General features: G+C 35.6%; 3 protein-coding genes across 3 annotated transcripts; 1 reads left to right on the top strand and 2 right to left on the bottom strand.

Annotated features, from left to right (window-relative positions):
• Positions 1 to 28,428: 28,428 nt before the first annotated feature.
• Positions 28,429 to 37,241, bottom strand: LOC128217034 (fatty acid-binding protein, intestinal-like). The gene is made up of 4 exons (XM_052923849.1): positions 37,141 to 37,241; positions 33,164 to 33,330; positions 32,261 to 32,371; positions 28,429 to 29,009 (listed from the first exon to the last, which is right to left on the bottom strand). The coding sequence occupies exons 1-4, from the start codon at positions 37,223 to 37,225 to the stop codon at positions 28,959 to 28,961; spliced, it is 414 nt and encodes a 137-aa protein (XP_052779809.1). The 5' UTR covers positions 37,226 to 37,241; the 3' UTR covers positions 28,429 to 28,958.
• A 2,799-nt stretch (positions 37,242 to 40,040) lies between these two features.
• Positions 40,041 to 47,067, bottom strand: LOC128218649 (28S ribosomal protein S7, mitochondrial-like). Its single transcript, XM_052926331.1, has 6 exons — positions 46,971 to 47,067; positions 43,800 to 43,961; positions 43,066 to 43,129; positions 42,035 to 42,205; positions 40,919 to 41,056; positions 40,041 to 40,396 (listed from the first exon to the last, which is right to left on the bottom strand). The coding sequence occupies exons 1-6, from the start codon at positions 47,036 to 47,038 to the stop codon at positions 40,319 to 40,321; spliced, it is 681 nt and encodes a 226-aa protein (XP_052782291.1). The 5' UTR covers positions 47,039 to 47,067; the 3' UTR covers positions 40,041 to 40,318.
• Positions 47,068 to 47,163: 96 nt separating this feature from the next.
• LOC128244262 (protein FAM227A-like) lies at positions 47,164 to 71,831 on the top strand. The gene is made up of 16 exons (XM_052962283.1): positions 47,164 to 47,289; positions 53,470 to 53,646; positions 54,369 to 54,422; positions 55,484 to 55,554; positions 56,216 to 56,251; positions 56,713 to 56,826; positions 57,427 to 57,489; positions 57,927 to 58,067; positions 58,685 to 58,811; positions 60,259 to 60,363; positions 61,044 to 61,277; positions 61,781 to 61,980; positions 62,470 to 62,627; positions 64,343 to 64,420; positions 65,814 to 65,961; positions 69,070 to 71,831. Exons 1-16 carry the CDS (start codon positions 47,169 to 47,171, stop codon positions 69,136 to 69,138), a joined length of 1,896 nt encoding a protein of 631 aa, XP_052818243.1. The 5' UTR covers positions 47,164 to 47,168; the 3' UTR covers positions 69,139 to 71,831.
• Positions 71,832 to 72,089: the final 258 nt, after the last annotated feature.

The following is a 72,089-nucleotide window of genomic DNA, read 5'->3' as shown; positions in this document are numbered from 1 at the left end:
GTGAGAACATCTCACGAAAATCTCCGTGCGTGAAAACGCTAATTCCACAACATAATATTCTATCAAGGAAATAGTAAAAACGGCAAATTAGCACCGGGTTACACACACCCCTGCTTTGAGAAAAATGACGTCCCGTCATTCACCTGTACTGATTTACTATACTACACACTACTCAATATCACCAAGCTCAACTTAATTATAACATACTCTACAGAATAGCCTGTACTATACTATATACCTTGGTTAATCACCATACCTCAGACTACCTCCTTATACTATGGAATAATCATGCACTTTTCCAAATGATTTCAAATTTTCCAGCAAATTCAGACAAATACAAATCAGTTATAAATGTCCTTAAACAAAAAAATCATGTTTATACCTTTTCTCCCCCGTTAAACAAAATAAGCGTCCACGCTTTAGTTTGAATCAATATCAATTCTCTTTCAAGTCTCATTAGCAAGTAAATATCAACATGACAATTCAAATGATAAAAAAATAAGTTTTTTTTTTTTTTTTTTTAAATCAGTTACATTACTTATTTAAAAACCGAGTCTACTAGTTTCTGTGCAATCATTGCATCAATGTTCTTCAGTATCCCTGAGTTTACTAGTTCTTCCAAGGCCTGAATTCTAGAATCGGTCGGGCGTGTCACCAAAGAATGCATATGGAAGTCTTCATATCTGGAAGGTGGTTTCCTCTGTCTAGAAGATCTTCTTAATTCTGTGTTCTGGGCATCTTCTTCATACTGTTTCCTCTGCAAGGACGCTTCTCTGCTTGCATCGCTTCTTCTTCTACTAAGACTTCTTGAATCTCTAGCCGTTGATCTACTCTTAGATCTATTAGCTTCCTCAGCTTCTATTTCACGTCTTCTGGCTCTTGATCTACTTCTTGATCGGTCTTGTCTTGTGTGAATTCTGTTGTTTTCTCTATCTGTTATCTGAGCTTCATCCTGGTCTGGTTCTGTACCTGTACAATGATCACCGGGTTCTTCTCCTCTTCTCTTTTCAAAAGTTCCATCTCTTTCTACTACAATTCCTGGTTCTTTTACCACTGTCTCATCACTTCTGTTTCCACTTCCACTGAAGTTATCTTCGCGTATCACTTTACGCACTGTGTCTTCTGGAGACTCAGTTTCGTTAACCGCAGGCCTGATATCTGGTCTCTGTTCTTCTTTACCGTTATCTGCCTTTACTACTTCATCTTCTACAACTGTATCTGTGTTAGCATCTTCTATACTCGCAAGCTGATGGGCGTCCCCATCTCTATATGTAGGAGGTACATAATAGAAGCTTACTTCTTCATCAGAATCTGACTCTTCTTCTGTGACGTCACCTATTTTCTTCTTTTCTTCAACATCTGGGTTCCCTAGTTCTCTTTTCTCTACATCTTCTGCCTGTACACCACCATCATTCAACGTTGATGTATCTCCAGGCTCCTCTGTTGCAAGGTCTATATCTTCATCGTCTTCATAATCTACGAGAACAAGATGGTTCCTATGCAACGTCTTCTCCCTCTTGGTCTTCTCGCTTCTTATCTTGAACACAGGAATGTCTTCTCTTGGTTGGTCAATAACTTCGTATATTTCTTCTTCAAAATTGTCCTGTATCTTATGCTTTCCAACATGTGCTAAGATCTTGACTATGACTCTGTCTCCAACCTTGATCTTCACAGCCTTTGCTTTTCTATCATAGTTCTTCTTCTGCTTGTCCTTAGCCTTATTTGTGTGCTTCTTCACAATATCGCTCGTTTTCTTCATTCTTTCCCTCATATCTTCGAGATACTCTCTGGTAGATGGGGCCTTTGCTCTATTGTCTCTCTCAATATCGAACGCTGCATCTATCGGTAGCTTTGGCTTTCTCCCGAACATCAGTTCAAATGGGGACACTTTGGTGGTCTCGTGTGGAGTGCAGTTATATGCATACACTAATGGTGCAACATACTTCTTCCAATCGGGCTTCTGTGTCGGTTCCAGCGTCCCAAGCATGCCAAGCAACGTCCTATTCATGCGTTCTGTAATCCCGTTCCCCATCGGGTGGTAAGGCGTTGTTCTCGATTTCCTCATGTTTGTTAACTTGCAAAGCTCCTGAATGATTTCTGACTCGAAATTTGGTCCTTGGTCTGAATGTAATATGGTAGGTATTCCGTAATGAGGTAAAAAATGGTTGTAAAGAGCTTCAGCTGTTGTCTTTGCGGTCTGATTTTTTGTGGGGATGGCTTGAGCAAATTTCGTATAATGGTCTGTAATGACAAGGATGTTGGCTATGCCACCTTTCGAAGGTTCCAGTGTCAAGAAGTCCATGCAGACCATCTCTAGCGGGTAGGTTGTGGCAATGTTAACTAGCGGTGCTCGCGTGTTCATTGGAGACTTCCGCCGAAGGCATCGATCGCACCTGCTTACCCACTTGTCAACATCATTAGTCATGTTTGGCCAGTAGTACCTCTCCTTCAGAAGTGAGAGTGTTCTTTCCCGTCCGGGATGTCCAACATCGTTGTGAAGTCCTCTTAATACTTCCCTTCTATACACTTCTGGTAATACCAGCTGCTCTTTGATGTTATCTTCTTCATGTATTTGCTTGTATAAAACTCCCCGTTTCATTTTTAGATTCTTGAAGTGTCTTTTCATAATGGAGTCTTCTTTGCTGTTGGTAAATCTAGGCAAGTTCTGGTCAATCACAGCTATTCGCCACCTTTCTATCATTCTATCTTCCCTCTGTTTCCTTCTAACTTCTCTAAGTTCTTTTTGCGCCATCGTCTGTCCCGGGATCTCTGTTGCATCGATAATGTTTATGCTGTATACAGGTAATGTTTCATAGTATGGTAGTTGTATCACTCCACAAATGGCTTTCACTGTCTTTTCTTCTATCTGTATTTCTTTACCATGTGCGGTCTCTTCTTCTCTATGCGGGTACCTGCTCATCCCATCTGCATCTGCGTTCTTCAGTCCTGCACGGTAAGTAACTTCAAAATCGTATTGGGCAAGATGCTGATGCCCACCGCTGTCCTGTCGCATCCAGTTTCGCCGAGGTAAGTATGTAGGTAAGCGGGTTGTTATCTGTAAGAACTTTAAAATGTTTCATTTTCAGATAGTCGGAAAACTTTTCGGTAATTGACCACTTCAGTGCTAAGTATTCTAGTTTGTGGGCAGGATAGTTTTTCTCAGACTTAGTGAGTGATCGGCTGGCGTATGCTATCACTTTCTTCTTGTTGTCTTGGTCTTGGTATAAAACTGCTCCCAAGCCTTGAAAAGACGCGTCTGTGTGTAATTCAAACGGTAACGTGAAATCAGGGTAGGCGAGTATGGGAGGATTTGTAAGTATTTCCTTCAATTGTTCAAATGTATCCTGTTCGATTTGGGTCCACTGCCACTCCTTGGTCGGCTTCTTGTTCTTGCTAAACTTGCCTTTCTTAGTAGCTGTTCCTGGTAAAAGATCAGACAGGGGTCTTGTGATTCGGCTGAAGTCTTTCACAAACCTTCTGTAATAGCCAGCGAACGCGAGAAAGGATCTAAGCTCATCAGCATTGCGGGGTGTTGGCCAGTCTTTAACCTTCTGAATCTTTGCTGGATTAGTTTCGATACCTTCGCTGCTGACGACATGGCCTAAGAAAGTAACTTTTTGTTGGATGAAATAACATTTTTCTGGAGAGAGTTTCAAATTACATTCATGTAAACGGGTAAGTACTGTGTCAATTCTTTCAAGGTGTTCTTCATAAGTGTTAGAGAAAATGATTAAATCGTCGAGGTAGATGACACATATATTCATGTTGAGGTCTCCCAAGCACTCCTCCATAAGCCTTTGGTAGGTTGCTGGGCTGTTGCTAAGGCCAAATGGCATTTTTATGTATTCCCAAAAGCCTAGTGGTCCAACTGTAAACGCAGTTCTTTGCTTGTGTTCGTCCTCGAGTTCTACTTGGTGGTACCCTGCCTTCATATCAATGGTTGTAAAGTAACGGCTGCCATGTAGAATGTCGAATACTTCTTCAATCCTTGGGAGAGCGTACGCATCTTTTACAGACCGGTTGTTTAATTGGCGGTAGTCAACACACATCCTTAACTTTCCGTTCTTCTTCCTTACAAGTACTACATTTGACGACCATGGCGATCTTGATTTCTTTATGATTCCGGCTGCTAACAGTTGTTCAAGGTGTTGACGTACTTCTGATATCATATTAGGTGGGATTCTTCTATGTCGTTGTTTGAAAGGAGTCTGAAATTCTGGGAGGAGGTCTATTCTGTGTTTAATTAGATCACATTTACCTATGTCGGTATCACTAGTAGAAAAAATGTCTCTATGTCGCTCAAGTAATTCTAAAATCTGCTTCTTCTGTTCCTCTGTTAAGTTCTTGTCTTCATCTATATGTACCTCCTTCAGAACATCCTTCTTTGTTTCTTCTTCAATTGAGGTAAGAACTTCATCGTCGATAACCACTGGTTGGAGTTCACATAAAATCGCTCTAGGTGGAATGGTCACTGTAGTTGTTGTCACATTAGAGAGGTTCACTGTAATAGGGGTCTTGTCCTTGTACTTGTGCTGTATTACTGCTGGTGTAACATCAATGAAGTCAGGTAAGTATGCTTCAGTTGATTCATGTATCAGAGCTGCTGTGGTTCCATATTCAATTTCCCTATCTGTATAACCCTTGATGTCTATACTCTCATTGGGGCGTAGAGTTACTTTTTCTGACATGGCGCTTCTTATAACAGCAATGCGGTTCTTGTTTTTCTTGAGCTCACGTTCTCTTAATGCAATGCAGCGGAAAGACAAATACCAAGGTGAGTATAGGTTTGCACGTTGAAGGTACTGCTCACCGAAGTTGTTCTCACACTCTAATAAAAGTTCTTTCAATATGTTGGTTCCAAGAAGGATAGGTGTCTTGTCTGAAAATGAAGTGTCTTTGGTGATAAGAAATAGACATGGGTGAGTTCCTGATTTCTGTAATCCTTTTTCAACTTCAAGATCGGCTTCGACATAACCAAGGTAAGGTAAGCTGCTTCCATCTGCACACTCTATCTTCAAAATATTCTGGACAGGAAGTAATTCAAGGTTGCTCAGGTAAGTATCATAGTAGGCTTTTGAAATTGCACTAACGCAGCTCCCTGTATCAATCAGAGCTCTCGCTGTGATACCATTTATCTGAACATCAGCCTCGTTTGTATCACCAACCAGCTTCACTTCTTTATTGGGCCTGGTAGTGGTCGTCATTGACTTAATAATTGCATTCGGACAATTCCTGGCAATATGACCCTTCCTATTGCATTGATAGCATGTCGGCTGGAATGATGTAGGTCGATGAGGTATATATCGTGCTCGTTGATGGTAGTTATTCCATGGCTTGAACCTCTTATATTGTCGCCCGATTCTGTATACGTCTCTCTGTTCATAACCTTCAGTTTCTCTTTCAAGTATTTCAATCCTATGATACAACTTCTTTATAATTTCACTCATATTTTCAACCTCCTCATTTCTTTCTTCAGTTGTTCTGTTCTGTGCTACATTACACCTATGCTGATTTAATTCCTCTTCTTCTTTCATGTCTGCCTCTAATTTACGTAACTCCAATCTAAACTTCCCATAATCTTTCTCTGTGTCCAGCTTGTAGTAAGATCTTAATTTCAATGTTTGTCTTAGCCCCTTATGTATAACTTGTCTTAAAACCTCTTCGTCTGTTCTTCTAAGTCCACCTAATCTCACAGCTTTATCAAATAAAATTTCTGCTCTAGTGCAATAACTATTAATGTTCTCTCCATCTTCTTGAGATATTGAATATAATTGTCCAAGTATTTCTTCTTTAGTGTCTAAACTTCCATAATTACAATCTAGTTTTGCTATTATCTCCCTAACAGTAGCTCCTATTCCTGCTCTTCTAATATCATTTAATGCTCTGCCCTTTAGCGACCTTCTAAACCCATGAAGTATCTCCTGTTCCCCAAACATTTCTCCATCCATGAGCATCTCCAGCTCAAACTTGTAGCTATCCCAGCATACTTCATTTTCTTCATCAACACCACAAAACATGGGTAACCTTGGATGGATGAATGTCTCATGTTCCCATTCATAATTGCTGTCACTTTCATCAAATTCAACTTCAGCCATTGTCAATCAATGTTTACTAAATAATGTTCTACACAAAATGTAGTCTAACGATCAATGTTCAATTTCAATAATTGTTCATCACCATGGCGCTATCACATGTCGCGTTACTTAAGTCCATCAAATGTCACTATACTATCACATAAGTGTTCATAGTATTATTTATTACAATAATCCAATGTAAATCATCACACAATTATTCGAGCCTCAACAATTCACAATATTCACTTTCACTTGTAAATTTATGGCAAAAATGTTCCACCATATTTCACGTTACTATAAGTTCTAATTCATCTCAATGCAATGCACTATTTGCTTGTAGCATGGCTTCATAACACTTCCCAATTCACGTATAAAATGTTTAAATGTCTCAACTGTATCACCATACATAAGTGTCAATTAACTTTCAATAAACTCCATATTAGCCTTAAATTCTACTTCCACATAATAATCCATTCAACACTGATATTCCTCAAATAGAATTCACATCACTTCACTTTATGACACAAATAATGCACCATAATTTTTCAAAACCTTCAAATTATACAATTCCCAAATCTACTGTCCAAAGAATTTCACCATTCCTTTATTACACAACTAGTCGTCATCATGACACCAACTGTACACCATAGTTTTGTCGTATACAATGTCTTCACTTATCATGACACTAACAGTACACCATAGATTTAGCGCTAGCTATACACAACGCTTGAATTTCAATTCTCACCTCAAATATCTATCATCACATTCATTTCTATTCATCCTTTTGCTCGTTAGCGTTACGTGTCACTTTTGCTAATCCAGTTTCAATCAACTTCAACGCTGTCAAACACTGTCAATCAATGCACAAATCAATCAAAAAATCATAGCACTGAGCCTTAAAACAATCACAATAGCATAGCTTATTTTCACATCACACACAAAGTGTACATAGGGCAAAGTATTAAGTATAATTAATCCTCAACATGAAATTCAGAAATAAAGAACAGATTTACAATTTTACATCAAAACCTATCAAGACTGCAAGTCTTAAAAGAAGATCAAACTATAAAATTTAAATCTTATAAAAAAATATATTTTTAATCGATGTTATTAATTAAGCGGACTAATTAAAATTTAATAACTAAAATATCTAATGCCAGAAGTACTGAAACTATTTAATTCCTTACGATATTAAATTTATAAACAAAGAAATGCCTTTTAATTCTTAATTAATTAAATTGAAAAATTTAAATAAATAAAAGTGTGAAAAATAACAATCCGCAGCACACTCAATTCTACAAATCTAAGTTTGGATAAATGTAAACACAAATTAAATCAACTGTTCAACAAATGTTCTAAGTATATATATATTTTCTGGAATGTTGTTCGACAAGGAATACAGAAGAAATTCAATGCTTCATTATTCCAATATCATTCACAAAGAATACAGAAGAATGTCAAATAACATTTTCATTATTCTCTGCAACTGTCAATTTTGTTCAAATTCCAATAACTTCAAAGTAGTCAGATTACTAAATAACTACAATAAATGTTTCAAATACAACTAAATAAATCACTTCTAATTAAATTATATTTAACTAGTGAATCTACCTTGTAGTATTCAAACACTAAGTTATCTCACACTCTAAAGTATCATAAACTTCACTAAATTGTGTGCACTACACTGTGTTTGTAATATTCATTACATTCCTATCTAACAGAGTTCCGTCACTGTGTTTGACCTACTTCCAAATATGGTACTACTACTACTATACTGAGCAAGTTGTAACCAGGGGTGTGTATCCGATAGCTTCCTGCAGCATCAATGGCGGACAAATTTATGCAAAACAGCCCGTTTCGAAAAAGTAGTCCTGTCAACATAAAAACTAACTTTTTAGCAAAATGAAATGAGGTATGCAGTTTAATATTACTCGGACAACAAAATGTCAATGAATAGTATTGAATGCAATTCCAATTTGCCAAAGTAAATCCGCTATTAAACAGAACTTCAAGTGAACAAAAAAATGTGGGTCAATGAGCCGATTGAAAACCGGTGTCAACATAAAAATCACCCTCAAGTTGAGAATTTTGTAAACAAACAAGCAGAATACCTGTCAAAATAGCAGCATGTATCAGAAGTGATAAAAGTTAGAACTGGTTAAAAGAAGAGAAAGGGAATAGATATAATTAAATACCTTCACCTGTCTATTATGTCATGCAAGTGAAAAAATGCTCTCAGACTCAATTACAAATGCAAACTTGTCAAAAGTTAATAGGAAATGTCTATATTATATTAAATAATGATTAAAGATGAAATATGCACAAATAAACAAAATCCTTATAGTCACAAATTATTATTTTGTACTCACAAATCTGATGTACTGGATCTTGGCCACTAAACACTAGTTATAAAGTCCTAATTATCACAAATATAAATATCACTGAGTGTAAGTCCTAATCTTCACAATTGATAAGATAAATTGTCCTAATCTTCACTGATGATCTCAATAATGTTCGGCATCCCGAGGTCCTCCTTCCTGAATGTTGCAGTTGCCTTGGCTCCTCTGGTCCTGAAACGACGTCCACGGCGTTCCACTGGTAACCGTAATGCTTCTACGCATTTCCCTCATCCAAATTTGAACATATTGCACCACACATATATGCCTTCATGGCAATATGGAATTCCAGTTCATTGTTGATGCAAAAAAGTTCACTACTAAGATGCTCCACAATGATAGAATATTCCAAAATGTTAATTAAATCCAGTAAATATGACTGTTCACTATGGTATATGATAATATCCACTAAAATTCAAAATAATCCACGCCCCACGTTGGGCGCCATTTGTAACATGCCGACATTTCCGGTAAATAGAAAGTTAGAGTCGACGTGTAGGGTTCGGGTTTAATGTCCAGGTGGATTAAGGTTGAAGTGGATAAATTGACAACTACAATATCTTTTCATCATATGTGTATTCCACGAGTAGCACAACTGTATCGTTCTATAATATAACTGAACATACTGAAAATAGACAATGGAATAACAATTAATACATAGTTATAATTATACATTGCATGTTAATACTTTTACTATTAAACATGTTACTTTATTATAATCTTGTACACAAATAATACTGAAGTTGTAATACGTCTAGTGGCCGTAACAAGGTATAATGGTAAAATAGTATGATATGACCTAACATAAACACAATGAAACTTACAGGTATGTGGAACCAAATGTCCTATAAATATCTCGAAACGTCTCCTATCTCACCCCATAACCGTGTTGTCAGTGTACTGTTAATCTGTAAATCAACATATTATAAACATGTGCAAAATGTGCAACAAAGACAAGAAAGAGACATCACTGCTATCTTGAACTAGTATTTCACAAGAACCACGAAAATACATGAATTGCTCCGAAAATACAAACAAAGCATCCAATACAACTCATTGCACCAAATGCAGAATTAAACAATGAAGGGCCAATACATACCACATATCATAATGCTAAAACTCCTAACTTTAAAAAGTACAATACAAGATGTCTCCCAAAAGTAATGTTTGAAGTGAGAACATCTCACGAAAATCTCCGTGCGTGAAAACGCTAATTCCACAACATAATATTCTATCAAGGAAATAGTAAAAACGGCAAATTAGCACCGGGTTACATGTATACATGCATTTTCTTCTAAAACAATGACATATTAACTGTTTTTATGCACAAATTAACACTTTGAAGCTATTAGCGATTATCAACAGTTTTTTTTTCAAAAGCGTCGATAAAGCAGTTAGCTATTTCAAAGCATTAAACATGCCTGATCTTCTAAAACAATGATATATTTACTGTTTTATGCACAAATTATCATTCTGAAGCGTTTACCATTTTAGGCCGCTAGGCTGCTAGGCCGCCAGGCCGCTAACTTCACGCCGCTAGGCCGCTAGGCCGCTAGGCCGCTGAAGTGCTCGATCGACTTTTTTGAAAAAAAGTTGAAAAACGCTTCAGAGTGATAATTTGTGCATATAGACAGTAAATTTATCATTGATTCAGAAGATCAGGCATGTTTAATGCTTTGAAATAGCTGACTGCTTAATCGACTTTTTGGAAAAAAATATGTTCATTATCGCTAATAGCTTCAAAGTGTTAATTTGTGCATTCAAACAGTTAATATGTCATTGTTTTAGAAGAAAATGCATGTATACATGCTTTGAAATAGGAAACCATTTTAGGCCGCTTGGCTGCTAGGCCGCCAGGCCGCTAACTTCACGCCGCTAGGCCGCTAGGCCGCTGAAGTGCTCGATCGACTTTTTTGAAAAAAAGTTGAAAAACGCTTCAGAGTGATAAATTGTGCATATAAACAGTAAATATATCATTGATTAAGAAAATCAGGCATGTTTTATGCTTTGAAATAGCTGACTGCTCAATCGACTTTTTTGGAAAAAAATATGTTGATTATCGCTAATTGCTTCAAAGTGTTAATTTGTGCATTCAAACAGTTAAAATGTCATTGTTTTAGAAGAAAATGCATGTATACATGCTTTGAAATAGGAAACCATTTTAGGCCGCTAGGCCGCTAGGCCGCTAGGCCGCTAACTTCACGCCGCTAGGCCGCTAGGCCGCTGAAGTGCTCGATCGACTTTTTTTGAAAAAAAGTTGAAAAACGCTTCAGAGTGATAATTTGTGCATAAAACAGTTAATTTAAAATTGTTTTAGAATAAAAGGTAAAGAAAAATATTCTGAATATATAACAATTTAAGGCCGCTATGTAACTATATGAATAAAAAACCTTGATTTATCATTGTTTTAAAAAAAACGCATTAACAATTGCTTGGAAATAGAAAAAATAATTAGGCCGCCAGGCCGCTAGGCCGCTAGGCCGCCAACTTCACGCCGCTAGGCCGCTAGGCCGCCAGGCCGCTAATTTCACGCCGCTAGGCCGCTAGGCCGCCAGGCCGCTAACTTCACGCCGCTAGGCCGCTAACTTCACGCCGCTAGGCCGCTAGGCCGCTAACTTCACGTACATTATTGGTATAGAAGGTCACTTACCCTACTTCTGCCAAATATTTGTTGCAGTATTGGTTTCTTTTCATTCATTACTTCGAGCTTGTATTTGGTGTACAACATTGTGATCTATTTATTTCAAAATCATGTCCAAATATTAGCTTGGCGTTATAAAGTGGGACACTTGATTCCAGTATCATATTTTTTAACCTAATGGAGTTAATAACTAGCATTAATTTGTCTAAATTATGATGTGTATAAATGCCGAGTCAGAATTATAAACCTATGGTGTTTAAGGTTAGGGTTAGGTTGATTTCATGAATGAAATGCACATAATATTATGAATGTAGTTGTGTGACCCAATTATTAATCTATGGGCGTGTATTTATTCATTTGGCAGATAACGCCAATGCTTTTTTATACATCATCAGTGTATTTCATATGAAAATAGAAAGAATAGCTGTCGGGACTAAGCCTCGGCCTCGTCCGATCGCCAGTTCTCGGACGACCACCTGTTCGAACAATTGCAGTTTTACTCTATTCGGATTTAAACCGAAAGGCATTAAGAGGCAAGTTAGATGATTTGGAACAAGCTTTATTCGAACCCAATATAAATTCATGTAACACTGTCTAGAGTTGTTATCATTAAAAAAAAACCATTCAGGTTAAAACATGGAACAATATGATAGGTAACAAAGTAGAACGCACTTAGAGGCTGTACTAATATTAATCTCAAGGTTTCAACATAAAAAAGAACACTCTCAAATCTCAATGTACACAAATAAAGTCCCTTGAACAGGTATCACCGATTGTTTAACATTAACGAATGTTTGAGCGGTTTACCCCTAATCCAATAAAGACACAACTGTTTTTGTTGGTTTATTGTACAATATATGTGTTTTATAAACCATTAACACACGTTTTAAAACGAAATGAAAATATGGGTGTTTGTTAATCGACTTAAAGATATAACAGCTTGATCATAGTCGTAAGCTTTTATATTGACAAAATCTTGAATACATTTTTTTATTAAAGAGTTGTATGTTCAATATTCCTAGATCGTGCTTCAAAGCTACATATCTGATAGCAACTTTCATACATAGAAGAAGACAAATAAGCCATCACAATTAATATAAAGCTTGTTTTGCCTTACGCGACCGACTCGTACGAATACCCAAGACACAAAAGTTTGGTTAGCCTCATCGGTGGTCGAAATTGGTTTTCGTATTTTTTATGGAATTAAGAGGTTAGAATTACAAAAAAACTCATATTATCAAACATGTTGGTCGGTTAAGGCCAAATCGTATTTTTAATTCTGGCCTGAGATTCAAAGAATACTTTTCCAAAGCAATACATAAAGATTAAATTATTGATTGATTGATTTAATATTACCCAGCCTAAATCCAATAGTTTTTGTAATTTAGGAACTGATTGCTATTTTGAACAACACAGGACATTAATCATTGCACGCATATAAGTATAGACACTAACAAGATAATCAGGAAATCAGTCCTAGCACTTCTTGAATATTCTTTTGCCATGTACGCCGTCGCAAACCATTGTCTGAAAAAGAATGCATATAAATATGAGTTAGATGTAGAATATGATATCAAACAACATGGAAAAAGTCATCTACAAAGACACTGTTTTGTATTACACTCTACTTGCTCCAGAAGAGTCTTAGACTTCTGCTTCTGATACCTTGAAACTTAACACATTTGTGTTCGGGTTTGGGACACACTGTTCGTGTTTTGGTAGCCATTTTGACTGTCCCATGATTGACTGCGTCATTACTATAAATAGCGACCAATCAGAACATTAAAGATGTTACTGTCGTATAATCACGGACTAAAATCCAACTTACTCACACACAGATTCGTTTTGAGAATTGCTCGAGTTGCTTCTTAAACTCACTTATTTGATAAACAAATGGCCTGAGCAAAGATCGTTGAGTAAAAATATAGTTGTGTGAAGACATAACTTTAAAATAATGGCGCCGACCGATGTGCACTTTCCTCGGGTTAAAACATGTGTATAACCCGGCATGCAGAGCAAAATATGAATCACTGGAAAATCAAACAAGGGTTGAAGCAAAGCTCAAGGTTTAACGCATTCGCCATATGGTCATACATAATATTAATCTTAATAAAACGTTCAAAACATACTTGGAGTTCCAAGGGAAATATTGACAGGTTTAATGTTAAGTTCAGCTTCAATAAATCTAGCCTTTGATAGACAGCAGACCGATTTACCTGAGAGATTTATCTTTGTTGATTACATTTAAAATCAACATATTTATTTAATGCATATTGTGCATTTTTTGTGTTGTGTTATGTTTTACAGATAAGGTCGATCTTTGGGAAACAGTTTTGAACATGGTACACGACATGTAAGCATAAACTATATCTCAGGTCTTCATACTTATAGCTCATATCTTCATACTTATGTCTCAGACTTCCATACTGATTCCATCTCTGGCTTTGATATGTCAGATTACCATGCGTATAACTCTGGCTTTCATGTCTCAGACGTCCATGCTTATATCTCTGGCTTTCATATCTCAGACTTCCATGCTTATATCTCTGGCTTTCATATCTCAGACGTCCATACTTATATCTCTGGCTTTCATTCTTATATATCTGGCTTTCATATCTCAGACGTCCATGCTTATATCTCTGGCTTTCATATCTCAGACGTCCATACTTATATCTCTGATTTCCATGCTTATATATCTGGCTTTCATATCTCAGACGTCCATGCTTATATCTCTGGCTTTCATATCTCAGACTTCCATACTTATATCTCTGGCTTTCATGTCTCAGACGTCCATACTTATTTCTCTGGCTTTCATATCTCAGACTTCCATGCTTATTTCTCTGGCTTTCATATCTCAGACTTCCATACTTATATCTTATTGACTAGCAATTCTAAGTAATACCCAAATGCTGTTGCATCGGGTCATTTTTATCAATCTCACTGACATTGTCTTTCTGTGTGACTATCTCTGTTCTGGAAAATTACACATAATTGAGTGTTGCTACATTTTTGATAAGCATTCATGCTTGGAACAAAATGAATGGAATCAGATCACTACATGTGTATTTGATATTTCGATTTAGGTATAATAAATGGTAAACAACGTTTAATTCTATCTGCCAGATATATTTTTCATACCAACATTGTTCGAGCATAGAGCCAGCCCCCTCCCCCCTGTCCCCCTGTATAGTCTCAAATGCGTATTTTACGAGCATGACGTACCCATAAACTTTCTCCGAGAAAGTCAATATTTCTAGTATGACTGCGACAGACCAACATTAACAGTATTAAAACATGAGATACTGAACACAGGTTGTTAAAAAATGTTGTGGCCACAAGCTTCGGACGGCCAACGAAAATTAATTTTTGAGGGGTTTGACTTTGTCAGCACACATTTGTCAATAGTTGCAAATTAATCAAAGTACTGTCAGTACTGCGTGGAAGTGTTGGCAAGATTTATACACAACATGAATTATTTATAAATTCATATACCAATGGCGTCCATGTTATTTTAAAAGCATTAATCAACATTCAGAACAATATTAGAATTGCCCCATGATATGAATAAAATACTTGCGAAAGCGAAAGTCAAAATGTTATATTATTGAGACAAATCGCCTTCCAGCAGTACTTGAAGTACTTTGATTATGCCAGATATCTTACTTATTACAAAAATTGACTCATAAATGCACAAATACTCAACCTCAAAATTTGTTAATGGTTCTTTTTTTTAAAATAATATATTGTTGCCGACATTTGACTGTATAAATCGATTTAATATTATATTAAACAATATCGTAGTGTTATACTTTGTATTTAATTATGTAAAGTATGTAAAACGATGTTCCATGGACAAGTCGAAGATTAGCCTTTCTATTTAATATATAATTTTTAAAGACAACCATTTTGACCAACTTTCATGAACATTGGGTGCTGAAATGTTAACAATTTCTTACAAAGTATGACAGATGAAGCATGATGGACGACTGACAAGCATGTGATCAGACTAGCTCTGCAAGGGCAATACATGTTTTGAAAACAACATATAAAAGGTATTCACAATGGTTGATCCCTAGTATAATATTTGGGCAGTCGCAGCAGCCGGCAAAACAATTCTGTCAGGCTGTCAGCGAGGAGATACTAATAATAGAGTTACGGGACGTTTTCCTGACATATGGGTTTGGTTGGAAAAGTGGAAACACTCACATGTTGTAAATGTAGCACTTGACTTTTGAGGTCTTTGTAAATATGTTCTTGATTTAACAAGTATATGATAAAAAATCGAAGTCTATCATAGGCCTTTTAACCACAAGAAACCACAAGAAAAACTTTACCATATTCTCAAACATCTTAATTAATCTTTATAACAAATAAAAACCCTTAGTGCAGACAATTGCAAATGTAAATGTGCACCCCCCGGAATTTGTTTTAGCAAGAAGCGAATTCCTGCATTCAGGGGTATCTTTTTAGAGCTATAGAAATTTATATAAGCCCCAAAAAACACAGAGGCAGCTGCATTGGTGTGCCTCAGTGTAGCTACGGCACTGATAATTCTATCACTCTCACGAACATTTGCAACGAACATACATAATGTGTTTAAGTCTCTTGAGCAAGATATATCGTATGTTTAAAATTAACGAATGTTCCACTAAACCTAATAAAAAACACAACTCTGTTGTTTAATTCATTAATAAAACATAATTTACAAAAACCATTATCAAACGTTTGAACTGCAAATAAAAAGAATGATTATTTGTTAAACGACTTAAGCTAGATCAGAGCCGTAAGCTTTTATATGGATCAATGGGCAAGTGTATACACTATTGGTATATGTACGTGAAGTTAGCGGCCTAGCGGCCTAGCGGCGTGAAGTTAGCGGCCTAGCGGCCTAGCGGCGTGAAGTTAGCGGCCTAGCGGCCTAGCGGCGTGAAGTTAGCGGCCTAGCGGCCTAGCGGCGTGAAGTTAACGCTAGCGGCGTGAAGTTAGCGGCCTAGCGGCCTAGCGGCGTGAAGTTAGCGGCCTAGCGGCCTAGCGGCGTGAAGTTAGCGGCCTAGCGGCCTAGCGGCGTGAAGTTAGCGGCCTAGCGGCGTGAAGTTAGCGGCCTAGCGGCCTAGCGGCGTGAAGTTAGCGGCCTAGAGGCCTAGCGGCGTGAAGTTAGCGGCCTAGCGGCGTGAAGTTAGCGGCCTGGCGGCCTAGCGGCCTAGCGGCCTAGCGGCGTGAAGTTGGCGGCCTAGCGGCCTAGCGGCCTAGCGGCCTGGCGGCCTTATTATTTTTTCTATTTCCAAGCAATTGTTAATGCGTTTTTTTTTAAACAATGATAAATCGAAGTTTTTTATTCAAATAGTTACATAGCGGCCTTAAATTGTTATATATTCAGAATATTTTTCTTTACCTTTTCTTCTAAAACAATTTTAAATTAACTGTTTTATGCACAAATTATCACTCTGAAGCGTTTTTCAACTTTTTTTCAAAAAAGTCGATCGAGCACTTCAGTGACCTAGTGGCCTAGCGGCGTGAAGTTAGCGGCCTAGCGGCCTAGCGGCCTAAAATGGTTTCCTATTTCAAAGCATGTATACATGCATTTTCTTCTAAAACAATGACATTTTAACTGTTTGAATGCACAAATTAACACTTTGAAGCAATTAGCGATAATCAACATATTTTTTTCCAAAAAAGTCGATTGAGCAGTCAGCTATTTCAAAGCATAAAACATGCCTGATTTTCTTAATCAATGATATATTTACTGTTTATATGCACAATTTATCACTCTGAAGCGTTTTTCAACTTTTTTTCAAAAAAGTCGATCGAGCACTTCAGCGGCCTAGCGGCCTAGCGGCGTGAAGTTAGCGGCCTGGCGGCATAGCAGCCTAGCGGCCTAAAATGGTTTCCTATTTCAAAGCATGTATACATGCATTTTCTTCTAAAACAATGACATATTAACTGTTTGAATGCACAAATTAACACTTTGAAGCTATTAGCGATAATGAACATATTTTTTTCCAAAAAAGTCGATTAAGCAGTCAGCTATTTCAAAGCATTAAACATGCCTGATCTTCTGAATCAATGATAAATTTACTGTCTATATGCACAAATTATCACTCTGAAGCGTTTTTCAACTTTTTTTCAAAAAAGTCGATCGAGCACTTCAGCGGCCTAGCGGCGTGAAGTTAGCGGCCTGGCGGCCTAGCAGCCTAGCGGCCTAAAATGGTAAACGCTTCAGAATGATAATTTGTGCATAAAACAGTAAATATATCATTGTTTTAGAAGATCAGGCATGTTTAATGCTTTGAAATAGCTAACTGCTTTAACGACGCTTTTGAAAAAAAAACTGTTGATAATCGCTAATAGCTTCAAAGTGTTAATTTGTGCATAAAAACAGTTAATATGTCATTGTTTTAGAAGAAAATGCATGTATACATGCTTTGAAATAGGAAACCATTTTAGGCCGCTAGGCCGCCAGGCCGCTAACTTCACGCCGCTAGGCCGCTGAAGTGCTCGATCGACTTTTTTGGAAAAGAATTGAAAAACGCTTCAGAGTGATAATTTGTGCATAAAAACAGTAAATACATCATTGTTTTAGAAGAACATGCATGTTTAATGCTTTGAAATAGCTGACTGCTTTATCGACGTTTTTGGAAAAAAAACCTGTTGATAATCGCTTCAATGTGTTAATTTGTGCATAAAAACAGTTAAAATGTCATTGTTTTAGAAGAAAATGCATATATACATGCTTTGAAATAGGATTCAATTTAGGCCGCTAGGGCGCTAGGCCGCTAATTTCACGCCGCTATGCCGCTAGGTCACTGAAGTGCTCGATCGACTTTTTTGAAAAAAAGTTGAAAAACGCTTCAGAGTGATAATTTGTGCATAAAACAGTTAATTTAAAATTGTTTTAGAAGAAAAGGTAAAGAAAAATATTCTGAATATATAACAATTTAAGGCCGCTATGTAACTATATGAATAAAAAACCTTGATTTATCATTGTTTTAAAAAAAACGCATTAACAATTGCTTGGAAATAGAAAAAATAATTAGGCCGCCAGGCCGCTAGGCCGCTAGGCCGCCAACTTCACGCCGCTAGGCCGCTAGGCCGCCAGGCCGCTAACTTCACGCCGCTAGGCCGCCAGGCCGCTAACTTCACGCCGCTAGGCCGCTAACTTCACGCCGCTAGGCCGCTAGGCCGCTAACTTCACGTACATTATTGGTATAGAAGGTCACTTACCCTACTTCTGCCAAATATTTGTTGCAGTATTGGTTTCTTTTCATTCATTACTTCGAGCTTGTATTTGGTGTACAACATTGTGATCTATTTATTTCAAAATCATGTCCAAATATTAGCTTGGCGTTATAAAGTGGGACACTTGATTCCAGTATCATATTTTTTAACCTAATGGAGTTAATAACTAGCATTAATTTGTCTAAATTATGATGTGTATAAATGCCGAGTCAGAATTATAAACCTATAGTGTTTAAGGTTAGGGTTAGGTTGATTTCATGAATGAAATGCACATAATATTATGAATGTAGTTGTGTGACCCAATTATTAATCTATGGGCGTGTATTTATTCATTTGGCAGATAACGCCAATGCTTTTTTATACATCATCAGTGTATTTCATATGAAAATAGAAAGAATAGCTGTCGGGACTAAGCCTCGGCCTCGTCCGATCGCCAGTTCTCGGACGACCACCTGTTCGAACAATTGCAGTTTTACTCTATTCGGAATTAAACCGAAAGGCATTAAGAGGCAAGTTAGATGATTTGGAACAAGCTTTATTCGAACCCAATATAAATTCATGTAACACTGTCTAGAGTTGTTATCATTAAAAAAAACCATTCAGGTTAAAACATGAAACAATATGATAGGTAACAAAGTAGAACGCACTTAGAGGCTGTACTAATATTAATCTCAAGGTTTCAACATAAAAAAGAACACTCTCAAATCTCAATGTACACAAATAAAGTCCCTTGAACAGGTATCACCGATTGTTTAACATTAACGAATGTTTGAGCGGTTTACCCCTAATCCAATAAAGACACAACTGTTTTTGTTGGTTTATTGTACAATATATGTGTTTTATAAACCATTAACACACGTTTTAAAACGAAATGAAAATATGGGTGTTTGTTAATCGACTTAAAGATATAACAGCTTGATCATAGTCGTAAGCTTTTATATTGACAAAATCTTGAATACATTTTTTTATTAAAGAGTTGTATGTTCAATATTCCTAGATCGTGCTTCAAAGCTACATATCTGATAGCAACTTTCATACATAGAAGAAGACAAATAAGCCATCACAATTAATATAAAGCTTGTTTTGCCTTACGCGACCGACTCGTACGAATACCCAAGACACAAAAGTTTGGTTAGCCTCATCGGTGGTCGAAATTGGTTTTCGTATTTTTTATGGAATTAAGAGGTTAGAATTACAAAAAAACTCATATTATCAAACATGTTGGTCGGTTAAGGCCAAGTCGTATTTTTAATTCTGGCCTGAGATTCAAAGAATACTTTTCCAAAGCAATACATAAAGATTAAATTATTGATTGATTGATTTAATATTACCCAGCCTAAATCCAATAGTTTTTGTAATTTAGGAACTGATTGCTATTTTGAACAACACAGGACATTAATCATTGCACGCATATAAGTATAGACACTAACAAGATAATCAGGAAATCAGTCCTAGCACTTCTTGAATATTCTTTTGCCATGTACGCCGTCGCAAACCATTGTCTGAAAAAGAATGCATATAAATATGTGTTAGATGTAGAATATGATATCAAACAACATGGAAAAAGTCATCTACAAAGACACTGTTTTGTATTACACTCTACTTGCTCCAGAAGAGTCTTAGACTTCTGCTTCTGATACCTTGAAACTTAACACATTTGTGTTCGGGTTTGGGACACACTGTTCGTGTTTTGGTAGCCATTTTGACTGTCCCATGATTGACTGCGTCATTACTATAAATAGCGACCAATCAGAACATTAAAGATGTTACTGTCGTATAATCACGGACTAAAATCCAACTTACTCACACACAGATTCGTTTTGAGAATTGCTCGAGTTGCTTCTTAAACTCACTTATTTGATAAACAAATGGCCTGAGCAAAGATCGTTGAGTAAAAATATAGTTGTGTGAAGACATAACTTTAAAATAATGGCGCCGACCGATGTGCACTTTCCTCGGGTTAAAACATGTGTATAACCCGGCATGCAGAGCAAAATATGAATCACTGGAAAATCAAACAAGGGTTAAAGCAAAGCTCAAGGTTTAACGCATTCGCCATATGGTCATACATAATATTAATCTTAATAAAACGTTCAAAACATACTTGGAGTTCCAAGGGAAATATTGACAGGTTTAATGTTAAGTTCAGCATCAATAAATCTAGCCTTTGATAGACAGCAGACCGATTTACCTGAGAGATTTATCTTTGTTGATTACATTTAAAATCAACATATTTATTTAATGCATATTGTGCACTTTTTGTGTTGTGTTATGTTTTACAGATAATGTCGATCTTTGGGAAACAGTTTTGAACATGGTACACGACATGTAAGCATAAACTATATCTCAGGTCTTCATACTTATAGCTCATATCTTCATACTTATGTCTCAGACTTCCATACTGATTCCATCTCTGGCTTTGATATGTCAGATTACCATGCGTATAACTCTGGCTTTCATGTCTCAGACGTCCATGCTTATATCTCTGGCTTTCATATCTCAGACTTCCATGCTTATATCTCTGGCTTTCATATCTCAGACGTCCATACTTATATCTCTGGCTTTCATGCTTATATATCTGGCTTTCATATCTCAGACGTCCATGCTTATATCTCTGGCTTTCATATCTCAGACGTCCATACTTATATCTCTGATTTCCATGCTTATATATCTGGCTTTCATATCTCAGACGTCCATGCTAATATCTCTGGCTTTCATATCTCAGACTTCCATACTTATATCTCTGGCTTTCATGTCTCAGACGTCCATACTTATATATCTGGCTTTCATGTCTCAGACATCCATACGTATATCTCTGGCTTTCATATCTCAGACTTCAATACTTATATCTCTGGCTTTCATGTCTCAGACTTCCATGGTCATATCTCTGGCTTTCATACCTCAGACTTCCATACTTATTTCTCTGGCTTTCATATCTCAGACTTCCATGCTTATTTCTCTGGCTTTCATATCTCAGACTTCCATACTTATATCTCTGGCCTTCATATCTCAGACTTCCATGCTTATATCTCTGGCTTTCATACCTCAGACTTCCATACTTATTTCTCTGGCTTTCATGTCTCAGACTTCCATCCTTATATCTCTGGCTTTCATGTCTCAGACTTCCATGCTTATATCTCTGGCTTTCATGTCTCAGACTTCCATACTTATATCTCTGGCTTTCATATCTCAGACTTCCATGCTTATATCTCTGGCTTTCATATCTCAGACTTCCATGCTTATATCATAGGCTTTCACATCTCTGGCTTCATGCATATATCTTAGGCTTTGATACTTATATTTAAGGTTTTCCTATCTCTGGTTTTCATATCACAGGCTTACATACTTGTATATCAGGCGTTTATATCTCAAACCGCCATACTTATATCTCAGGCTTATATACTTATACGTTTTCGTATCTCAGGCGTTCATGCTTATATCTTAGGCTTTCATATCACAGGCATTCATGCTAGTATCACTGGCTTTCATATGTCAGACTTCCATGCTTTTTATCTCAGGCATTCATATCTTACACTTTCAAGCCTTTATCTTAGGCTTTCATGCTTATATCACAGGCTTTCAAACTTATATCTCAAGTTTTTTATACTTATATCGCAGGCTTATATCTTAGGCTTTTTAACTTTTATCTCAAGATTTTTATACTTATATCGCAGTCTTCGTACTTATATCTCAGGCTTTCATGCTTATATCTCAAGTTTTCATATCTTTTATACTTAAACATCGTTCTTTCATGCTTATACTTCCGGTATTCATGCTTATATCCAAGGCGTTAATACTTATATATCAGGCGATCATACTTAAATACCCTGGCTTTCAGACTTATATCTCAGGCTTTCCTACCCATATCACAAGTTTTCATGCTAGCACATCCAGCGTTTATACTCATATCTAAGGTGTTAGTAAAGTAGTTATACAAATGTTGCTTAAATTTCAAAATACCGACGTCATTTTATCGAACTTACACACTTTCTTAAGAAAAAGAATACTTTGTTTTCTCTCTCTCTGAGAATAAAATACAAAGGAACATTCCCTTAAAATATTATATCAAACATCTTTTGCTGCAATGTCTTCATAAATTCCAAGTTAAATCAGAAATCGGACACGTTTGATATATATACTGCTTATTTAAATAGGAGTTCTGACATTTTCATGTCACATCTAACACAACGTTTTTATCAAAAAGGCTGGGACATTTTTCGATTGTATTTAAATATTGGTCCATATTCAAAACATGATTTACCAGGGTAAATAATTATTAGTATATTTGATGTACATGAACAAGGTATTATAAATGCGGTAGGAGTATTTCTACACCGCCACAACATCCGCGATATCGTAGGTGACGCACGGTTTCCGTGTTCTCGTAGGTGAATCACGTCTTTCGCGTCATCGTTGGTGAATTAGAGTTTCGCATTATCGTAGTTGAGGCACGGCTTCCGCGTTATCGTATGTGAGGCACGGCTTCCCCGTTATCGTAGTTGAGACACGGCTTCCCCGTTATCGTAGGTGAGGCATGGCTTCCCCGTTATCGTAGTTGAGGCACGGCTTCCGCGTTATCGTAGATGAGACACGGCTTCCCCGTTATCGTAGGTGAAACACGGCTTCCCCGTTATCGTAGGTGAGGCACGGCTTCCCCGTTATCGTAGGTGAGACACGGCTTCCCCGTTATCGTAGGTGAGACACGGCTTCCCCGTTATCGTAGGTGAGACACGGCTTCCCTGTTATCGTAGTTGAGGCACGGCTTCCCCGTTATCGTAGTTGAGACACGGCTTCCCCGTTATCGTAGGTGAGACACGGCTTCCCTGTTATCGTAGGTGAGGCACGGCTTCCCCGTTAGCGTAGTTGAAACACGGCTTCCGCGTTATCGTAGGTGAGGCACGGCTTCCGCGTTATCGTAGTTGAAACACGGCTTCCGCGTTATCGTAGGTGAGGCACGGCTTCCGCGTTATCGTAGGTGAGGTACGGCTTCCCCGTTATCGTTGGTGAATCACTAAGGTAGAGGGGGCTATGCGCTCCGGTTTATGATGTCACATTGCAAAATGAGACACTTAATGTACAGAAGCACAGGGTTAGTTCACAGTGTGTTATTTAAAATATATCTGTGCTACGAGTGTGCAAGCCTGTTTAAATGACATTATAATTATATTTATTTTATTTCTTATGTCGTTTCGTTCGAGAAATAATGTATTGTTGTGTCAGACCTATTATGGCCGGTAATTACGCCCTGTTTAAGCATTATCAGTAGCATGTTGTATGTACGGTCCTCCCCGATCATCTTATTTGACGCCGTCCCGAAAAACGCCGACAATTCTTGGATACGGCATCAGCTTTGTTCGTGGGATGATTTCACACAAAAATTTACTCGGAAAAAAGTCCTTCGACATAGTATATTTTCAAATCCGACTTGCTTGCATATTAAATCATACTAAAGGATATTCTATGGCAATTGCTCTTCTACCAAATACGACATTATTTATTGTTAATAACGTATTTTATTCCGCTTAAACACCTCGGGGTAAAACATGAAGTCATGAAGAACTCATTTCTTTGTTATTTTTAATGACACGTTTGTCGAACTAATGACGAGAATAAGGTTTACCTGAATGAAAAAAAATAATATAAAAACAGTAAACAATTTTAAAAATATTTAAAATGACGGAGTATCATGCTTTGCATTCATGACGTCGACGAACCACGTCAACGTCTGGCAATGTTGGTATTTTGTTCGATGAGACACGTGGTGTAACATAATAGAAGATAATGTAAGATCGTTATATATTTCAACGAGTGAGCACCAGTAGCTATATTTCACGAGTGTAATATTCACTTTGCGAGTCAAAAAATAATATGAAATGACATTTCAGAAATTGTATCCAAGCCAGTGAAAATATCAAAAATTTATTACACTTTATGAAACATGAAATATCATCTTTAATTCACTGATAAATCTCTATAAATCACCGGGACGCATATAATTAAAACTGTTGTGAACAAAAACTATGATTTAAAAAGCTATGTTTGTTAGTAAATAGTCATTTTAATACAATATGAGTTTGTGTACCAGCTTATAATGGTTGATCATTTGGATTGTGGTAAGTATCAATGAATAACAGAAAGATGTCTTTCTCAATTTCTTGGATCGATCTTGAACCATACATTATTAATTAACCCATTTTAGCACAGCTGTCGCTTTATTTTACTTTTTCCAACGCATTGCCACTCATTCTAAATATTGCATAAATTGCATAAGTTATGCGTAAAAGACTGACGACGTATTTGGATTTGACGTTTCCGTTTTAGTATTTAGACAATCAAATATATGTCTCAAATAACCTCACAACAATGGTAAAATCTTCGGCGTTTGTGTTTTTATATGGAAATACCTTTGACGCCAGAGCCTAATCGATACTAAGTTTGTTTTTGACGCTATAAATTGTTAATGATATTTGAATATTTTACTAACATCGCAAAGGAAATACTTTTCCAACATGTAGAAGAACTGCTTGGAATGAATACGTTATTTGCTATTTTGTATACATTGTTACTTAAGGTGGAACTCGACTATGAGCGAATTTTCGAGTTAATGTCTAAAGATTCGTATACGAATAGAGAGCATATGCCCAGTAAGGGACTGTTCTTACTTTTTCAATATTCGGAACAGTTTTAAAACCACGAGTCTTCAAAATATACCACTGACATCAATTTTGAGACGTCTGTCATAGTTTTGCGTTCCAGCTACAATAACCGATATTTTCATCAATTTTTCCTTTACCTCTATGAAATTTCAACCTCAAGTACGTCTTGTGAAAACGTTCACGCACATATATTTTTCTTTCTCTTTTTTTACGTTTTTTATTTTAAATTCGTCTATAACGTCATTTTTCGCGGGAAAAACGGCGTCGTGTTTCGCTGAAAAAAGTGCGCCTTTCTTTAATTTTTGAAAAAACTGCTCGTTTAATTTTTGATATTTTTAAATACATGTACTCAATGTTTTATAACAGATCGACTGATATCAAGAAAACTGTACCTTAGCGACTTCTTTTTTGCGCAGTATCAAATAATCTAACCCCTAGACCTGTTTCTTTACGTATTGTATTAAAAGAGTGTCTGATCAGTTTTATGTTAGGGATATTTGTTATTGTTGTTGTACAAAATATTTAATTCCACACAAGACGGGTGCTGAATTACCAGCTTTATAAATCAACGGATGACTTAAATCTGGCGGCTATTTTAATGAGAGGCTTTCTAATTTATTAAGCAATTTTATTTGCCGAATTATAATATTTTGATAATACATACAATAATCGTTCAAGTCATGGGTCAATGCTAATTAGTGCTTTGTTTTTTATATATTCATCTGCATTAATAACACAACAACAAACAGTTCTACTACTTATTTAAACAGTACGAAATGTCGCTAATTTGGTATACTTTGACGCGTTGTAAAACAATGACCAAGTATCATCTCGGACACCCCGACACGTGCATATTGTAGGGTAGAGCATCCCCTAAATGGCAAAATTGGTCCCGGAATCGTACAGTGCAGGGATGCTGAGGTATGTTCGTCCCCGCCCATCCAAGTGTTAGGCATTTTACGCTGCATTTTACAGTGCAAAATAGCCTTGTAGGCGAACGGAAACGGTGACGCAATGACGTCAGAAATGCGCCGATGATGGCGTAACGTAGGTAATGGAGAGTGCTAAATTTTAAGGCCAGAACCAACCTCCTGTGATTTGTGGTTCCGGAGAAACAGTCGAGATTGCATTTCCGTACCGGGTACGTTTTGGGTACGTTGAACAGTACGAAATGTCGCTAATTTGGTAATACTTTGACGCGTTGTAAAACAACGACCAAGTATCATCACGGACACCCCGACATGTGCATATTGTAGGGTAGAGCGTCCCCTAAATGGCAAAATTGGTCCCGGCATCGTACAGTGCAGGGATGCTGAGGTATGTTCGTCCCCGCCCATCCAAGTGTTAGGCATTTTACGCTGCATTTTACAGTGCAAAATAGCCTTGTAGGCAAACGAAAACGGTGACGCAATGACGTCAGAAATACGCCGACGATGGCGTAACGTAGGCAATGGAGAGTGCTAAATTTTAAGGCCAGAACCAACCTCCTGTTATTTGTGGTTCCGGAGAAACAGTCGAGATTGCATTCCCGTACCGGGTACGTTTGGGGTACGTTGAACAGTACGAAATGTCGATAATTTGGTAATACTTTGACGCGTTGGAAAACAATGACCAAGTATCATCCTGGACACCCCGACACGTGCATATTGTAGGGTTGAGTGTTCCCTAAATGGCAAAATTGGTCACAGCATCGTACAGTGCAGGGATGCTGAGGTATGTTCGTCCCCGCCCATCCCAGTGTTAGGCATTTTACGCTGCATTTTACAGTGCAAAATAGCCTTGTAGGCGAATGGAAACGGTGGCGCAATGACGTCAGAAATGCGCCGACGGTGGCCTAACGTAGGCAATGGAGAGTGCTAAATTTTAAGGCCAGAACCAACCTCCTGTGATTTGTGGTTCCGGAGAAATGACTAAATATCATCCCGCACAACCCGACAGGTGCATATTGTAGGGTAGAGCTTCCCCTTAATGGCTATATGGGAACGCGTTTTGTTTACGAAATGTGGCGAATTTGCGTATACTTTGACGCGCTTGAAACCAGTTACCAAATATCATCCCGCACACCCCGAAGGGTGCATCTTGAAGGGTTTAGCGTCCCCTAAATGGAAAAATTGGTCCCAGCTTGATTCTGTGTAAAACTAGTGAGATATCTTCGAGATTGCCAACCCCATTTCAGGGCATTTTATACTGCACTTTAGCATATAAAATAGCCTTATAGGCGAATGGAAACGGTGACATAATAAAGTCAGAAATGCGCTGACGTGGGCGTCACGTAGGGTATGGAGAGACGTAAATTTCAATACCAGAACCAACCTCCTATCATTATTGGTTCCGAATAGGGCATTGTATGCTGCATTTAAGCGTATAAAATAGCGTTATAGGCGAATGGAAACAGTGACGTAATGACGTCAGCGATGCACCGACGTTGGCGTCACGTAGGGTATGGAGAGACATAAATTTCAATACCAGAACCTCCTACCATTTGTGGTTCCGGAGAAATAGTCAATATTACATTCCCGTACCGGGTACGTTGAAAAGTACGAAATGTCGCGAATTTGGTCATACTTTGACGCGTTGGAAGCCGGTGACCAAATATCATCCCGATCACCTCGACAGGTGCAACCTAAATGGTAAAGCCTCCCTCAAATGGCAAAATTGGTCCCAGCCGCGGCAAGTGCAGGGATGCTGAGATATCTTCGTCACCGCCCACCCCGGTTTTTGGCATTTTTCGCTGCATTTTAGAGTGCAAAATAGCCTTGTAGGCGAATGGAAACGGTGACGGCGGCGTAACGTAGGAAATCGAGAGTGCTAAATTTCAAGACCAGAACAAACCTCCTATCATTTGTGGTTCCGGAGAAATAGTCGAGATTTGCATCCCCGTACCGGGTACGTTTGGGGTACGTTAAAAAGTACGAAATATCGCTAATTTGGTCATACTTTGACGCGTTGGAAACCGGTGACCAAATATCATCCCGATCTCCCCGACAGGTGCATCTTGAAGGGTAGAGCGTTCCCTAAATGGCAAAATTGGTCCCAGCCGCGGCAAATTCAGGGATGCTTAGATATCTTCTTCACCGCCTACCCCAGTTTTAGGCATTTTTCGCTGCATTTTAGAGTATAAAACAGCCTTTGTGGTTAAGGTTAGGGTTAGAACATGGATGTAATAGGTAACAAATTAGAATGCACTTAGAGGCTGTCATTATATTAATCTCGAGTTCTCTATACAGAAAGAACACTCTCAATGTACATAAATAAAGTCTCTTGAACAGATATCCCCGTGTTTAACATTTACATATATTTGAGCAGTTTGCCCATAATGCAATACAGACTGTTTTTGTTGGTTTATTGTTTTATAAGCCATTAAGAATCGTTTTAAAATGAAATATGATTGTTTATTTAACGACTTAAAAATATTACAACAGCATTATCATAGTCATAAGCTCTTATATTGACAAACTCTTGAATGCAATTTTCATAAAAGAGATGTATGTTCAATATTCGTACTTCAAAACTACATATCTGATATCAACTTCCACACATGGAAGAAGTCAAATAAGTCATCGAAAGTAATGTAAAGTTTGTTTGGCCTTACGCGACCGACTAATAAAAAAATGCGACTCAAACGTTTGGTATGCTTCATCGGTGGTCGAATAAGTTTTCGTTTTTTTATGGAATTAGAATAACAAAATAATACCCACTCATACCAAAATTGTTTGTCGGTTAAGGCCAAATTTTATTTTTAATTTCAATAGTTTTCCAAATACGTTTCCAAGGCAATACATAAAGATTTAATGATTAATTGATAGAATGATTGATTGATTAATGTTATATAACCCAGCCTAAGTCCAATAGATTTTGTTATTTAAGAAATGATTGCTATTTTGAACAACACAGGGCATGAATCATTGCACGCATATTAGAATAGACACTAAACAAGATAATTAGAAAATCAGTCCTAGCACTTCTTGAATATTCTTTTGCCCTGGACGCCTTCGCAAACCATTGTCTGAAAAAGAATGCATATTACAATGAGTTAGATGTAGATGATTATATAACGACATGGAAAAAGACATCTACAAAGACACTGTTTTGTATTACACTCTACTTGCCCCAGAAGAGTCTTAGACTTCTGCTTCTGAGACCTTGAAACTTACCACATTTGTGTTCGGGTTTGGGACACATTGTTCGTGTTTTAGTAGCCATTTTGACTGTCCTATGATTGACTGCGTCATTACTATTAATAGCGACCAATCAGAACATTTAAGATGTTACTGACGTATCATCACGGACCAAATTCCAAATGACTCACACAGAGATTCGTTTTGAGAATTGCTCGAGTCCGTTTCTTAAACTCACTTATTTGATAAACAAATGGCCTGAGCAAAGACCGTTGAGTCAATAAAAATAGTTCTGTGAACACATAACTTTAAAATAATAGCTCCAACCGATGCGCACTTTCCTCGGGTTATAACATGAATATAACTCGGGATGCACAGCAAAATATGTTCTACTATAGTTTCATAAGTTTAGAAATACCGTGTTTTATGCTCATTTCCTTCAAATTAAATACGGTGTTCTTCATAAGAACCATTGTTTTCGACATTTAATCATCCTTTTTGGAATATTAAAACAATGTTATTAAATGTAGTAATCTTATCTGGGAGTAATAGTTATCTTTAACATAAGCTTATATTGAAAGTTAATGTATTTGTAATCCGTCTTTTTTTGTATTCTGACGTTGTGTGTATGTATCTCAATCGTTAAGTTGAAAAGTGTGCTATTAATAAGATCTGGTAAAGTGTGCTGCTACTTTAATTGGCTTCGCTTAGTTTCAGATATATTTGTATTTGGTTGCCGTCACACATTAATTCGCGTTTGTATTCTAAACCCCTTCAATTGTACTTTAATATTTGATCTATTGATTTCAAAAACATGTCCACTAATACATGATTGGAACACTTGTTTTTTTAGCGTCATACTAAATATCTCTGTGGAGATTAAAACTGGCATGGATTCGTACCAATTCTGGGTCATTTAGAATTTATAAATCTGTAAAGCTGATACGGTATATCCAATAACAATAATAAGGGAAATGCAATGTTACGGTTATATAGTGACATATATAACTGCCGTAAGTTAACCTGTTAACGTTCGCGAATTGTTTCGTGTTAACCATTTGATTTCGCGATAATTATCTAGTTATCTTGTTATTATTTTTGGTAAGATAAATATCATAGGACAAAAACAGACATAAAAAATGCCCAAAACTGCCACCTATTACCTTTTTAACTGTACTGCAGTACAACATTAACTGGTTATCTAGTTATGGTTTGCGAAAACACGAAAAGACTCGCAAACAGGTTACCTGCCTCAAGACCACAGCTCATTCGGAGCTCCTCTGCCATTTTATAGAAAACAACCTCGGATGTATTTGTACAGTTTACATACTCAAAAAAGTGGTACGTTTAAGTCCGCTGCAAGTAGATCGCGTAATAATTTTATTTAGCGGTTAAACTTTGTGACTTAACTCTTGGGATTCTAAATTATGTTTACAATAATACAATTTAATGACAATCAATTTAAACATAGATCAATAAATACAACTCTAAAACACTACATTTAATTAATGATATAATTCAAATTTTTACGAACTACTTCAACAGATGTACCGGCATACATCCGAGTTTTTTTAAAAAAAAAATAGCCGAGGAGTTCCGAAAGGACCACAGTTATCTGCCCGGGTGACCAAGATCCGGATGTGATTACAGAAAAAAGAGTGCGCATGTTCAAGTATCAATATTTTATTAAAGTTGAATGCAAGAGAAGAAACAGACGGCCCTTTTGCATAGAGCTTTACATAATTTGACACTGTATTGCAAAAACAGATGAAACATATAGCAAAAACAACTGTGGTCTCACGCCACCTTACGGCAGTTATATGCCACCTTACGGCAGTTATATGCCACCATACGGCTATTTTCATCTTTGAAACCTACGCTGTTATTCCGATTCCTGTACAGTATTCCCAATGTAGTTTGTTATACGTTATGTTTTGGTCTTTTGTGTTCGACTCAAAAACTTGAAATTATAACTGTGTTTAAAAGCTCACACTTAGCTCAAACTGTTGATGTTTTTTTTTATTTAAATGCATTTTTATGTTAAACTCACTCGACTAGTATACATTAAAACAAACAAAAAAACATTAACATTTAGGAATAGGTAACAGAATATCAAACTTAATATTTTTATCAATAGCTACGTAGCCACAAATTCGCAAGTTAAACAGCGCCAAAATATCACTAATATTTTTCATCTGTACCTTATTCATATGCCTTATTTTTTTATCATTAACGTCAAATGAGTAAAACATACTAAGGCATTAAAACCAAAACGGGAGTATAAAATTCGGAAAGCGGAACAAAATATGAATCACTGGGTCCACTAGTCGCAGCAAAGCTTTGACGTGGAATGCAGCAGGCATGTTGCCATATAAAGTTCAGAGATGTTTATTAAACAAGAAATTTTTCTCAGTATAGTAGTTAAGAATAAACAAGAAGCTCCTCTGTCCAAGGCGGTAACCCCAACATCTATTAATACATCGTCTGATACCCCTGATACACTACTACGCTACGCTATGGAGTGTACCGTGTGCGAATTGGCTAGGAAAAACTCGTAATCATGAAGAATTAATGATATGAGCCAGTTTGATTGGTTCCGCAAGGTACCAGAATGAATGATGCTATCACGTAGAAAAATATTTTGGCGAAAGCCGGAATTGAACCGGGTTCGCTTTTTTAGAACAATACTATTTGCCAGTAATGACGACTAGTCGACAATATGTATCTACTGATCCTCGAGCGCCTTTGAAGCATATTTAATTGTAATATGGAATTCATTGGAAGAAGAGTTGTCTTCCCTGTCTCATGCATATTCGTTAAAAAGAAGTTTTTGTCAGTCAATTGTCCCACGGTATTTAAGAAGTATAAAGGAATTAAGTACCTTGGTTCCGACGACGCCTTAATAAATATACTTTTATGTATTTATTTTCTTGTTTTTTATTGTGAAGCTGTGTTAAAATTGTGCCTTTTATTTTAATAAGTTCCCGTTAATTATAAAGCCACTGAGCTTGTCCAACTAGTTTACTTTGTTTTATTATACTGAAGTGATCAGCCACTGAATACCACGACAAAGGTTGATTTGTCGATAACCACACAATAACGGTTACTTTGGTGCCAAAACAATTAGTATATTTGTTACCTGGACCATTTCCCCATTGACAATTTCTCTGACGATGGTGACTGATTTCTTGTCGCCGTCACTAGGAGTCATTTCGACAGTCAATTTTCCATCGCTGAAAAGGGCCGTTGCCTAAAAGAAAGTGAAACTGTTCTTGAGCCTTTTTATGATGTATATACTCCAAGAAATAATAAGGGGTTGTAAATCGGTGTTGTCATTGGTTTCGTGGTCTTATACAATGACAATTATTTCCTTTCAAAGCCTGTGTCTGTTTTTATACATTTGATCTATCTAAGAAATTAAACTGTTTTAACATAGCAGGTTCCAAGACAACCATGTTGTATGGAAGGTTTTGATACACAACCCAGAGTGGAGTACAAAACCGGTCATTCACTAAGTTGTCCCAAAAGTCCTTGACAAAAACTTATTCAAACATTCTCCGTTCACATAAGATTGAATATTCTTTAACAAAGATATGAAGCGTATGTATTTATAAGGATGCCTTTCATGTTCAAATATTATTGGTGCCCCTCTTCGTGTTGACCTTGTGTTCAGGGCTGGAATTCAATATTGATCTTAATCGGATCTAAGAACGATGTAGCTAATCGGATTATATGTTATTTATAACTGACCAATAGAGTGAATAAAGTCAATGATGTATTACCCTAAGATTAGTTTAAGTTGTATATTGAATACCAACCCAGGGCTAGTATAAGATATCGATCTTATCCTTAATCTTAGACATGCCTCAGTGAGTTCATTCAGCCCATTGGTCAGCTAAATATACAAACCAATCAAAACACTTAGGCTCTATTCTTAAAGTTAAATTCAATCTAAGTTGCTTATTGAATATGGCCCATGGTCGCATATCTAATCTTGTAAAATTGTTTACTTATGTTTTCGTCTATTTCAAACCTAACTCACCTTTCCTTCGACCATTGCCTTGGAGTCGAACTGTTTACCGAGTTCGAAGGAGGTGTTTTCGGTCTTTGGTCCCATTTTTAACGTCACTTTAATAGTGTCGCCCTCTGTCGCGAAAGTCATAACCGGGGTGCACTGCATAGCCGCCTTTCGCGTGATCACGTTCATACCTGTAGGAAGAAGATTAAGTTTATGGGTGGAAATTAGGATATTTTCCTTTGTTTTCTGATACTAAGATCAATTTGTCGAGGAAAGCAATTAGGTTAGAGATCAAGATATACATTTCCTGTATACTGTGAAATCATTGATGTTCGTGGTTTTCGTGTGTGATCCGAAATATAGATACTTTAATAACTTTTTCAATTGCCATGTTATGTACATACTCTAGTATATTCTGTACTGAGGTTGCAGTATACAGTGGTATACAGGGTAAATACCGAACTCACTGTATATCTACCTATTACTGTTTTGTTAATATATAATTTTTGGCTTAGAAGGGACTGTACACCAGATTGGCACAAAAAAGTTTTTTCTTTGCGAATCTCAGGACAATTATTTAATAGAATGTTAAAACTCTTTGATATCATAATTGTACGTAAGTTTTAATGCATTGTACACATCGATACCAAGTTTATGTCAGTTTTCGACAATTTTCTTTCTTTTTTTCGCTATTTCATCATACGGAGTACAGTCCCTTTAATTTTTTTTAAACCAAATCAATCCTTGTTGTTATGAACCAAATGAGAGAATCATATGCTAAAACGTGTGCTGTTCATGAAAATCTCCAGTTTAACAAGATGTGCGTGTTGAATGTTGGTACTCGTTTTTTTTCTTTAATGAAATATTTAATCGTCACATTAATTGGAGTAAAAATCACTGGTAAAGAATGCAAGTTGTATCGACAATTAGTTGTATCCATTTAAGTTTTTTAAGTAAATTGGCCATTTCGCACGCGAAACACTGATTTCTTTTGTTTAATAACATCACGGGAAAAACGTTTCACTTGTGTACCAAACCTTAATCAAGGTTAGAATAAATGAACGTTTTGTTATAAGAAAATAAAATTGGTTGAACTATGTATTCGATAAACGGACTACATTCGATGTAGGTGTACAAACAATGCGGTAAAAAGGTGCAGAAAGAAAAGTAGATCAAGCATGTTCAGAAAGTATTTTAATAACAAACCGTGTAGCTTCAATACCTATAAGTGATGAAAATATGTCAATGGTCTGAGAAGGTATAATGCACCAGTCAATTGTAACCACGCCCCCCGCCCCCCCAGGTCTGGGGTATACCGTGGATGGCGGTGGAAATGGGCCGTGTTTTTACCTTTCAGGTGTCCCCGCAGTGCCGAGTGAATGCGGTGGTTTTGTTTACGCATCGAAAATAGCGGGGAATAGGCCTAACCTTGTTATCCCGGGGTGCGGGGGCATTTGATGAGGATTTTACTAGCAGTTTGTCCCCGCTGAACGGGGGTTTTACCCGGAATTGGCTGGACCGATAGTCAAAATCCCCGCTATTCCCTGGACTTGGGGAGCCGTGGTAACAATTGACTGGTGCATAACAATGCTGTGATTTCATGCGTTAAGAAATCAGATGAAAAACGCTAGATACGTTGAGTAGTGACTTTCAAAACGGTGCAATTTGTGGCTGACGCATTAGCGGTTTTCGTGTTGTTTTTTAGGCCGAGTTTCATTTCAAAGTGCCCCCATCTTCTCCTGTTTATGAACTAGATAAATGTTTAAAATCGATCAAAATAGACAAAGATAAATGCATTGATTTACCCGCATTGTGCTCTCGGTCACTAGAAACCAATTCTTACTCGTTTTTTTTCAGGCAAAATTCTATGTCTGAAGTACCCTTTGATAAAATGTCTGTATTTAAGTAATCAAATATTACACTTTTTCAATATGTTTTTTTTTCAAAAATACATCCATGGGCATGGGTGTTAAGAAAAAAAATAAAAACCTTCAAAGACCAATCAAGATCGACGACAGCATTCTCAATCGGAACATCTCGGCCATTTACCATCGAAAACAACCTCGGATATATGGCGATATACATCAGTAAGTAGTTCGTAAAATTAAAAAATGATGATATATATTAATTGTATTGCTTTAACGTGCAATTTTTACAACTTAGTTATAGTTAAAAGACCTAAATTAAAATATTAATGATAAGGAATGAGCAGAGAGAGCGAAGCGAACGAGCCCTTCTTTATCCTTGCAGCATAGTATAGTTAAATGTAAAAAATTATGTCAGTGTAAACCTTCCATATACATCCGAGGGTTTTTTCGATGGAAAATGGTCGAGGAGTTCCGATTGCAAGATTCGGTCGCAGGACGATTGCTAGACGATATCGATTCCACTGGACATCTCAGACAGCGATGATAACGGTTATTATATAACAAAATATACACAATTCACCTTTATTTCGGAGGTTGTAAACATTGCAGTAAAACATAAGAATGTTTGTAAGGAAACTTCATACTTCAGAATATGGCAATACTGCAGCGAAAGCTGTAACCATTCAAATGTTTTAAATTTATGTGAGGATGTTTCGTACTTCAGAATATGGCAATATTGCAGCGAATGTTGTAACCATTCAAATGTTTTAAATTTATGTGAGGATGTTTCATACTTCAGAATATGGCAATATTGCAGCTTAAGTTGTTTCCATTCAAAGGTTTTAAGGTTATGGCTAAAACCGGTTCTATCGCTTTAAGAAAGAAATCGGCAAATTTACTAAATATTTGAGATTTGTTCTTTAGTAATGCTGTCGTCACAAATCACTAAATGCCGCCGGCCGACGTTGTAAATGCCAGTTTTCACTAAATATCGGCCGGTGGCAGGACTGCGGCAGTTACGATCGGCCGGCGGCAGTCGGCATTTTAGACGTTGCCAGCAAGCAGCTGACATTTTAAGAAAAAGTTAAATTTCTGGCGACGTCGTGGCGATTTTTTCTATTTTTGCAAATCGGCAGGTGGCAGGGCGGGCGCATTTTTTGTTCGCGCGGTGGCAGGCAAGTGGCAGGCGGGGCGCAGGGCGATTTTTCCTCCGCGATCGAGACCTCAAGAGTCTACAAAAATCGTCCGGTGACTGCTAGAAACTAACTGCCACTCTCCAGCACCCGGCCTGCCACCGCTCTGCCACCGCCCGATTTCAATATATCGGCCGGTGGCAGCGCGTAGGCTGGGAGGCGGCAGTCAATGTCGGTAGGTGGCAGGACTGCGATCTGCCGATTTCAGACTACCAGACATTAGTTTATAATGAATTGACTATTACCATACATAACAGTTCCCATAGCGTTCTTAATTGCACCAGATCGACTAAGAGACTTAAGAACAGCGGAGTTAAGATGGCGGCTTCGAAGAAATGAACGAAGACAGCAGTTTGTTCTTGCTGTTCTACCACAAGTCAGATTATCGGGCGGGCGCAGAGCGGTGGCAGCTAAATCGCTCAACCGCCGGCCGGCGGCAGTTGTAAATGGGCTGTCCCCCGCCAGGTCGCAGGGCGGTGGCAGTTTAATTCTAGCTGCCGCCGCCCTGCCACCTAACTGCCACTTGCCGGATATTTTGGGGTGTCACGTTTCCCGCGAGCCTTTGAAACCAACTGCCGCCGATAGGCGGCATTTTGTTGGCAGTTATATGTGACTGCTCTCAGCGATGTGTAAAATATCGACCGGCGGCAGCCAACATCACGACTCTGCCGATGTCTAAAATCGGCCGGCGGAATTTAGCAATTGTGACGCTACCATAAATAATCTTATATGACTGAATTGAAGGCATTGAAGCCCAAATCAGCCGATTCTGAGACATCTTTTTAAACAAGTATCAAAACTGACAAACGGTGAACTTTAAACAGACTTCATAACATAATGACCATACATATAAATTTAATAGCAACACGTAAACAATACAAACTGAATGTGATATATTTATTTGAGCATTAAAAATAAACTAGATATAACTTTAACTTACCCATTGCTTCAAGAACCTTCTCGACATTTTCGTTCTTATATTCTTTCCACTCCCCACCGAACAGAGTTTGGAACTCAGCAGCCATTTTGGATTGAACACAATTTGATAGCAAGACACACAGACTAAATTGACTGTTTTGTAGCTCTTGAAAGTGGAAACGTGCTTATATACGCAGGAATGAGAGTTAAAAAGTGGAACGTCCGAAGTTTATGTAAGATTATACAGGGGTGTATCAAGTTTTTGACGTTATAGGGGGTGATAATGGGTGTGCAGCTGCTCAGCCAAATGATACTGAATTATTCTGTATTTATATCTGAACACAAAAGAACTTGTCATGTTAGTTCTTAAAAGTATCTCATTGCGTTGCCTTTTGGTGAATTTTGAATACAGAAATGTTTTTTATGTGCAAATTCTTTTATTGCGACAGTAACGTACGTATCGTTTACGGGAGTTTAAAGTGTTGCAATTCAGTAACGGACAGAGCTATCAGGTAAAAACTTGGAATGAAAGTCTAGCCGGCTTATTTCTATATGATAAAAAAGCATAACCAGTATTTTTAAAGCTGGTTAAGAAGATGTTAGGGAGCGACATACATATGCGCCTCACTAGTGATTTTTGGTGTGAGGGCGTGTGCCACCCCCTAACGGAGCCAATATAAGACATGCTCCCAATACGTGGTATGGGGGTTTGGGGCATTTTCAATAATTTTAGTCTTAAATAATGTATTTGGTATATACTTTCATATGGCCAATATAAGGGAGGGCATCGGTTGTACCCCTCCCCCCACTCGCGCCTCTTTTGACCCGCTGGTTATTATAAAATCAATGACCCTAGTTCTGTCTGACAAATGTTTGCCAAGTTTCAGATATATTTGTATTTCGCTGCCTTCAAACATCGATTCGTGTTCGTTTTCTTAAACACTTTAATTATTGTTAAACATTAAAATTGATTCACCTCACATCCAATTATTAGCTTGGAGTTATAAAATAGAACAGTTCTTTTAGCGTCATATTTAATAACTCATTCGGAGATTAAAACTTGCATGAATTAGTTTAAGTTCTTATGCAATTTGACGGCTTTCTCATCTTTGAAACCTATCTTCAATTTAGGCTTCACTCTCACAGACGGAGCGTTTTGATTGAATGAGCCATATTTTCCGTAATACGTCTTGAAATTATTATTATAAGAAGGTTGACAAAAGATTGGATCGCAGTTTTTCATATTTATGGTAGAAATTTGTTTCATGGCTAAAAGCGTTTCTCACGATTGCTATTTTTGGACCTTTTCGAACATTGAGATCTAATCTATTATGAGTTATCTTATACGAATTACTGAACTATTAACAGACATTTAAAAACCTGGCCCCAATTTCTCGAAACTTCTTAAGTCTCTTATAACAGGATTAAGCTAAACCCACTATTTTTGTCTTTCAATATTTTGCGTTTTATATACTCATTCAAATGGTTTAATACCGTTAAGATAGAAATTTATTATCACAATAACCCATTTTTCATTTATATAAATTCACTATAAATATGTTTTTTTGGTTAATTGAAATAAGCGACTTAAGCCTGTTAAGGTTAAGAAGTTTCGAGAAATTGGGGCCAGCTGATTCTGAGACAAAAAATAAAAATGTCAAAACTGTCGCTCTGTGAGAGTACAGCTTTAAGTACCTCATGTAGTCGAACGTTAGGAATAGTCTGGGTTCAAGGTTGCAGGGATCTTTGGGTCCAGAAAACCTTTTTTAATTTCATTACACTGCTTAAAGCTGCGCTCTCACAGATTGAACGTTTTGACAACTTTTTTGTCTTGGAACGATCCAATTTTTGCGTAAATGCATGAAAAAAAGACTGCTTCATTTAATGTTCATATTAATGTTCAAAAATTGATGTTTTATGCATATTTCTTAAAACGTTCATACCTTTAGCCATAAAATATTAATTTTCGAACGGAAATATGAAAATCTGCGATCTGATCTTTTGTCAGCAGACTTATATCACAGGTTTTTAGATTGTATTTTCACAAAAATTGGCTCATTTCAAGACAACAGATTTTTTCTCCTTAAATGAAGTATAAAGTTATAATAAAGTGGACGATCTGTTGTGTGTGTGTGGGGGGGGGGTAGAATAAGTTTTTTGAATCATGAAAAAAAGAATCACTTCCGGTGTTGGACAATCGAAAAGAGGACCTCGGACACTGTGTTTATTAATTTGCCTTTTTTAGCAGTCAAGAGCATATATGTTGTTAACATTTTAACTGTGTGAAAGCTACTTTTCTTTATGCCTATGATACGCATTTGTCTGTTTTATAATACAGTTTAACATAAACTTCATTATACATTCTTTACGTATGCATATGCATCTAGGCAAGTTCATATACATGTAGAAGTTGTCGGTAAGGAACAACCATATTCATCAAAAATGATCTTAAAGTGACACTCTTAAAATCAATAAATACACATGTATAAAACATGCATTTTGAGTGATAAACCTTTCACTACTTACTTACTAGATAATGAATTTATGGAAAATATTAATTACTGATAACTCGATTGTAACCATGTACATATTACCTGAAAACCCAAAACTAATGATTGGTGAGTGCTAAAAGAATTAAGTCTCATAAGGTAGAAATATAATGTTTTTTGCACCTTGCTTTCAAATTAGACTTGGTAGCCTTCATAAGAATCATTGTTTTTGACATTTATTCATCTTTTTTATTATATTTAAACAAGTGTATTAACTGTGGTAAATCTTATTTGGGAGTAAGAAAATCTGAGTGCATCTTAAAGGTATTAATTTAAGTTTAAAAGCAGTTTTTTAAGGTTCATTTGCTGGCCCTTGTGATTCTTGTTAGATTCACCAATAGAATGTGACTCAACAACAAATTTAACACAAACAAATCATTTCATACAATTTATAGTCATAGAAATCTGTTTTGATACAAACTTGATTGTTATTCCTTTAAATCGACAATCATCAATATAAAAATCCCCTCTCTGGTCTCGCTGCTTTAATATCAATGATACAGCTACCTGGTCAAGTTATTACTAAGTCTTGAAGAACCAAGCAGAAGTATTGTGACAACACGAGGCCTTTAAACCAACCATGAAACTTCAGTATCGCACAAAATTCCACTAGGTACATTATATATCCAACACTCCCAAACATTGTCCTATTCAGTATGCGAGACTTGCTAATGCTTTGTTTGCTTCGCATATCTTGTGCATTTCTTGCTTTTTACGTATCAACCCACCCTGAAATATAAGCCATTAATGATTATGAACAGTTTCGATATAAAGCAGAACACATTGAAATCATACAGACACACAGATAGACAGAGAGACTGCTTATTTCTGACTTGTACACTGAAGTTGAATTTGATCCCCATATAATTTTATTTTAAAATAAAGTACAATCAAAACTCCCTATGTCAAAGTCTTTGAAGGGGCTAGACACCAGATGGTACTGTTGCAAGAGATAAAGAAAATTGTCAAATTGACACCATTGTGAACAACGCATTGAATCTTACTTACTGATGTATCATATTGCTTACGACATATGCATCTTTCGCAGTTTTTGCGCATTTTTCCAATTCGAAATTTACTACAGTTGTATACCATACTAATCCCAATAAATAATTATGCACTATCTTTAAATGGGGAAACACAGATGAGAAAGATAAAATCCTTTAACATAACTTGATTTAATAGTCAAGTATTAACTGTTTAAATATTGTTACGTATCAAACAAATGAGCATAAAAGAAACATCACAAACCTCAAAATTGAAAGCATTTATAATTTCTTGTCCGAGTTTGTCATGCAATCTTCTTTGTTTTTTCTTGTCCTCTGAGGCTTTAATGAGCCACCGCATCGACAGGAAAGTGGCTCTGCGGGGTGGACACGGGACAGGAACCTGTAACAAGAGCAGATAACAAATCTTTGTGATCAGATCCATGTTTATGAAAACTCCTTGGGGTAAAAAACTGTTTCTAGTGTCCCAACCTACCCAAAACTCCAATTTTTTTATGTTATAACAATTAGCAATCTGCGCAGACTCAGAAAAAATGCAGGCAGTCCAACAGGACAAATCCAATGACACCAAGCACGCATGTTGCTTTTGACATGTCATTACAAATGATAAGCCTTGAAAATGTGCATGCTAATTAGTGACCTTTTATGTATTAACTTAATAAGTGCTTTGAAAAATCTAGCTTATAATCTTTATATCACATGCCAGGTCAATCAATATGAAAGGACATGAGGGCTATTCCTTTTATAAGCATATAACCCCCTGGGGAAGGCACTTTTTAATTATGCCACCCTCCTACAGATGCAAATTTACCCTTTTGGGGTCCATATTAGGGGGAAAAATGGGTTACTGTATATGTTTTACTGGAAGGGTCCTGACACTGTCCATATGAATTTGCCTATCATAATAGTGAAAGATGAACTTCAATAATCTATTCCTGTACATAATTTTAATGAACTAAATTTTCTGAATGTGATCTAATTCTTAATCATCAATAATCATTTGATCATCATTTCGATTGATTTTAGAATCATCAGAACAATATCAGTGCCAACACTGGAGAAATACAACCATATTAAGAAGAAGCGGTTGTCTGTTTAGCACAGTGGTTAGTGCACTCGCTTGTCACTAAGGCAACACAGGTTCGAATCCAAGCCTGGGCACTTGTGAGTTTGGTTTGTGGTCACCAAATCGGAAATTTGGATTTTCTCTGGGTACTCTGCTTTCCCCCACAACCACAACACAAGACCACACTGTTGCGCAACAAGTAGCCAACAAGAGTGATTAAAATAAGTTGCAATAACTTGTTTCATAATTGTTGTAAAAAATAAATACATGTAAACTACACATTAGAATGATTACCTGTATTTTCTGCCCTGACTTGCGAACTTTCTTTGTCATAAGAATTGGTTTCCCGTTTTCTAATGCCGTGTGGAAAATGACGAAGGGATCGAGCTCAATGGCGTTCTTTTTTACCTCGTCTTTTTCCGTGTGATATTTCTCCAACTGAACGTGTTTTATATACTGGAACGTCTAATGAAAAAAAATCATCACCTCATTCAGACTGAAGATTAACTGATATACAATTAACCAATTTACATCTCAATAAAATGGGTTCCCAGGGCTGGTATTCAATATTAGTCTTAAATGGATCTAAGAATGATGTAACTAATCTGATTACTTGCTATTAATAACTGACCAAAAGAGTAAATGAAGTCAATGATTATGACTATGAGATTTACTTAAGTTGAACATGGAATACCAGCCATGGTTGTGTATGATTATTTTCCATTTCCATTTTGGATGGGGTAATTCTTGTTAAAATGTTTCTACACCAGAAACACCCATAGCTTGCCTAAAACATTTGCTTTTGATCTTAAATTATTCTCTTGAATTTTGATAAATCAAATATTAACAAAAGCATCACAGAGTTCTCAGCTTCATTCATTTTTAAGACAGCAAGGGGCATAACTAATTATCTATAAAAGCTAGAGTTATGAGCCTTGTTTGTAACACAGGGAAATTAAGCATTACTTTTGCTACAATGGTTAATTTTGTAGTTTACAGAAACAGGACAACAAATACATGTTTTTTATTTACATTTGACCTGCAATCATTCTTCAAATGTTAAAGGTTTTGAGGTTATGGAGGGTAATTTTAACCAAAATTTTGGGAAAAAAGTATATTCCTCAGCTTGGAGGCCTTATATCATCCCCGTCAAAAGACAGTCCTGAATACCTTAAATGGTTTGAGTTATGGCCAAGGATAAAGATTTTGCAAGATGAATGCTAAATGCTGAATTGCCACAGAATTTCACTTTATCAGTATATGATCCAATATCTAAAAGATTATTTTCTGCCAAACACTAAATTCCTAGCAAACATTCAGGTTACCTTGGCAATAATTTCTCGTGTCATTTGCTTTCTCCCATCTTTCATCAGCATGTTAGAAAATTTCCTGAAATATCAAGAAGGTATTTAAGACCATTTAAAAAAGAGGACAAAGATAGCCCAAAGTTGCGCAACTGCATAAAAGTCTTAAAACTTGGGTAGAATCACTCCCTCCATCAGAAGCTGTAACTTCAATTATAGGATTTATCGCATTTTTTCTTGTTTTTATGCTGTATGAATGCAGTAGGGCATGCAGACAAATTCTATAAAGCATGCTAATGCTTATTTCGGGAGTCGTTCTTAGTGTTCATACAGTATCAATGCAAGAAAAATGCAGTTAATACTTATATTTACTTTTTTAATAATTATTAATTACAATTGTAAATTAGCATTATCTTCTGAACTGTTTTATTGTTCAAAAAGAAATGTTACCGAAAACACACATTTGTATAAAGGACTAGCTGACATTTTAAACACATTTATAGAGCTCTGATAAATATAATTGATTCAGTGTCGCACTTATCCAACTGGAGCGCATTATTGACATAAACGATGATGTCGTAACACATAACATATATTATTTGATATCAACTTCCAAGTTCAAGCTATACAAAGAATTAGACGAATGTAAATAAAGCCTTAAAAGATTCTTTCCTTAACACCACCCACAAATAATAAACATGTTGATCATCATTACAAAAAAACATTGGTATGAATATTGTGTACATGTAACTTACTGAAGAACTGGGTCATAATCTGCAAATGTATATGTGTCTAATGAAGCTGGTTTTATTTTGTGGAACCTCCTTTCATCATCTGCAGCTAAAGGATTATGAATTTCCTCAACAGATTTGGTCGGCTCAATAAATCTACTGTCCCAGACGGTTGATCGTGAAAATCTGCATAAGAATATATATAACATTTATAACAGTTAGGATCAGTGAGATGTTAATTTTATCTCATAATATATGAACATCTTAAAGCATTTATATTTTCAAATTATTTTACTTTCGCCTATGTCATTATATGAATTGTGTTGCAAGACCAAATCCTTTTGGCATATAAATATTTGGTCCAGGGGGAGCATTTTGAGCTAATGTCATCAAATGTTGATTAATGGAAATATTAAGACCATGTGTAAATAAACTACACAAATGGCAGAAAAGATAAGATTTTCAGAGTGATCACTTACCTGTAGTGATCTTTTCGAATTAGCAACAAGTTAGTGTAAACAGCTTTTAAGAGGCATGATTAAGTGCTAACTTCTCCCCCCCCCCCCCCTTCCTATGCAAGAATGACAGATCCCAGTATATTGAGTGGAAAAATAACAGGCACCTGCCAGATTGTGAAAAAATGCAATGCTTTGTTGACACATTGATCTGAATTTCCTAAAACACTTAAGTGTAATAAGGGAAACGCAAAAGTTAAACATGAATCATTTTTATCTAAAAACAATTTATGTTTAATTTTTGTGTTTTTATTTTAAAACAATGCATGGTTAAATATTGTGGAGTTACAAGTGAAGAATGAATTTTACATTTGTATGAATCAGTAGACTTGTGGCGATTGGGGAACAAAATGAATATCCGAAAGTTAAGAAAAGTTCCCTTCAAGCGCATTATTGAGGCTAAATGGTGTCTTTTTTATTCTATTGGTTAACTTTATTAAAGTAAGGGGATTCCAGTATTGTTTCTACATACGCCATTATTTAGAAAAGGCTCTAAAAGAGCTTTGTAAATGATCAGGAGTTAAATGAAGTACATTGAAAAGCTGTTTAGTATCATCAGTGTGTGTATACCAAGTGATAAATTACGTCATATATGCTACGTCGGAGGGCAACATTTTGCATAAAATGAAGACTTAAATCAAAGATTTTTTTCATTTACTACACCATTTTAGATAAAACAAACAGGCTTTGGGGGGGGGGGGGGGGGGGGGGTACTGTTTTGTACATAAGTTAACATACAATATACAGAAATGTCATACATAGCATACATTCAGAGAAAAACCTTGACAAGTCACTGTCAGTGTCTGTATCATCACTGACTAAGCCGTTTTGGATTGAAAATAGAAAAAAGAACTCATTTCAGACCAATTTTTTAACCATTTTCTTTTCCTGAAGTTTCCTGCAAACAAATCAAAATAAGAATCAATCAAATATATAAACTAAAACGAGAAATATCACGCTAACTTATGCAACAGGTGGTATTTAATTACCGTAATTCACCGTAGTTCGGACACTCATAATTATTTTCAAAAATAATTTATTTTGCGTACCTAATTGTCGGACACCCAAAGGACATCAATCATAACTTTCACAGTTACCAAGTTTCACAGACAAAGATTATTGATTTTTATCTTTACAATGCCTGGCTAGATTACCTCACCATATACACCACTGTGACAAGTTAATTAGTTACCACCCATCCTAAACGATTTATTGCCTGTAGAAAGAGGAGGTGTGAAATATTTATTGGAGGATTAAAGAAACAACCAGGGCAATCAAGGGATTAGGAAAACAAAGACATGACATTTTTGTAAAACGATCTGCCAATAAACTTTGAAACTTGTACCACCCTTTATAATAAGAGGGCTGTCCGGAAAGTCCGTGAACACGATCTATAAATATGCTCGTATATAGACTGTAAGAAGCAATAATTGTACAGTTATACTTATTGAAACATCAATAAAAGTCAACACATTCAATGATATAGGTTACTAATTAATGTGATGAATTAAAGTTTGAAATGAAATACTTAAGTTACAATCTAAAACTCCACTCTGACACATTAATCCTGCATAGCAATGTCCATGCTCTCCACAAAATCCTCGTGGGTATAACTGTGAGTTATGTGGCATCACAAAATATGACTGTTTGATCTGAAGCCGATAGAATGTGTTTATTCATTTCATTGCATGTATAAAATGGTGTTTAATGGGATTTTAATTAACTTGATGAAGGATTTACATGTATAGGCGTAATAAATAAGTTCATGACCATTGATAACTACGGATAATTTAATAAGTGGTAAAATGCAAACAAAGAAAAAAGGCAGGTTTAAAATACATGTAGATAAAATTTAAAAATGGTAATTTTCTATGAATGCGGACAGCAAAAAAATAATATTTAAAGGTGTCCGAACTCTAAGGTGAAATATGGTATGTTCTCTTTTTTTTGACATCGGCAATGTTTTCTTCTAACAGGAAACTGTGCTTGCGCATGCGCGAATTACGGAGAATTCTTACCAATTCGATTTCGAACCTGAAGACTCTTACATACACCAAAGAAAGACTAGATAATCAGCATTAAATATGTCAGAAAAGAATGTGACCTTATGGTTTCTTCAACAATTCTAACCGGCCGCTATCTGGTTTTAACCGGTCAAATAGGCCGGTGGCCGGTTCATTTTGAGAACCCTGTATGTTTCATCTAAAATGGTGAAGAAATAGTTAAGTTATCTTTGTTTTAAGTCTTCATTCAAGCAAAATATTGCCATGCGACGTAGCATTTATGAGTCAATTGTAACCACGGCCCCCACCCCCAGGGGCCTGCAGGGACGAACTGATGGTAAAATCCCCGCCAAATGCCCCCGCACCCAAGGAACCCTAGGTAAGGCCAATTCCCCGTTATATTTTGCACGAAGACAAAACTACCGCATTCACCTGCCACTGCGTGGCCACCTGAAAGGTAAAAACACGGCCCATTTCCCCGGCTATCCCCGGTATACCCCCGGACCTGGTGGGGCCGTGGTTACAATTGACTGGTGCATAACCTAAACCATGACAGGTAGGACAGAAGTGAAGACAAGGTCAATAATTCTTATAATGGAAATGCTATTAAGTAATGGGGTAGTAGAAAATATAAAATGGGTTAATAGCAAGCATATAAATATCTTATTATAACGTACAGTGAATATATTGGTCTTGTTTCCGATAAAAATAATCTTGACAATCTGACTCCTATGGGCGCAGCCATCTTGTTTTTCGTCTGAGAAAAAACATAGATCGTGAGAAATGCAAAAACACCTGCATCTTCAGGCGCTTGTATTTTGACAGAAATATTTTATTAAAGCGCCTGAAGCACATAGAAATTGAGTAGCGTCAAGATGGCGGGCATCAATCGAGTTGGATCCCCTATGGATCTGATCGATGACAGTAATGTTTTGTCTTGGGAAAAACTCGAGCAAAAGAAACGATCACTTGAAATACAACAAAGAGCAAAATCACGTATCCTTATGTAGACATCCGTATTTATTATTTTCCAAAATCAATGGTTGCCATGGACAAAATAAAATTTGGAAAGAAATTATACTCTACTCTGTACTGTAGCTACAATAATAAATGATCAGGGATACTTTTTTTTATTATTTTGACATTTCTTATGTTTCCCCGTAACGCTACAACTCTCTCCCTTAAAGCATTGGGCGAAAGAATGCATACTTTATTAAGTAATATTGTGCATCGATGTTGAATAATAATGATAAAATTGTTACAAATTACACCTGACAGTGATCTAATCTGGATTGAATTTGGCGTTAGAGTTGTTATTTTCACATAAAGTGTTTTATGATAACTGAACATGTTTTTTTTGCATAATGACATTAATAAATATGTGTTTAATAGTAGGCAATAATATTTTCATAGAAAGTTGAATTTATAACATAAATAATTTCAAAAATTGTGGCTGGGAGGATTACATCTCTGCGCAGTGATCTTCTGCTACTTTTTGCTGGGATGGTGAACATCTTGAATCTGCCATAGTAAAAAAAACTTGTCAAAAGACTCGTTGACAGCCATTTTGAGGTGGACTATTCTATAGTGTAGACCTTAACCTAAGTAAATAATATTAATTCCTATTTATGCCATGCAAAGGAATTCACACAGTAATCACGCTGACTGATTGTCAATTAGCCTTTTCCAAATAATTGTATGTGGACTTTGTTGTTTTTTATGATTTTCGATATGGCAAATCCTTTCTTTCAAAAGAAGAATTCTGTATTAAACGTCTATTATTTTTGACTATCAAATAGCCGATCTGTCTGTTACAACCTTGTGTGGGCTATATTATTATTGACCGGATGACGTCATGCCTGTGTACCGTATTTTTCCCGACTATAAGGCGTTCCGCTTATAAGACGACCCCCCTACTTTGCCCATGAAATCTGGTGTTTTTGCCTTGACTCGTTTATAAGACGGGGTAGATTTTTAAAGCAAATCCAGCACTTGAAATTCTCCAAGTCTGTGATAATGTTCAAGCTTAACAGTTAAATATCAACTAAAATTGTTCATTTGCTTGGGATTATTGATTTTTATTTTCCGATGGTATGGTATGTTTGAACCAGCCTAGATTTGGGATTTAAGTGGGTTCATACAGTTTGATTGACCTATTTAAACACAAACCATTGCAGTGCATCTTTGATCTTTACACAGCTCGTGCTCGTGCTGTGACGTCGCAAATTGTACTGTTTGATCTGCAGCCGACAAACAAAACAAATTCCATTACATGTGTTAATGAGTTATATTTTCGCAAGTGTTTGTTTGGATTGCAGTTGATGGGACTTAAATTTTGAGTAATAAATAACCATTGATGTTTGCGGATAAATTAATGTGACGATTAATGAAACATGTATAGAAATCTGCTAGTTACATGCATGTGCATGATATATGCAAGGCCTTATAGTAAGGAAAAAGTAAGTTTTATTAAGGACATAGAAAAAATAACAATGCATTTTAAAAAAAAAATAATTGTCAAAATATTTTTATTTTAAAGGTAACAAAATATGTCTCCTGTGAAAAACAACGACCGATAACATGTGTTATATTGAGTGTTCATCGTAGCGAAACAAAGCAGATATGTGGTCGTCTTAATCCGATAGGTGTGATCGTGTCACTTTTATTGGGGTGTGACATCCACAGACAATAAATCAGTCAGTTGAATACCTTATGTTGAATATTCCTGATTATGACTCTATTCTTTATGAAATTCTTATAGACTCGCCTATAAGACGGGCCCCCTACTTTAAGGTTCAAAATTAGGACCAAATTTCTCCGTGTTGATAGTGGAGAAAATACGGTATTTGTATTAATGGTAGAATCAGCATATCACAAAGACTTAAAGAGCATTTCTGTTCATGGGAATTCAAAATTCACAGATGCATAGAGTACCATTTTAAAGTGTTTGTTTATATAAATAGGATTGTAGACATGACTAAGGGTCCAGATTGTCAGATTGAAATACCATATGGCTCAATTTGGCAGACCTGGTGGGCGGTCCTACTAACTGCAAAGCCTAGCAAAGTCAAGCAAAGCCTAGCAAAGCCAAGCAAAGTCATGTTGTTGTTTTTAACAAAGTAAGTTTAGAAGGACTTATAATCGTTATTTAATCCCGAAAAGATGACTGTCGTATTAATGACTTATTGTGAACGAGAATAAGGCATATTTGCATGATATCTGCATGATACAATATCTGAGTCAAGCAAAGTCGAGTAAATTGAAGCAAAGTCAGTTTTATTTTGTACGAAGTCAATGACTTAACACGCATAAGTAATATTAAAATACAAAAAGATGTCTTTGTTGACTTGATGAGAAATAAAATACCGTATACTTTCACGATACAATTTCTAATCAAAGATACATCTAGCAAAGTCAAGCAAAGCCTAGCAAAGTCAGAGATATTTTGAACCTAGTCAATGAATTAACACTCATAAGTAAGATTTAAATGTTAAAAAAGATGTCTTTGTTGGATAATTGTTCTTATAGGAACAAAAAAATATGCATACATGCATGCTACAATATCTAACTCAAGCTACGTCGAGCACGGTCGAGCCGAAGCAAAGTCTAGCAAAGCCTAGCAAAGTCAGATATATTCTGAACAAAGTCCTATTTAATTTGAACAAAGTCAATATATTAACACTCAGAAGTAATATTCTAATACAAAATACAGAAGGATGTCTTTGTTGAATAATTGACCTTATTGGAACAAAAAATGTGCATACTTGCATGCTACAATGTCAAATTCAAGTTACGTCGAGCAAGGTCTAGCAAAGCCTAGCAAAGTCAGGGATATTTTGAACAAAGTCAATGAATTAACACTCATAAGTAAGATTTAAATCTAAAAAAAGTTGTCTTTATTGAGTAATTGTTATGGGAACGAACATTAGGCATACTTGCATGCTACAATATCAAATTCAATCTACGTTGAGCAAGGTCGAGCCGAAGCATAGTCTAGCAAAGCCAAGCAAAGTCAGATATATTCCTAACAAAGTCAATATATTAACATTTTTAAGTAATATTTTAATACAAAAGGATATCTTTGTTGAATAAAAGACTTTATGAGAACGAAAATAAATGCATGATACAATATCTAATTCAGGCAAGGTCAGGCAAATTATAGCAAAGTCAAGCAAAGTCAATCAGTCAGTTTTATTTTGAACAAAGTCAATGAATTAACACGCATAAGTAATATTAAAATACAAAAAGATGTCTTTGTACATTAAATGATTTTATGATAAAGAGAATAAGGCATATGTGCATGATATTCTACCCGAGTCTAGCAAAGTCAAAGAAATTAGAGCTAAGTCAGTTACATGTTGAATAATGTCAATGAATTATTTTGATTGGCTTAACCTAATAGGAGGCGGAGTGAGCGGGACGGGACGGAATATTTTCATTGGCCAAGGAATACAGGGCACATTATGTAAGAGGTGTGAATATTCTCATTGGCTGTGGACGGGTTGGCGGAGGTGTGAATGTATTCAGTGGACAGCGGCCGGATGCGATGTTATAAAAATTAATAAAATTAATCCTAGTGACAACCTCTTTCAAGTGATGTGTCTATGGCGCTGCGCACCCCAGTTAAGTGGTGCAGCGTCGGGAACAGGCCAGTATATACATTCCGGTATAGTAGGGGTGGTTACCGAGCCCGAGCCACACTGTCTAAGGGGCACGTGCAGTTGTCCATTAATTTGGGGAATTAGCTGGCACAACTGCGAGTTACCGTTTAAATTCCGATCACGTTTAATGGTTTACTTTGATTAACCACTCAAGTCCAATTAAGATGTTTAAAAGTTGGTTCTTTATTAATTCCATATTTAAGTTGAATAGTTAACAAAGATAAATCCAAAGACTTATTTAACAAGAAACATTCAATAGTCCATGTGATATATTAAGTTTTGAAAGTAAGTGAATTAATTATATAGTCACAAAAAAAAGTAGTTCAAAGATATTTCCTTAGTAAAAGAAGAAGTACAAAGTTCCTAGTCTATATGTATCTCTAATGTATATATTTTCTCTTCCCTAAATGAAAAATGTACATACTTATATACTAACGTAAAGAGTAGAAGTTACCAATCAGAATGAAGTGATAAAAATATAATGATCGAAGATTTTAGAAAGTGTCACTCAAAAATAATTATTGTCAAAAATAAAATTTACAATTAGATTAAATCTGAGATAATTGAGAAGTGTCAAAGTCTCAAAGAGTAAGGTTTATGATTATGATCTGAGATAATTAACTGATAATAATTAAGAAGAGGAAGCAGTAAAAGCTTATCAGAAATGTCAAAACACTCAATTGCAATTTAGAATGACTGACAAAAGTCTCCTTTAGGAAATTATGAAAGTAAATATCATAGAAAAATAAGATGTAACCAAAAAAAAGAACAATAAATTTTCTAACAGAATTTGAAAGAGAAAGTCACACGGTGACAAAATGTATGATTAATGATAAATGCCAGGTGTTTTAATCTCCAACCGCTGATAGTAAACAACTTCTGTGTATTCAGATATTTTCATTTATGACAGTGCAATAAAATTTCGATGCAGACCAGCAAACCGATACTTGGTAGTAATGAGAAAGCCAAAAATGATACATAAAATTTATTTAGTTATTTTGCATACGTGTGCATTTACAAAAAACAACAACAATTAGGTAATACTTATAGTAGATAAATGTGCATTGTTATAATAAAAAAATCTTATTCGTTATTATAAACAGATACTCGATAGCAATATAAGAATGAGAAAAATAATACACATACATGTAGTAAATATCGGGATGTGTGTGAGATGATACAAATGGATACTTATAGTAAGAAATGTTCAATGTTAGAATTAAAAGCAAGAATATTAGTCGTTATTGTAAACAGATACTCGATAATACTGAAAGAATGAGAAAAATAATACAACACATCATTTCTTGATCCATACGCTTGCTAATGGGTACATTAATACGCAAAAGGATTCAATTTAACATAACTATTACAAAATCGGGATGTATGTGAGATGATACAAATGAAGAATATTAGTCGTTATTATAAACGGATACTAGATAGTAAGAAATGTTCACTGTTATAAAAAAATATGACAAAATCAGGATGTATGTGAGATAAGAATATTTTACTTCCTGTGACATTTCTGTGTTTTAATGCACAAGTCATTAAATTAATACATATAAATTATACATTTTTCCATAGGTTTTGCTAGGCTTTGCTAGGTTTTCCGGGTTTTTCAATCTTGAAGTAATGTAATTTTACAAATTTAACACAATATTTGCAATAAATTATACATTTTTCCAACAAAATATATAAAACGCATAAAAATAAATACAACTAAATAACAATAAAACAGACTTTGCTGGGTTTTCATAGGCTTTGCTAGGCTTTGCTAGGTTTCGCTGGATTTTTCAATCTTGAAGTAATGTAATTTTACAAATTTAACACAATATTTGCAATAAATTATACATTTTTCCAACTAAGTATATAAAACTCATCAAAATAAATAAAAATAAATAACAATAAAACAGACTTTGCTTGACTTTGCTAGGTTTTCATAGGCTTTGCTAGGTTTTGCTGGACTTTACAATCTTGAAGTAATGTAATTTTACAAATTTAACACAAAATTTGCAATAAATTATACATTTTTCCAACTAAATATATAAAACTAAATAAAAATAAATAAAAATACAACTGACTTTGCTTGGCTTTGCTAGGCTTTGCTTGACTTTGCTAGGCTTTGCTAGGCTTTGCAGTGTTTAGTAGGACCCGGTGGTAGTACAGGGCAGATTGGCAGATCAGCCAAAATTAGATCTGAGCAACTTTATAATAAATGACCCAGATTTATTTAACAAACAACTATGATATTCATTTATAATAATTGCGACATTATGGTCAGTCAAAGTGGGTTTGATAGTCTTCCAAGCTTAGGCCAATATCTGTCTGACAAATATGGTTGGTCATCTGCTATTCTGGTCATCCATTCATTTAAAACCTTGGACGTTTCTGTTTGTAATCCATTCTGTCAGTTACTGTTTTTTCAATTTGGGCTGTACTGCTTGGACCATATCATGGAAGGTCTATATCACCAGGTTTAAAAGAAATATTTTAGTTTTCTTTCCTTATCTTTTGTAAGCATTTCTGATTGGATCGATTGAAGAAGTGAACAAAAAAATCGGGAAATTGGACCGGAAACTACAAAGGTACACCCAGCTGGTTGTAGAGAGCCGAGCATCAGACTATGCTGAAGAGCAGCTTGTGCGAGGAGAAAGGCCGAAAAGTACTGTGGGGAGGCAAATTATCGAACGAAAAGGTACTGGTAACTGTGTCATACATGTCATATCCCCGCGTGGGGGGAAAAATCCCCCGGAATTTCGACCCATCCCCTGGTCCCCCGCCGGGGGATCCATATCCCCTGGAATTAAAAACAAAACAAAAACAAAACTTTTTTTTTTTCAAAACTTGCTTAAGGTTGACAATGAAAAGCTTCAATAATATTATACGGTTGAAATTCCATGAAGGACCAAAAATCATTGGAATTTGAGTGTATTTCTGTATTTATTCTTATATTTATTCTCCTGCGCAAATTTTCGTCGCATAAAAATCCCCTGGTGTAAAATCAAAATCCCCTGGAACTCCCCTGGGAAGCCTCTCAGAAATATGGCATGTATGCTGTGTTGATTGTTCTGCTTCATCTGGACTCGATCGTATTCACTTTAGTCCTGAGTCTGAGTTTGAAACTCATAAAAGCAAATTATTAATTGTGTTGTAAAAATGCTATTATAGGAGCAAACCTGGTAAAAAATGATAAATGTTTTGTTTAAACATTAAATATTTTACAACTATTGTGAAGAAGTACTTTTGGTCATGCTGGAAATTTTAACTTGCCCATTGCCAATTATTTTTGCCCAGAGCTTCGGATGAATGGGTTTAAGTATTAATTATCTTACAATTATTTTTTTTTGTACATGTGTTTTGGGTATGTTGATAACACATTTTTTTTGTATCTTAAATTCTCTTGCCCTCTTGTTTCAGAACGAGAACAGAAGGAGATGAACAGATTTGCAGGCTATTACACTTTAAAACAAAGTAGGTCCAAACACATTGGCTTAAGACCTCCATGCCAATGCTTGGAATTCTAAGCTGTCAGGGTTTTTTTTTACACAATTTTAGGGAAGTGGCAGGGGTCTTTTTGATAGTTGTCTTTCTAAGACGGCGTAAGAAATAACACCTCATGTCAGGTTTGATCCTTTTACTCAACTAAATACACATACTGTCATGAATTTTATTTGACGTGTGCCGTGACAAAGCCAACGTTCAACTAACAAAATGTCTTTGTAAGACAGAGTAAGAAATAACATGTCGTGTCAGGTTCGATCCTTCTACCCAACTATGATATATATACAATACAACTGAAGTGACGTCGACATTCAATCCTAGTGCCCCGACGTCGCGCTATATAAGTTCGCGCATAATACAATACAAATACAATTCATGACAATAGTGAAGGCTTCATTGTTACTTTTTTAGGGAATTTCAATTTTCCCCTACCAATGGACAAAAATGCTGTTAAAATAGATAGAAATGATATAGATTGTGAACAAGTTCGTTTCTTTTAGAGCACACCAATTGTTCCATACAAAAAATATACATATTCAAAACAGAAATAAGGAATTTTATTTCACTTTTGGGAAAAAGTATAATTTTTTTGCATTGGGAATAGGGCCCAAAATTGATCGGCAGGAAATAAATTGACCGTGAATTAAATATGTAACATCAATTTCTGTAGATTTTGGTTCAAGTTGAATCAAACTTTTTCCTGGTCATTTTGTAAACATTAGAGTACTACTTTTGGACCATTAATTTTGAAAACTTATTGCTAAAATCCAAGGCAAGTATGTACAAATTTGGAATTGTTCATGATTATAAAGAATTAAGGGGCCCTTGGGATGCCTAGAAAAAGGCCTGGGAATATATGAAATATATTTGCAGAATGATCATTATTAAGTACATTAAGAGTTTGACAAAAGATGCAGTCTATAACTTCTGTTTGTAAGCTCTATGCATTTTGTCTTTGTAATACCGGGGTATTTGCAAATAAAAGTTTTTTCTAAGAGAGTAATTTTCATTAACATTTTTTTGATATTCAGCTTTCTTACCTGGCCGAAGTGAGCGAGTAAGGAACATATCAAAAATAAGTCTGTCACCGAGCAAAAATCAGGTAAGTGTCCAACATCCATGTGACGATTTATTTCTAATGTGGTGTAAAATGTTGCAAACTTGCTTTATACTGGTACATACATGTACATATATATATATATATATATATATATAAATATATATATATATATATATATATATATATATATATATATCTCATCATTTTGTAAGGATATTCGAATAATTCAGTGAAATGTGTATGAAAATGTATTTGCTGATTTTTTTTTCCATTTTTCATAAAAATAATTTAAAAAAATAAATTATCTGCACAGTCATGATCTAGCTTTAATTTTTATGTCATCTACTGATGTATGCTCCATATTCACCAAGTAACAGACTGAATAAATTGCTGTGTGCATCTGGTGAGGATCAAACCCACGACCTCGCGCTCTGTAGATGCACACTCGACCATGTTCCTATAAATGCTAGCTTTATAGCAAGACAGCGTAAGTGGCACTAAAAATATGGATCCTGTGATAACTCAAGAAGTATGCAACCTAGTTATAGGAAACTTTGTGTATTATTGTTACTATGGCAACAAAACAGGTAGGGGACAATTGTACTGCTAACAATACTCGTTAACTTGACTGAACTAAGACCACAACAGTAATGTTTCTTTGGTACAAAGTCATATTACATTTTAATATGCATTTTACTTTTAGGTGAAAAAAGACTCAGGCAAGCCCAAATTTGTGGAGGTAAGTATTTCTTATTATGGTTATCGTTATCAACCAATAATTTACTGTTAATAATTGTGTTAATTATAATATCTTATTATAACTCTTATCTATCTTAGAAGCATATACATTATATGTATGGAATTGGTTAGAGAAAGTTTCTTATTAAACCTCAACCAAGATTATGATTATGAAAACAGTAATTGTAAACGTTGATAGGTCTTACTAGTGAAATATTCAAATATGTATGCATACCTCATTTATATGATTCCCGGCATGGGCGCATGTAAGAATGGCTGGTGTCCACCTAGCTGGACATGTGGGTTTAATTGGTTTCTCAGTTTTCCCCCCACTATACAAGGACAAATTAATGCCAATGAGAGTGCCTTTAATAGCATTTATAAGTTAGTTTATCTTTTTTCACGATCATTGAAAAATAAAGAATGTTTAAACTTAAAGATACCCAACCTTTCAATATACAGCTGCACCAATACCCAGGGTACGACCCCACAGAGCTTACAGAACTCCCAGAGGATGTTCCTGCGCAAGATATGATGAGGAAGGCCACCGATGCTATGATGGACCTGGGCAGGAAGGTACAATAATATATTTCAATAATGCCTAAAAATAAAATTAGTTTGGATTACCCAGCCCTTCCTACGAAAAAGCTGCCACTCCCCAATGATGACACAATGTTCTTACATAAAGCCTAGGACATATGGTTTATATGTCCATCGTCAACCCTTATAACAAGCAAAAATTAAAAACGCTACCTACCCTATTGTTTTTGGACAAGATGTAACCCTAATCACACTTTGTTTCCTTTATTTGCCTAACTAGAAATTCAAATATTGTTCAAGAGATATTTGAGTACACTTTAAGTACCTAGTAACTTCAAAATGTATGTACTAGTTGAATTTACATATATACTTATATAGATATTGGTCTAAATATATTATTCAAACATTTTTTTATACTTTAAACTTTGGCCATAAACTCAAAATCTGTTTAAGATATTCAAATGAAACTTGGTACACATGTTGCAGTAAATATTACCATAAGTACAATAAGTCTTACTTTAAGTGTTATTTAGTTATACCACCTTTTTGACTGAAAACCATCAGACAAGCTTTGAAGATCGCTCTGGGACTCTCATTTTTTATCCTTGAGTCCTATAAACTCTACTTTGTTTTCAGCCACAATACCGACCAGACTTTGAACGCTGGTTCTACTCCCCCATGTCGCAAGCTGTTTTCCAGGTAACTGTGAACAACTCAGTTAAAATTTAAAGAGACTTTTCAGTGGCAGATCCAGGAATTCACAGGCCCTTTGCCTATATCTGCTTAGTTAACCTACTATTTAGCATTTGGACCTGAATTAATATGACTCTAAATCAAATGAAGTCCACCCTCGATAATCATCTTCTTTTTTAAATAAAATATATTTGATGCAAGCCCATGGGCATTTGTGTTTTTTTTTGTGTCTAGCAGATATCTCCATTGGTTTAATAGTTGCTTTACACAAATTTATTCTTGCTGGTTTGTAAGAAAAGCTCAAAGCTTATATGAATCACTCTCCAGTCTGTTTCCTGGGCTATTTATTTTCGAGCTCCCAGGAATGCATAGTCAGTTGAAAATGCGGTTAGCCAGGAAATCGTGTCAGGGAAATCCCAGAAATGATAACTTTTCTCCCACAGGACATGTTCTGGTACCTGTTCCTCGACAAGTTCCAGTCAAGCCAGAATGCCCAGATCAAACTCTTCAACAGGGCGGCATTCAACTATGTGAAACTCATGCTCTTTGTGAAAAATCCGGCATACAGGGACGTCTTCTTCAATGTGAGGATTTACAATCTTTGAAGAAAATAAATGTATCTTTTATATCACTGAATACAATGTATTTCCTTCCTTTTAATTAGGATTTAATAGTTTGCAGGAAGTAACTATCAAACTTAAAAGAATACTTTTATTTGACTACAATTTTTTTTGATCAAATTATAATACAGTCATTTTATATTTTCTGTTACTATAATTCGGACGAATGCGACAATGAAAACTTTTTCAATACAGTAAAACAGCATTTTCAGTAAAACATTTCAGTAATTTTTCTTCCTACAAAATATGGTCACAGCAGAAATTTGCCAAACAACCAATTTGGTAACGAAATTTCTGTTGAAAGAATAATTAATGTGTTTCACACTTACTTTCATTTTGTTATCAAAAAAAAAGAACCTGATTGAAAAAGAAGTACACAAATATACCAAAAGCTTAAGCATTATACTGAAGCTTAAACTTTATTGTATCTTCATTCCAGGATTACCCTAGCCTGATGTCCCAATCCCTGTACACGGCCTTCTGCTACTGTTTATTGTATCTTCATTCCAGGATTACCCTAGCCTGATGTCCTAATCCCTGTACACGGCCTTCTGCTACTGTTTATTGTATCTTCATTCCAGGATTACCCTAGCCTGATGTCCCAATCCCTGTACACGGCCTTCTGCTACTGTTTCCCTGACTCATATAGACAGTTTGGGGAAGAATTCAAGGAAGATCTGGTCGCCCTTGTGTATGGTTGGATTGCAGGTACAGAGAAGGCCTCTCGAGGGCTCAATGCTAGATAGACTTTTGGCCTCTTGAGAGCTCAATGCTAGATAGACTTTTGGCCTCTTGAGAGCTCAATGCTAGATAGACTTTTGGCCTCTCGAGGGCTCAATGCTAGATAGACTTTTGGCCTCTTGAGGGCTCAATGCTAGATAGACTTTTGGCCTCTTGAGGGCTCAATGCTAGATAGACTTTTGGCCTCTTGAGGGCTCAATGCTAGATAGACTTTTGGCCTCTCGAGGGCTCAATGCTAGATAGACTTTTGGCCTCTCGAGGGCTCAATGCTAGATAGACTTTTGGCCTCTCGAGGGCTCAATGCTAGATAGACTTTTGGCCTCTCGAGGGCTCAATGCTAGAAAGACTTTTGGCCTCTCGAGGGCTCAATGCTAGATAGACTTTTGGCCTCTTGAGGGCTCAATGCTAGATAGACTGTAACATTGGTAAAAAAAAAAAATCATAGATATTCAAATGAAGATTGGTACACATGTTGCCAGACATGCTTGTTCAGCAAGGGCCATAACTCTGACTTTAATAATTGATGAGTTATTGCCCTTGTTGGACTAAGAGACAAAACAGTCAAGCGTTGGTGTTTGCTTCACAATGCTCAAGTTAAATAGAGATACATCCATCTCTCAATTTACTAGTAGTTTAAAATATCCATCATTTAAGAGGCTTGACATCCTGGGATACAAATGCCAGAAAGAAATAAAATTATCAAAAACTTACATAAAATTAATGTCGCTGTTTACAATACATTGAACCTTTTTACTCATGTATCACATTGCTAACTCTACTTGATCTATCACAGTTTTTGCGCATTTTTCCAATTGAAAATTTACTAGGGTAGTCTACCACTTAAATCCCAGTAGCGTCGGTATATTTTTTGTACTCATCATAAAACAGATATGATTTAAACTGGGAAACCATTATGAGCTATTTCAAAAGGGGAAAAGCAGATGAGAGAGCGACATGATTGTTGCGTTTATTATTTTAACCATGTAAAGTAATGTATTATCGGCCTCATGCTAGCTCGCATTGACAATTCTAGGCTAGTTTTGAGGAAATACTGTGTTTGCCGATTTTTGGACCATCTGGTGTCCAGGCCCTTAAAGATGCAAAGATGTGCTTTATTTGTATTGAGTAACAATTATCTTATTTGGCAATGAATGCATATTCACGCTAAACCATAATAACGCTTTATTATATTAAAGGAGGGTAATGAAAACAAAATTGACCATGATTATGAAGCAATTTTTGTTAAAATGATTTTTAAATAACATAATACCTATATTTTAAAGCTCTCGGTGGAATTCTTTAAAAGAAATTATACATTCTTGGGTAAAGAAGTGCGTCCTATACACAGTATAATATGGTCACATTTTGTAACTTTGAAATGACAATTTTGAAAATTGAAACTTTTTGTGTGCAGGGATCAAGCCCGCCCCTCGGATCTGGCTGAGGTGGAACATGGAGAAACTGGAGCCGCCGAATATCAAGATGAGGGAAGAGATACTCAACGCCAAGAAGAAAAAATGTAAGCCCACTACTGGTGTCTCTCTTTGTAAAAGATCTAAATACTGTTAAAACCCATTGGCTAGAGCTCCCAGGGACCGGCAAAAATACCTTGAGCCTCAGGAAATTAGAGCCAAATGGAAATACTTACATTCAGTAGAAAAAAATTGGTCCTTTACATCCAGTTCGAGCTAATGAGGAAATTAAGCCAAGCGAGTTCCAGCCAACGAGGTTCATCTGTAAATGCTTAAAAAATATTTCATCATTGATAATTTAAAAAAAATTCAAAAAAACTAATGAAAAGGGGGAAAATAAAATAAACTGCACCAAACTTAAAAAAACACATTCTTTGATGTATAAAGCTAAAATGGATTTCAATATACATGTATATAAATAAGTATACAGGGCTTCTAAAACCAACAATTTGCTGGTCTGGACCACGCCGGACCGATTTCTGTCACAGAAAATGGTTAAAAAATTGGTCCGAAATATATTAATTTTTATTATAATTTTGGTCCGGAACGGCAAAGTCAGTAAAATATGTAAAAATTGCAAAACATAAACTTACTTGTCATTCACATATCCTCAAATGGCCAAATGAAACCATCAGACTGGCTGCTTTGTTTCGCTACGATGAACACTCAATATCTTCTTATTGGCAGACAGTGTAATCAGATATGTATATTTCTATTACATTTCCAGCTAACACATCCATTAACTTTGACTTTCTGGACTCCCTAATCTCCACCAACATCAGCCGCTATGCTAGCTCGGCGTCTGTGTCTCAGTCTGCGTCCAATATGTCAACCCACTCACGACGGGGCAAGGGCCGCAACAGGAAGTTGTCTCAGAGTGACAGGTCGGGGAAAGGGAGTGGATCCAGCAAGGTGCCTTCATCATCGGCATCATCGTCGTCACAGGAGGGCAAGATACCTGGTAAAGATGAACTTTGTGACCTAGTCATTGGTCAATTGAAAAATGAAATGCGTTTTTTTTGTGCAGAAACTGTAAGATTCTGTAAATAGATGACCCCCGAGATTAAACAATGAAACATAATTGATAAATTTGTATGTTATGCACAAAAATACAGTTTTATACTGTGTATGGAACGCAATCATAGATAAAAAGCAGACTCAAATATTTGGTGAAAAAGTGGGTAAAAATCCTAAATATTTTTGATAGGACGCAGTGGGAAAATGTCAAAATGATACATACCCCAATCATCACTTGTCAGAATTTTCGGTTTAGATAGGAATCAGGCAATTTAATATGAATGTGTTCTATACACAAGAAAAGAAAAAGGAGTTTCTAGATTTAATGTTTGTTGTTAAATTTCTGTGGTTCATCATTATCTTTTTTCCAAATTTTTGCCTGGCAAGTCTTAATTTTGATGAGGTTAAGTATTCCTTTATCAAAAATTTATTTTTTACAAATTTCAGTTGAGCAGACCGAGTCCACTAAGAAGTCTAGCAAGGAGAAGAAGTCAGTGGACCCTCGTAAACTGGTGGAGGCATTGACCCCTATACGAGAGACAACGTTTGAGGATTACGAGTCACAGGCGGATCAAGGAGAAACCCAGTCGGAGCATGTCATCAAGGCCATGGCCGCAGCGCATAAGGAGGAAAAACCTAAAGAAGAGGTTCACATGTTTCTGTCGTACACATAAAAATAATGTTTAGTTAATACCAATTTCTTTAAGCTAAATTGTGATGAAAGCTGGTAGCTTATAGAATCAAGCTCTTGTCAGTTTCCTGGGTATAAAACAGTACAGGTGTCCATTTTGAGAGGCCGTGAGAAAGTACACCTGTTGGGGATCGAACCCACAACCTCTTGGGTGAGAGGTGGACATCTATACCACTAGACCACTCTCACCCTAAAAATAATGTGTTTATACTATTGATGAGTTTTATTGCAGTTAACTGATGTTACTTTAAAAATAATTAGACTTGTTTTTGTTTGCACTAACTTGTGATTAGTAAGATTATATTTTTCTTGAATATTAAAAAGAAAACATCTGTTACCCTGTTCTGGTATTTATATACCTTTTCATAAAAATAGCCAAATCTTTTGATCAATCAGTGCTATTTTTATTTTATTGATGCTTCATAAAATTATTCATATTTTCCAGTCCCACCCAGCATGTAAAGGAGCGGACACCGTAAAGTCTGTTTACAATCTTTACGGCCAAAGCCCATTGGTTGCACACTTCCTGCGTGTGAAGAATCTTACTCGAGAGTCGGGCCAGACATTCCACGTCCAGCGTACAGAGCAGGAGAACCTCCCTCCATATCCTTTTTGAATTGATGAATTCTGATTGGTGGTGTAAAAAATTATTAATCTTTGTCAGAAGGCACATGTACTTCCCCTTTTGTTTTGTGGTTTGTTTTATACTGCCTGTAATAGGGTTTGCACAGACATGAAAAGTATTTGAATTTTAGGCTACTGCATATAATAACTTCTTAAACTTTTGAAAGCTTGAAAAGTGCTTGTATTTTCGGAAAGAGTCCTTAAATTTTCTTTTTCTGCTCCAAATAGAATATCTTTAATAAAAAAGTTCATCTTTACAAAAAAGAGTCTGGTCTAAGGCGACGCTTTGCTAGTAGCCCTTTGCGATTCAAATCTTTTGGCATGCATGTAAAGGTACGGGTTTGGTACAGGTTCAAAACACCAGTGGTACAGTTAATGTGAGCACAGGTTTCCATTTGCAGATTCATAATGCTGTGAATATCTTGCGTTTTCAAAAAACTTTGTTTGTTTGCTTATCCTTGGCTGGTTGAGCACAAAAATAAACACAAAGCAACGTGTAAACATTCCATAAAGGTTATTGACATCAGTTAAATGGGCGAGTCTTCCCTGAAATCCCATGTAAAGAATGAAAAAAATTAAAGGACAACTACAGGTTACTATGTCACAAATATGTAATATATTTTATAGCTTGCTAGTCTTTGAAAATATGTGTTAATTTTTTTTATCTTAAATAATATTGAAAATTGAATAAGAGTTCTCAAACTCTCCTTAAAATCCTTGTTGTTTTGCCAGTCTGGCTGTATGAAGCCTGCTGTAATAGGGATAACTTTGTGTGGCAATGTCGTTGTCATAGGCGTCACACTGTTCTTTCCATTTGATAACTTTTGAATGACTGATTTAAACTTGGTATGTACATTGGTCATGGTCAGTAGATGACCCCTATTGATTTATGGGCCGGTAGGTCAAAGGTCATGGTGACTTTTAAAAGAAAAGCAGGCTCCTGACAGGTGATACATACAGAATTCTAAGTTATAAATTGGCATGATTTAATGATGATCACTGTGCCTATAACCATGGGTAATCGCATTGCAGACATTCACATCAAACTTAATACACTATACACTTGTTTACACATTTTCAATTTTTTTTTGACACTTTGATATCAGAAAATGCATGAGATTCCCATTTACAAAAGAAACTTGGATTGATGGTATATATATCTGCATTCCTGCTGAGGTGATCTGCTCAAAGACAAGATCAACTTAGGGCGGTATCTGCTTCTTACGATTGACCCCCTATTACTCAAAACTTCTTAAATCCCTTTTAACAGGATAAAGCTTAGCTCACTATTTTTGTTTTTCAATAATTTGTGTAATGTTTACTTTTTTTACAAGGTTTCATACTTAAGATAGAAATTATCTTTATTATAATCTCAATAAATCATTTTTTAATCAAAATTTAATTTAAGTATGTATTTCGGCTAATTGAAATAAGCTACGTAAGAGTGTTAAGGTAAAGAAGTTTTGAAAAATTGGGGCCAGTTGGCTATCAAACAATCACTTGACCAAAAACAGGCTTATATTTTATCAACAAATAAAAGCACATGGTTGTATGCCCAATTAATTAACTGGAAAACATCCCTAAATGTTCTTACAAGTTGCAGTAATTGCTTTGGTGACTGGTAAATTCTTCACCTATGAAGAAAGCTTTAACCAGACTACAGAACATGTATATTTTTCTTAACTGTTGCTCACACTTGACGCCCCAACATACAAGGAAATGGTACGAGAGAGCTTCAAGAAAGTCCGCGAAAAAGAAAAGGGCTACCAAGAGTAAGTTTTCTTAGTTTAAAATTGATTAATTAATGTACTTTTAAAGCTTCACAGATATACCATTTTTTACACCTTTTTCGTGTTTTGTCGTGGAAAGAGCTAATTTTTGTGTAAATATCTGCAAACCAATGATATATGATTGCTGACAAAAAATCAGATCGTAGATTTTCATATTTCCGTTTGAAAATTAATGTTTTATGGCCTAAACTAACGGTTTAAGAAAAATGCATATAAAACCAATTTTTGAACTTGAATATCAAAATGTGCGATCTATGTTTTAGTCAGCAGTTTAATTTAGCTGGTTTCCATGGATTCTGCAAAAATTGGCTCGTTACAAGACAAAAATAAAAAGAATTGTCAAAACTTTAAGCTGCACTTTCACAGATTGACAGTTTGGACATTTTTTTAAGTATTTGTCTCAGAATCAGCTGCTTTTGGTATCAATGCCTTCAATTCAGTCTTATAAGATAGCTTATTCTTCTTTTTCTTAAAGTGTTGGCAACTGTGACTTTGAGTCATAAAACATCTTATCTGATCTTTTGTCAGCAGCCTTATATCACAGGTTTTCAGACATTTACGCAAATGATGGTTCATTTTAAGACAAAAAATAAAAAAAAGTCAAAACAGTCAATATGTGAGAGTGCAGCTTTAATGTAAAAACATAAAAACAATTAAAAAAGTATTTCAGTTTATGAAATAATGTTATACAGTACATGTGATTATTTCTAGAATCATATTTAATTACTTGTCTACTAGAATCATATTTAATTACTAATTTAATTAGTGTGCAAAGTCTGACACAAAAAGAAGCTTCTAATAACAAAGAAAAGTTTTTTATTATATGCTTTCCAGTGGTTTGAAGAGATTTATTAGTGAAATAAAAATGACATTTCACTGTTTCAAACAGTATGATGTATGATAATTTTTACCAGCATGTATGAACATTTTTACTAGACTGTATGATAATTTTTACCAGCATTTTTACCAGAATGTTTGATCATTTCTATCAGCATGTATGATCATTTTTGCCAGCATGAATGATCATTTTTGCCAGAATGTATGATCATTTTTGCCAGAATGTATGATAATTTCTACCAGCATGTATGATCATTTTTACCAAAATGTATGATCATTTTTACCAGCATTATGATCATTTTTACCAGCATGTATGATCATTTTAACCAGAATGTATTATCATTTTTACCAGCATTATGATCATTTTTACCAGCATTTTGATCATTTTAACCAGCATGTAATAATCATGTTTACTGTGTGATCATTTATACCAGAATGTATTATCATTTTTACCAGCATTATGATCATTTTTACCAGCATTTTGATCATTTTAACCAGCATGTAATAATCATGTTTACTGTGTGATCATTTTCACCAGAATGTATGATCGAGCCCAGAAAGAAAGCACGGTGTTCGCTCGGCAACAGAGGGCAATGATGAAGGACCACATGAGACGAACGACAGCACTTCTCGCTCAGCCTAACGAGGTCAAACGCCTCAGCGATCTGCTCATGCTGGAGTTTAAGGTATTTATAGTCATTGTTATGAGGTTTGTTTTGACTAGATAAATATTTTTTACCAAAGTTCCATACAAATAACTTGAGAAATTAACAAAATATATTAGTTGGTATTAAATTGCTAACCAGGATTTAACTGTTTTCTGAATTAACAATTTTCAACAAAATTGCTCATGTTCATATTTGAAAAAATATATATTTTGTTGACAATATGATTAAATGAAAATACCACTGTATATATTTGTCAAAAGGGTGTGATTTAATCAAATTTCCTCAACAAGTAGATTAACTTCCCATCCATATGGTGACAGATTAAAACGATGTTTTGCATTTCGTGTTTAAAGCTGCACTCTCACAGGTTGACAATCTAGAGATTATAACAGTCGAGCCCGGTTGTTCCAGCTTGCATGGCTTGATTTCCTCGGTGGCTTGAACTGAATATAAAGGATCCATTTTTTTTATACTGAATGTAAGCATTCTTGTTTGGCTCAAATTTTCCGAGGCTCAAGGTTTTTGCCGGTCCCTGGGAGTTCGAGCCATCGGTGTTCAGCTGTATTATTAAAATTTTGTCTCAAAATAAGCTGATTTTGACTTCAGTGCCTTAAATTCAGGCATTTAAAAAAACTCAAGAAAGAACATATCCCAATTGTTCGGAAAACTGCCTAAACAATCTTTTCTCTTTAAGCGTTAGTGACACTTTTAGGCATAAATCAATTTTCGAAAGTAAATATCAAAAATTGAGATCTGATCCTTTGTCAGCAGTCTTAGATCACTTGCTTCCAGACATTGTCTTAACGGTCAGTCTGCGAGAGTGCAGCTTTAAAAGCAGAGCTGCTAGTTTTGGTGTGGTAGTGAAGTTATTGTTAAAGCTGTTTTAGTCAACTCATTAACTGCTGAATGTTTTGTACAAAGGGAACCCCCATTAGTGCCGGTAAGTGGAAGTGTGTCCCATAGAAATCCTGTAGATCTTTCCTACTATGTTCCATGCACAATTGCAGCTTCTTATGCATAAACATGTACATAGTTTTTGTTGACATAAAAAGACAGCTTTCAGAACCTTATTTTTCCATCATTGTTTTCATTGTCTGTATTCATCATTGTAGTTGTAGTCATCAATATTATCATCATCACTACTGGTACCATAGTTATTGTTGTCATCATCTGCCATTGTAATAATCTTTTTGGACAATCATCATAATTGTTATTGTCATTGTTATCATCATCGTCATCGTCATTGTCGTCTTATTGCCAAACCCACCACTGCCACAACCACCACCACCACCTCAACCACCACTGCCACCTCAACCAACAACGCCACCTCAACCACCATCACTACTATCATTACCATCATCATCAGCAACTTCATCATCATCACCATCATCATCATGTTCGGATCAAAAACTTTTGAATGACTTGTTATAGAGTCTTCTAACTTGTTACGCACACTGGTCATGGTCAGTCGATGACCTCTTTTTTTTTGGTCAATAGGTCATTGTCACTAAAAGAATTATGTGTGCTACATACTGGAGGCACATACAATTTTCAGAAGTTTAGTATATTTATAATAGGTGACAATGCATATGACTAGACTACCTTTAGAATGTTTTTTTTATATTTTTTTTTTAAAAGAATGGTATTACACGGTTGTATAAAGTATACATGCAGATGTACATTTGTATTTGATTTGAGATTTTGAAGGAAAAGATTAGAACCATTTTTATATATCATAATCACTTGCTCGCTTGATGTTTTCACATATTTTGAAGGCATGTGTACCCTGTTTCACCATTTCTGTTGTTCTGTATATGTCACATATTTGCATTCTTTATTAGTGTAAAATGTACACATGGTGTAAGACTTTAGTGTAGCTCACAGTCAGATTTATGAATATAGTGTGTACCATTTTGCAGAGCATTTTTTTATTTTTCACCTATGCATTAATTACCATATCAAACAATAACAACAAGGCGGAGATGGTGCAATAACTATCATTTGGTTAAATAAGAACAAATTGACTTATACAGTTGCTAGTTATTGAATGTTTCCCTTGCAAACATGGTATTAAACAGGTATTACACCAACAACCCTCGTGATTGAAATTTCAATAACTTGGTTGTTAGTGCTATAACTGTTGTGCGTCTAATTACTTAATCATCTTTGCTTTTTCAGAATTATTATATTTTTGTTGATAAGTTGTTTTTACAACAAAAATGATTATTTTTGCCAATGCATTGCACGTGTTATGTAGATAAACCAGTCTATAGATTTCGTAGCATTATGTACTACATATTGATGTGTAGAAAATTGTGGAGTATTCTAAAGTGAATATACAATTATTTAAGCTATTTAAATCTTTTAATTTCCTCAAAATCTGAATGATAAACTGGAAGAAATAAACCACCTGCTGGCAAAGCTTCATATAGGCACTATTGTCCGAAACCTTGATGCCATTTTTAAAAAAAAATACAATTTATGTATACATATTTATTGTATAATTTAACTGGATTTTATTATTCTTTTAATGCTGAAAAGGGTTCAAAAAAATTGGACAAAGAACAGGGTGGCAAGAAACTGGTTAATAAAATGATTGAACGAGTGAAACACCTTTAAGTAATGGATAATTTTGTGAGGTTGTGAGATTTGGGTTCATTAAACATTTCAAGTTCTGTTTAGTTTAAAAACTGTGCTAAAATGTGTTGATGTTGTTGTTGATGTCGTTGTTGTTTTGTTTCAATAAACCTCTGCAGTTAATTGTAAAAAACAGTTTATTCTTTGGTTTGGTTAAAGTTAGTCGAAATGTTATTTGATTGGTCAATATTTATCAAATAATGACTATTGACCAATTAAATTGCTTCCATAGATTTGGATTGCATGATACATCAGACCAATGCTCAAATACAACATTGTTCAGTTCTCAACATAAATAGTAATCAATGTCAAAAAAGAAAAAGAAAATGATTTAATAAATGTGTTTTTTCCTGACTGTCATAGAAGCTAACAAGATTCATGTGTGTTGATAAATAAATAGTCAGAAAATTGTCTAACATTTATTTCATTCTGAGAGTCATCGAGTAAAAAACCTGAATTTTAAAGTTATATGTACATGCTGTCTTTCAGAGGGACCCTGATTCACTGTCAGCTGGAGCGGACGTTGCAGTACAACAGGCTTTGTTGGCACAACAGTAAACCCTATCTGGCCTTGACCTTGGCGCCTGACAACTCACTGTGATATTCATACCCTGACTAATTCTACTCTACATTTGACCTAGTGTGTAATTACTTTAGAGTCTGACATGTCAGTGACCTTCAGCTTCAAGCTGCTACTCCTTTGAACTTGTGAATTAGAGCCTGACCTTGACCTAAGTGAACTTCAGATCATAGCTTCTTTACCTTTTACTTGAGGATTAGAGACTGACCTCGACCTAAGTGAACTTCAGATCCTAGCTACTTCACTTTTAACTTGGTGATAAGACCTTGACCTCAGTGAACTCCACCTTTAGCTTATGGATATGAGCATGACCTTGACATTAGAGGGAGTCAAATCAGTGACCATGACATCTTAGCTGCTTAACTTTGACCTTTGAACTTTCTGGCTTAATTGTGTGTATGTATTAGGTTTGTGTCCTTTGGTATTGTAAGTTACTGTTGTGTAAATCAACAATGTTATGATTATACCTCAGGAATATTAAGTTAGAAGAGTAAAAGTCACAAATGTGTGAAGACTCAATTATTATGCAGGGGTTATATATTTTCATATGGATGTTAGATCTCATTTTGACTTTATTTTAAATGACTTTTTGTTTGTGCCAAATAGGCCACCGCAGCTGTTTAAATGTGTTTGAACTTAAAGCTGCACTCTCACAGATTGAACGTTTGACTTTTTTATTTTTTGTCTTAGAACAAGCCAATTTTGGCGATTATCCATGGAAACCAGTTATATAAGACTGCTGACAAAAATTTAGATCGCAGATTTTTATATTTAAGCCCAAAAATTGATGTTTTATGCATTTTTCTTAAACCGTTAGTAACGGTTTAAGCCATAAAACATTAATTTTCGAACGGAAATATGAAAATCTACAATCTGCCTTTTTGTCAGCAATCTGATATCATTGGTTTGGATATATTTAAGCAAAAAATTGCTCTTTCCAAGACAAAAAATAAAAAAAAGTTGTAAAAATGGTAAATCTGTGATAGTGCAGCTTTAAAGGGACTCGCTCATGTTATGGATAATAAAGTTTTTCCCAAAATTCATCTGAAGGTTTTATTTTACTCTTTACTCTTTGATACCTAAATTGAGGAAAAAAATACAATTTAAGTATAAAAATATTCTGAGTTTAGTGTAGAGGGAACACACGCTAGTGTTATTGTTTTTTAGAAAAACGATAGCATAACCACTCGACCACAGGGACTCATACAAACTTTATTGGCTATTTTAACATCTATTAAATACCTTAAAAGCATCACATGATAATGTCAATCAACCAATCACACTACAACCCTTTGCTGAATTGCTATAGCAACGATTTTTCAAAGACAATAAATTAATATTTAAGCATATATCAACATTTGTTGAAGGGTTCAAGCTGTAACTTTCTTAGTTTTAATACTTCTGATGATTGGAAACTATTCATTTTACATTTTAAAAAGGTTTGTAAAAAGTGCCTTTTACAAACCTTGAGTGAGTCCCTTGAACTCTGGTAGAAGTTTGTTTTACATGAAGAGATCTGACATAATTATATCTCACTTGTTTCTCCCTTTGTGCCTAAATGTTTGTACATGTATGCCTTATAAATTTCTATGATACTTTACATTTATGGTATACTATATAATTGTGATATACTTTGACACTTATACAGAACTTGTGATTAAAAGGCCATTATGAATTGTAACCTAAATTTATTCTGACTGTGTTTTAAATTCACGTCATTCAAATGAGTTTTGAAAAGAGGTTTCTTGAATGCTTTAAAACTTTAATAAAGTGTTTTGAATAGTCTATTTTTTCCCCATATAAATCTGTTTCATGATTTTCAGTGATATTTATTTTGCAAATAATGGATAACAGCGATTTTTATCCAAGTATAATTTCCCTGTTTTCTGACAAATTCAGTTTCTTTCACTCTTAGAGACAAATGTGAATCTCACATACACAGTGGTGATTGGTAGAAATTTATGATTTCATTTCCTGCACAACGTCATATTGCTAAAATTGGGAGATTTTCCAATTAAATATTAAAGATGCACTCTTATTCCCAAATAAGATTACCTAAATTAATAAAGTTGTTTTAATTTATCAAAAAGGATGAATAAATACATGTCGAAAACAATGGTTTTTATGAAGGATACCGTGTTTAGTTTGAAAGATATAAGCATAAAGCATGGTATTTCTACCTTATGAGACTATAGTAGACTGTAGTAAATCTTTTAGCATTAACCAATCATTTAATATTTTTGCACTTTCTGCTATTAAATACACGGTTACAATATTGTTATCAGTAATGAATATTTTCCATAAATGCATCATTTAGTAAGTAGTTTAAGGTATATAAGTCAAAATTGATATTTGTTATACATGTGTATGCATTGGTTTTGAATAAGAGTGTCACTTTAATTACATATCAATTTTGATTAATTACAAACATTGTTCAGTGTAAGATTGGAATGCATTCACACTGATTTTTTTATTCCTTTATAAGCAGAAAATGATTCAAATATGATGCTTCAAATAGTCAGAATTATTATGAATAGCCAAGGCCTATTTAAACTGGTATATTATTTTGTTGTTAATTAATATAAATTTTATTATATAATTTTATGTATTTATGAGGGTATAAGTGTTTTTGTTATAGTATTTTACCACAGAAGTATTAATAAAATAAAAAAAATCAGAGTTTTTATTTTTTGCTCGACTATTCAAAGAAAAGGTTTTACTCACGGCGTCTGCGCCCGCGCCTGGTTCAAGTTTTTGGGCAGGTTGGCATTTTCACTTCAAACTCCAATACCCTTCATTCAATTCACTTGATTCTTCAAACTGTTTTTCAGGACTATCACACAATGAGGTAATATACATGTAACTTCATATTATCCTAAATACAAATTATGGCCCCTGTTTGACCTAGGTCCTTGGGTTAAAGTTTTAG

The sequence above is a fragment of the Mya arenaria genome, chromosome 2 (genome assembly GCF_026914265.1).
Source record: "Mya arenaria isolate MELC-2E11 chromosome 2, ASM2691426v1".
Taxonomy (NCBI): domain Eukaryota; kingdom Metazoa; phylum Mollusca; class Bivalvia; order Myida; family Myidae; genus Mya; species Mya arenaria.
This window is presented reverse-complemented; position numbering and strand designations above follow the sequence as displayed.

Bases quoted from the DNA above. Each gene is read 5' to 3' on its own strand.
- LOC128217034 (XM_052923849.1), bottom strand. From the start codon at position 37,225: ATGGCTGCTGAGTTCCAAACTCTGTTCGGTGGGGAGTGGAAAGAATAT. The intron at 33,331-37,140 runs GTAAGTTAAAGT...TTCTTCCTACAG, and splicing joins GAAGGTTCTTGAAGCAATGG to GTATGAACGTGATCACGCGA. The intron at 32,372-33,163 runs GTGAGTTAGGTT...ACTTTCTTTTAG, and splicing joins AGGCAATGGTCGAAGGAAAG to GCAACGGCCCTTTTCAGCGA.
- LOC128218649 (XM_052926331.1), bottom strand. From the start codon at position 47,038: ATGGCTGCGCCCATAGGAGTCAGATTGTCAAGATTATTTTTATCGGAA. The intron at 43,130-43,799 runs GTAAGTTACATG...TTGATATTTCAG, and splicing joins GATTATGACCCAGTTCTTCA to GAAATTTTCTAACATGCTGA. The intron at 42,206-43,065 runs GTAACCTGAATG...TTTTTTCATTAG, and splicing joins CACGAGAAATTATTGCCAAG to ACGTTCCAGTATATAAAACA.
- LOC128244262 (XM_052962283.1), top strand. From the start codon at position 47,169: ATGGCGGGCATCAATCGAGTTGGATCCCCTATGGATCTGATCGATGAC. The intron at 56,252-56,712 runs GTAAGTATTTCT...TTCAATATACAG, and splicing joins GCAAGCCCAAATTTGTGGAG to CTGCACCAATACCCAGGGTA. The intron at 56,827-57,426 runs GTACAATAATAT...CTTTGTTTTCAG, and splicing joins TGATGGACCTGGGCAGGAAG to CCACAATACCGACCAGACTT.